The following is a 72,089-nucleotide window of genomic DNA, read 5'->3' on the forward strand; positions in this document are numbered from 1 at the left end:
GTCAAGGTGTTTGTTGACAAGTCTTACACACCCTTTATAAAAGGGGGGGGGGGGGGGTGTCATACCTCCAAAATGGGGGACTGTGAGGTCGATCTTTTTAAATTTTGTTAGTCGTGTCCCTAAATAGTATGCGCCAAATTTATTTCCTGCTGTTTCTTGTAATATTTTGTCAATGTATCTGATCTTAGATGTATCTAAAGTTCTTTTAATACAATTTAGTCCTGTGCCGTCCGATTTTGTGGGGAGTGTCAGCATTTCGTGTGGAATGGGTTTTGCGTCTTTCTTATGTCTTTTTTGTGGTTTACAGAGGTTTGAAGATTTTGATGTAATATAAGATTGTTGGAATGATGTAAGTGTTCACTATCCTGATTCTATCGAATATATTGGTCTTAATGTATGTGTATGAATGTAGTTCCCCGTCTGTGTTGTGTATAATTCCATTCCAGATGTGTTTCGGTGCATTGGTTCTTTGGCAGTACGTTATTCCGAGGATTTTAATTTGGTTAACCCATTGAATGTCGGGTACCAGGGCTCTTTCAGTTTCCAAGGGTTCAGTTCCGAGAGTCATGATTTTGGTCTTTTTAATATTTACTTTGGCACCACTTGCGAGGCCGAAATTGTTGAAAGTGTCTATCTTATGTGTAAATTATAACACGTCTGTACAAAAAATTTCCTTTTTGGGATGCAATAAAGTATTATTATTATTATTATTATTATTATTATTATTATTATTATTATTATTATTATTATTATTATTATTATTATTATTATTATTATATTATTATTATTATTATTATTTATTATTATTATTAAATTTTATGCATGCTAGACATATCTCTCGGAAACACGTTTGCATCATCTGCATACGAGATGAATTAAAAAAAAAAAAATTTGGCTTTTCCGGGGTTTCTGGTGCCTTTAATTTTCGGGTTTCTCCTATTTTTTTCTAAAACAGTTTCAAGACCTAAAATGTATGGAAAGAGGGTAACCCTGTCGTACTGACCGACCGATTTGGAAGGGGTCAGATATTGCTTGATTAACGATCACACAGCTGAAAGGATTGTTGTACAGTATTTTTATCCATCTTCTGAAATAAGGACCTATGTTGTTGTATTCTAGTGCTTTGTGTAAGAAGCTATGTTCTAACCTATCGAAAGCTTTTTCTTGATCGATGGACAAAATGTATGCATGTGTGTGTGTCTGTTTTACATATTCTATGTCTCTGATGTGTTGCTCTATTGTTCTGGTTTTGATGCTACCTGTTTGTTCTTGGTCTATCAGTTGGGGTAGGTAAGTTTTGATTTTGTTGCTTAATGTTTTGGTTATAATTTTGTAGTCTGTGTTTAGAGGGGATATGGGTCTATATTGTTTGTTGTGTTGCTTTCTTTGGATATAAGGGTTATGTATTATGTGTTCGTTTATTGTCCTTCTTTAGATATTTCTTTGGTTAGTTCTAGGAGGGGGAAGAAACTTTTATAAAACTCCACCGTTAAGCCATCGGGGCCTGGGGACTTGTTTGTGTTCATGTTGTCTCAACTGTGCTGTAGGTCTTCTTGGGTGATCTCTGTATCTATTTGTTCTTTCTGTTCGTTTGTAGTGTAGTGGTCTTGTATGTCTGTTTATATTTTGCCACTTGTGTACAGTTGTTTGTAAAGTTCGTAAAAGGCCTTACTTATGTCTGTCTCGTTTTTTGTTATTGACCCGCCTGTGGTTCTGATTTTGTCTCTTTTGTCTGTTGTGTAATTCGTTTTCTATCCTTGCTACGCTCAGTTCTGTGTAGCCATTGCGTGTTTGTATGTGCTTCTTACTTTGTGGCCTCTGTCTTTTTTTTTTTTTGTTCTATTGCTTTGAGTTTTTTATAGCTTTGGTAACACGTGTTTGTGCTTTTGTTTTGTTGTCGCACGCCCTGTCAATGTTGATGATTGTTTTATACTTTGTTTCCTTTCTGTTGGTTGTATCTTGGATTTTTTCTTCCCATTACTTATAATAACAATAAAAATATTAATAATAATAATAATAAATAATGATAATAATAATAATAATAATAATAATAATAATAATAATAATAATAATAATAATAATAATAATAATAATAATAATAATAATAATAATAATTATATAATAATAATAATAATAATAATAATAATAATAATAATAATAATAATAATAATAATAATAATAATAATAATAATAATAATAATAATAATAATAATAATAATTTTATGGTGTTTTATTATAAATGAGTTATTGCCCTTTGCAATTGTATTACCAATATAGGAGGGGGAATTTGACTAAAACCGTGCAAATTCGGGTTGAAAGCATGACCATTTGAATATAGGTTACCAAGACCCATTAAAACCCATCTGCTATAGAACCACTCTGGCCATCAATCATAACCTGGCTATAACATGGTTTAAGGCCATAAATTTTCCTTATTAAAGCTATATTAAACAAGGTAAATAACTGCGTAAATACATATATTTTCTTCATATTCATTGTATTAGGGGGAAATTGGGCTAAAACCATGAACATTGGGATTGAAAGCATGGAAATTTGCATACAAGTAGCTAAGACCCATATAGATAGCCCCTGCTATAGAACCACTCTCGCAATTTATTATATGTGCGTTTTTGGCACTTTTATTTTTCCCCATATATCATTACTTATACAAGGAAAATATCATCGAGAATACAATGTGCGTTCAATAATGTAAATATATTGTTGACAATGCACAGCTGCTAACAATTGGCTTCGGATGGGAACGGTACAGACAATGGACGTTTCGGTGTAAAAGGAACGTTGACAACATAAAACAAAATGTAGTAGGAATTGTAGCATGTTTATTCCTGGATGATTGAAGCATGAGACGTTACGTGGTGTTATCTAGTGGACATACTAAAAACTTGTCCCAGCAGTCCTTGCGTGAAGTTCTTTTTTGTCATATGTCATATTCTTCCATATATATATATATATATATATATATATATATATATATATATATATATATATCCCTCTCCCCCCCCCCTCTCTCTCTCTCTCTCTCTCTCTCTCTCTGTCTCTCTCTATCTATCTATCTATCTCTCTCCCTCTCTCTCTCTCTCTCGACTTTCTTTCTTTCTTTTAAAGACCCATCAACATTAAATTATGAATGATGAGAATTTCATATGGAATACACAAGTAATGCTACAGTTTAAAAAAAACGCTACATTAACTGCACCATTGGTCACGAAGCACGACGCGTAAGACCTATTTCATACAAAACAAGCCATCAATCAGTACACAAGAGTAATTTTTGGATAATAACAGATAGAGCAGTCGGGATGCTTTTAGCCCAGCACTTAATTATTCCTTAATGAGCAGGCCATTTGTATGCCGTGCCTTACACAAGGACACAAGATTACAAATATAACCATGGGGTTAATAACGCCTAGTTGGACACAATACTGCATCGTAATGATTGATAATTACCATGATAATGATGATGATAATGATGATGAGGATGATGATGATGATGATGATGATGATGATGATGATGATGATCGATGAAGATGATGATGATGATGATGATGATGATGATGATGATGATGATGACAATGGTCATAGCGTTCTAATACAATTTTATAGGTATGCCGACTCCATATTGTTATCAAAATGTAGTAGTCCTTCAGAGCCATTCGGTCCATGGAGTCGGAGTTTATCCCTGTTTCTATAGCGTGAAGCGGACAATTGCTTGGTACCCTTTACATAGGACGCTAGTCTATCGCAAAGTACTTTTCGCGAGATATAACAGACTCATCTACCCAATTACTGCTGGGTGGACTGGGAGGTGAGGAAAAAATCCGACTGTACCCGGGATCGATCTCGGTCCCTTTGCGTGTGAAGCGAGTGCTATACCAATTGAGCTATCTTGATCCCCAAATATCATCAAGACTGACCAAAATAGTCCATAAAACACGTATAATGATTATTGCAGTATTTTTGAAAAGAAAACATAATTAGGGGGAGGGAGAAAGGAGCGCTGTCTGTATCAACACCTGTTGCCGACATTAATTAATCGAGCTGTGTTCTGTGAATCTGTTTGTCGGCCCGCCTTTATTAGTGTAGTTGATTATACTTGCTAGATCAGATAAACAAAAATCTATTATTATAGAATTGTGCATGATAGAAATACCTCAAAAACTAACAAAATTGAAGAAGATTAACAATTAAACAATTTGGATAGTTCGTGAATCGAAAGTTTAGTGAAAGGAAAACATCCGGCTTAACGCTAAAAATAGTCACCAATGGGAATCCAAGAATGACGTAAATAAACCTTGGGTCGCCTTGTTTTGAATGTTAACACATAGGGATGAACGAATTTTTTTGTCGTCCATTTCAAAATTTTCCAATCTTAAAAAGCTTGTATCTCAAGTAATACTGATCTCTCAGATTGGCTTTTTCATATTCTACAACATATGTAATTTTCATGCTTTCAACCCGAATTTGCACAATTCAAGATTTTTAAAACCTAATTCCCCTACTAATATTGCATTTCCACGAATAATACACTGAATTACATTTAAATACTTCTAAATAATGTTACACTTGAATATATTTTAAGAACACATTATATTCGTATAATTAAACTACACTTTTGCATTGACGTCATATTATAAAACGTATATTTTGTATATGTATATTTCTATACTGTCATGATAAATATTACTATGTCTATGATATATTATGATTTATAGAGCCATAGAGTTTGCAATAAACTATCTTATTGACTGGCCACCAATAAGTGGTACATTACAATAATAATATGATAATAATAATATTTATTGACCTAATAATGGCAATTTGACATTTGGTTTACAATGTTTGAAATTAACAGAACAAAACATACTTAGACATGTACATTAATAAATTAACATCAAAATGAATATGACATTCCATGACAGTTTCGACAACCCATACATACTCTCTCATCCTCAAACGCACCCCCTCCCCCACCACCACGCACACACACACGCGCACACACACACACACACACACACACAGAGAGAGAGAGAGAGAGAGATACACGAGCATAAAAGCATCGCATGTTGTAGAAGTATATCATTGACAGTAATGCTCTTCTATTTATGAGGATTATGTGATAGTAGAAACTTACATCGGCCGTTTAAAAAAAACCCGCCAAATTCCAGTCTTCAAATTTTTAAAAAGTCAAGTATTTCCAACATACTCATTATTTTGTGTATGCTTTCTGTGATATGTATGCGACATAAAAGTGTAATATCAGGGCTTAATGAGTTTCTAGTGGTCACTTATTCAAGTATTTGTGAATCACGATCCACATGTGACTCATTCCTGTTACGCTTATAAAATTATGTCACATTACATAAGTTAACACATTTTTGGACAATTATTGAAATAAAACATTGAAAAACAATAAACACAGAGCATTGATACTAATTCTGACAACAAAATGACATTTATTGTTTTACAAAAGGCATTCAGAAATCAGTTTTTTAAAACAAAGGAGATTATTTGAGCAATCATCATCTCCAAAAAATTATAGGAAAATGACAAAAATAAAAATTGTTTACCATAGTCTAGGTATATAAGTGTTAAACCACCACAAATAATATTTCCTTTCAAGTATTCATATTTATCATGAAAAAAAATGAAAAAGTCATTCTTAACAGGAATGAGTTTGTGTAACAGGAATGAGTTTTCTGTTACAGGAATGAGTAATTCCAACATATTTATTCGAAAGGATTATAAATCCAATACACTTATTGATTGAAACTCAGAAGGGGACCAAATGGTTATGGCGCCAATACATTGGTTTGGGGCTTATGTTAGTAGAGACCCACAAAAGAGCACCAACATTGTTTGTTAACTTAACTCTTGGTTGAATTAATTGACTCAAGATAACTCTTTTGTGGCAGTTCGGAATGTTTGGATAAACAGACAAAAGAGGCATTTTTAAAGCACTAGGAAGAGCAAGAAGCTGCCACATACCCATGTATGATTTTGGTTTACTTAATGACATAACGTCCAGTTTGAACATCTCTTCCAGGGTATCTTTATCACTTATGTGAACATCGGGAATATAATAGTCCAAGTTTGTGACAAAAAATCAACAACTGTCTGGATGTTGTCATTGAGTGAAGTAAGGTTTGAATCTGACAAATTAAATAATGGTCCTTGCGTAAAGCCAGCTCTTGTATCAATCTTATTCGTATTTCGTCTGTTTGTGTGTCTTTGCCAAATGCATACACTGCACCACAGGCAGGCAGGCAATCCCCATCGGCCCTCATCTTGACTGAAAATAACCGTTTCCCATCACACAGAAATCTAGGTATATCATTTGGAATGAAATGTGTAAACCTTTTGTCAATACCAATGCGAGTTTTGATTACACTTCTGCTGGCCCCAACTATTCCACAAAAACGTAATGCTTGATTTTTACATTCATCAACCACTTCATCAAATGATTTGTATTCATTCAATCTTTTGATAAAACCATTGTAATCGATTTCAGTCGGCATCACCTTAATGTCTATGTCATCTTGGTCATGTTCATCACTTGAGTCACTATTTTAGTCAACCGGTGCAACTTCAGGCATGACTCCATCGTTACCTTTGAAAACCTGTTGCTTCAAATCACTTTGTAGAAATGAATGCAATTTAATTGATGTGACGAACAACATTTTTGAACATTCTTGACTCCTTTTCTCCAAAGCGCTGAAGCAACCATGTTAATGTTTTTACATTATTTACATGCACATGTTTCTCTGTCCCTTTAATTGATGTGACGAACAACATTTTTGAACATTCTTGACTCCTTTTCTCCAAAGCGCTGAAACAACCATGTTAATGTTTTTACATTATTTACATGCACATGTTTCTCTGTCCCTTTTTTTTTTTTGGAGTAACAACCGAAAATAGCTTAAGTCGGTAGAATGAAGAAAATGACACAAATGGGTTTCAAGAGATGTATCACTTGTACAAATGTGACATTGTATCACATAAGTATTCTTTATTTTTTGACTTTATTTCTTGTTATTGTGTTTCTCTTTCTTGGAGCTAATTTAGAAGTGGCACCTTTCAGGAAAAAATCTCGTACTATTTGTTTGACAAGATCTGGAAATTTTGGAGGCATTTGACGTCGTTTCCTAAATTTTCCAAGAGTTTATATTTTTGAGAGTCATACCAGCTGCCAAATGTTTCACGGATTTGTACATGTGCCTTCTGTTCCTCAAATGTTTGATGTCTTATAGGAGTGCAAAATGATATTGTAATGTTCTTTTCACTGAATTTTTGCCACTTTTCTTGTTTTTGTTTTTTTTCTGCTATCTTTCAAAAGTTTTCTAGTTTTTGATCGGGGTGTCAACGGAAGTTTTTTTAATGACCTGTCCAAGCGCTTTTTGTACTTTTTGGATTTCTTTTTCGAATGAGAAAGAGAAGAGAACAGCCTGTTTTAGTAGCTTGATATCTTTGACAAGAGACATACTGGAGTGGAGATTTTGAGTGTGAGGATGGAATGTAACTCAGACCAAGATTTTGCTGTTTCCGGTTTGTAGTGTGTGTGTGATAATTTTTTATCCAATTCTTTCTCTGTTTGCCTTGTTCTCTTGGTGTCTTATCTTTTATGGACTTTTTGTTTCCACTCGATTTGTCGCTCTGGTATTTGTCTTGTTCTTTTTTAAGACAAACAGCACGTCGAATAGGAACTCCATCTCGTCTTTGACGGTAAATTCGTTGCTCTCGGCTGACGTCATGGCTTTTTTTGGCCTTTATGAAGAAAACAAATAAAACAATCGTTACAACAAAGCTATGACCCTTGAAAATGAACAATAATATCAAGTTCCATTTCGCCACCCTCATTCCTGTTACAAAACAAGGTGTAACAAGAATTAAAGTCAAGAAACAAAGAAGACTATTATGTGATACAATGTCACATTTGTACAAGCGATACCGGGACGTTAAAATCATAGTAATCATCTAAAATGTATCTGAGCCTAACAGGCAACAAACTATGTTTGGACATTAGGCATTTGGTATTGGCAAGGTAACTTTGCACTAAAAATAGTCTTTCAGCAATGGAAGAAATAAATATGTATACAATAAAAATTGTTTTTAATGGTAACCTTGTAACCATGAATGTTACTTCTTTAATGGACATAGCCTGTAACACTTCAGTGGTTTACAAAACACATTACCAAACACATCCTTATGAAACAAAAGAATATGCTATGAATCAATAAACCATGTGGAGGCGCCGTGGCCGAGTGGTTACCGAAAGGGACTCCCGACTTGGAGGTACCAGGTTCGAAAATCTCCACAACAGTGGAGTGGTTTCCTTAATCAAGGAAATTAATTCTGGTTGCTTCACTTTGCTTCACCCAGGTGTATATTATGGTACCAGTACTGCTGGGGAAAGTAATTTGCTATAGACCAACGTCGTATTCATAAGTTAAATGTCTGTTTCATGCTACAGAAACAGGGATAAGCTCCGATTCTATGGGCCATTATGCTCCAAAGGACTTAGTTACAATAAAACATGTGTTTCATTTTATGAAAGTTCACATTCCTCATTCCTGTTACTCATTCCTGTTATGTTTTCCTCATTCCTGTTACATCCCTCATTCCTGTTACAATACAAGGTGTAACAGGAATGAGTGTAACAGGGATGAGTTTATCTCGCTTCGATTCATACTATCCTTCAATATGCTTTACTCCAACATTAAAGTATGACTATTATTTAGAGCCTTAAAAAAGCTATATACTGATACTTTTTATTTTTGATTCAATTTCTAATTTAAATAACAAGCCCTGGTAACATGAATGAGGGTCATGGTCTAGTGTTGAACATTACTCACCATTCTTGAAGCGGTTTTGATCTGGAAATCACACTGGATGAAAAAACCATGTGTTTGAAGTTTCGGCCATGATGGAAAAGAGTATCTACGGCGATAAAACATTGTTAGTTGCACTTCTATTGTTTAGAGGATTTTAATTGGTTAATTTTCACTGCCGTTACAGGAATGAGTAACCCCCTTGGGGACAAACTTTAGTAATATATAATAAAAATTTTAAAAGTCTGATTGTTACAAACTTTTATGAGGATGTTAGAAGATGGCAATTTGCATCAGCTGAATTCATATGTGTATACAATAAGACACTCCACTTTGTTAAGAATTCGACTTCTAGCCATCACGCAAAAAAAAAGGACAGGGTATTTTCCTCTACCCCCGTCAATACAATACGTCATATCTATCCTGATTCTGTCTCGATTTTTGTTTTTTATGTTTCATACAAGTTAGTAATGTGTAGTGAGAATGTGTAAGCAAGTATTTGCTACCAATATATGCATCAAATATGTCAAAGAGCCAATTATCGTCACAGGACAGGAATTTGGCAGATTTTTTAAAAAGGCCGACATAGCTTTATGTATTGCTTTAATTGCAGAAAGTAAATTAACATCTATAAGTTCTACATTTTGACTCTAAATATCGGATGGTGGAAGAGTGAATCTTATTTTAAAAGATTTGTCTTATTATTGAGAATATAATTGGGGGGGGGGGGGGCACAAGTGATGCATTTTTTAATTTAAAAAATTTTAACCAACGTAATTGAGCATTATATAATTTTGAAAATGTGATGTACAAATGCCATCTATTATTATTATTATTATCATCATCATCATCATCATCATCATCATCATCATCATCATCATCATCATTATTATTATTATTATTATTATTATTATTATTATTATCAATATTATCAATTCCAAATGCGTTCCTATCAACAGCTCTATTGTAGTTGTTGTTCAATGCTTTTCTATTTGCAATCCATTATTTTACTCGATTCCTTAAATAATCTATATATTTAATTTTGCTTTCTCTTTCACTCCACATCTTCCCCACCAGATTGTTAACCTAAAGTTATTATACTAATTAGAAGAGAATTAAAGATTTGAAACATTTTCATTTTGCTAACATCAGAATTTCTACATTTTCGAGGAATATATATTCTTTGACAAAGTTTCCTATATATTCTTTCTACACAAGGTTTCAAATTAATTCGTCAATTATCATTCCTAAATATTTGAATTGTTTGACTAATTCAACTTTTTGATTCTTTACTTCAATGGCATGTTGAGGAACCCGACGTTATCTAAAATCAAAAATTTGTTCTTTTGTGTGTGTGTTTTTTTGTTTGTTTTTTGTTTTTGTTTTTTTTTTGTTTGTTTTTCTTTTGTTTGTTTGTTTTACTTTTATACATAAAGTTCAAGGCAATTTTTCTAACACAAATTCACAAAATGTTCAGTCTGATTTATAGATTGATATTCTGATTCTAGGCTATTCAAAAGTCTTAAAATGCCTGCATCGTATGCATACTTAACAATAAAACATTCGTCATAGTTATACCATTACACGTTTGCGTACAAAATATACACAATTGGAGCGCAAACAGATCTTTGTGGGTCACCAATTGAGATGGACTTGATGCGGAGAAATGTATTCCAATTTTATCGTACTGTGGTCTTTCCAAAAGAAAGTCGTGGAACCAAATTTTATTAAAATATCGTGGTAGGTTCATGGATGACAACTTGATAATGAGGATGGTTTTGATCATTGAATTGAAAGCTGGTGAAAAGTCAATAATAATAATAATAATAATAATAATAATAATAATAATAATAATAATAATAATAATAATAATAATAATAATAATAATAATGACAATAATAATAATAATAATAATAATAATAATAATAATAATATAATAATAATAATAATAATAATAATAATAATAATAATAATAATAATAATAATAATGACAATAATAATAATAATAATAATAATAATAATAATAATAATAATAATAATAATAATAATAATAATAATAATAATAATATTCATAAAGATAATAATAATAATAATATTCATAAAGATAATGATGATGATGATGATGATGATGATGATGATGATGATGATGATGATGATGATGATGATGGTGATATTAACAATAATAATAAATCATTTATAAAGAGCTCATGCACCGTGAACAAACAGCTCTAGACGCACATATTAACAATTCTGTTCATTTCCTCTCTCTCTCTCTCTCTCTCTCTCTCTCTCTCTCTCTCTCTCTCTCTCTCTCTCTCTCTCTCTCTCTCTCTCTCACACACACACACACACACACACATACACACACACACACACAATACACATGCTTAGTTTATATTTCGCCAAATTATCTCAAGCTTCAAAAAACACTAACTTGCTTTTTCTTGTAAATTGCCATTGTAACGGAGACATACATTGCCCGGGGAAGTGGGTGGAGGAGGGGGGGGGGGGGGGGGGGGGGGGGGCATGTATCTGAATGCGTCTGTTTCACCCGCATTGCTGTGCTGGAATGTGATTTAGATTTAAAAAGAGAACGGAAACAATTCATTACTTAATACGATTTATCTGTATTGTGTCAAAAGCTAACGACTTGTACAATAAATTTGAATTCTAACTAGTTAGGGATGTTTTTTGTTTGTTTTTTGCTTTGTTTTTTTGTTGTTTTTTTTGTGTTTATTTATTCATTTATTTATTTTGCGAGACTTTTGACACGATGATTGCATAGCACTGGTTCATTGCTTTATTTGATTAATGCCAAATAACAAAAACTTGGAAGTTTCATCGTTGTTGTGCATAATTATTTGTAACTATATATGATACCATTACGCAATTTTATTTTGTATTCTTAAATTCTGAACCGCCTTGGGGGGCCCTGAAAGCTCAGTGGTAGGGGTAATGAAAATTTTGCTGCCTGAATCTCAAAACAATACGAAATGAACTAAAGCTTTTATTCATTAAACGAAGACAGATAATGTGGATGTTTCGGGTTTCCCCTTTATCAACAAAACATAATGAATGAAAGGACGGATGGGAGATGTGAGAATTCGTAGTTAAAAATTTAAGGTGAAAAAACAAAATAATGATGGGACAGGAAGTAGAATGATCCTTAATTTTCGCATGGAAAAAGAACAAAATACCAAACACGGAATGTCTCGGACCCAAAACCCTGAAGAAGGGTTATGGGCCCGAAACTTGCCCTGTTTGTTTTTTTTTTTCTTTTTCGAAGCAGTCAAATCATTTTTGTTCATTACTTTTTACGGTCCCCATATTCTAACAGGTTAGTATCACTTAATTTCGTTTATTTTGATGGATTTGAGGTATTGGGGTTAAGCAGTGAGTTGCGAGTTAGAAGAGCTATTTAAAAAGGTATGGTTTCGCTCACTGGGGTTCTCGCCGAAAACGGAACAGTTTGCCTGAATAACACACAGAATTGACATCGCTGATCGTTTTGTTATTGTATTTGGCCAGCCATATTTATGAGTTTTCACTAAATTGTATATCGAGATAGGAGGAAATTTACGTCACTCAGTTTTTTGTTATTGTTTTAGCATGAATGACCGTAGCAATCATTAACTTATAGCCTGACACTGACCAAAAAGTGACTCCAAAATGCCAGTCTTTGGCCACAAAAGAAAACAAATCATCATCATCATCATTGCCTTTTTCACCCTGGGTCAGGGTATAGGCCACAGACAAACAGTTTCCATCCTTCTCTATCCTGAGCTAACTTTTTAATCTCATTCCAGGTCTTACCACTTCTCTGTTTATCAGCTTCTTTAATTCTTCTCCATGTTCCTCGTGGCCTTCCCCTTGATCTTCTGCCCTGGAGGACCAGGTGACTCAAAGATGGAGGAATCACACATCATTAGTCGCCTTTTACGACACGCTGGCTTGGCGTTGGGCTATTCTTGACCCTCTCAGTCGAGGGACCCCGGACACCACACGGGGGAAGAAATCAAATAGTGAATTGTATTCAATAGCTTAACCAATGGGACCATTTGTTTCCATGAGCACTACTAACGACAACTCACTAGGCGGTGCAAAAACCAAATATTGACGTCAAAATGCCAGTCTTTTTGGGTATCAGTGTCAAGCTTTAACTTAACGATGGCTACGGAATGACACACATTGGGTAATTAACCTCGTTCTTACCTTTGTTATTAATTTTAGCCAGCCATACTTATGAGTTTTCACTAAATTGTATAGATAGAACGAAATTTACGTCACTCATCTTTTTGTTATAGTTTTAGCCAGTCATTTTTATTAGCATTTCTCCAAACATTGTATTAATCAGACATTGAACGTTTACGGTTACACAGTTTTATGTGTTGGTAGGGAATATCTGACTGGCATTGTTATGGTTTTTTTAGAGTAAACGCATAGCATAAATTAATCAGACCATAAATGTTTCAGGTTTTACATAGTTTTCTGTGTTGGTTGGTACGTTATATTATATCCGGATGGCGGATGTTATGAGTGTTTTAACAAAGCGCAATGCATCAATAGATATGCATAATTTGTTCCTGGGCAATGAATGCACGGGTAAAGTTTGTATGCCAATTATTGCATCGTGTGGAGTATTAATTATCACTCTGTTAACTAGTTTTTTATGATATGGATACTCTGGCGTAACTTGAGACTTGAGTGCGGGTTTATTTGTTTTGTTTTCGTTTGTTTTGTTTTAGTTTCGTTTGGGTTTGTTTTGTTTTTTTGTGTGTTTTTTTTTGGGGGGGGCGGTTGTTTTGTTTGTTTGTTTGGCTTTTGTTTGTTTTGTTTTATTTTGTTTTTTTTTTTGTTTGTTTTTTTTAAAATTTTGTTTTATCTAGTTCTGTTTTATTTTATTTTTGTTTTATTTTATTTTTTTTTTTTGTTTTTTTTTTTTTTTGTGAGACGGAAAGGGGAGGGTGGATCAAAACTTTGTATGAATTTGTTTGGATTAAAGGTTTCATAACTGTAATAAGCTTCTACAATTGATACTGTGTGCCTGGTCTCTGACTAAATATGGCCCTGAACTCGCTGACTTTCATTGTCGACCATATCTGTTTCCTTTCTTATCGTAAGTTTAATGGAAATAAACTTCAATATTAGGCTTTTTAAAAATCAATAGTTACAGTGAAAGGATAACAGCTTTCATTCCCCACTGATGAAGCGATTTTACCGTTAGGCAGGTTCTCGACAGAAGCCGATTCGCTGCCACCCAGTGTCTCCTTTTGCTGGTGGAGAAACCTGGCAACTTCTCCCCCAGTTTCGAGGAGTCAATGTCCCCGACCCCTCGAGAGATTGAATTCGTCCAAACCGACTTCCATCCCGTATGGGCATCTCTGTCCAAAGTCAGGGAATCTACGTACATGGGTTGCCGGGACTTCTTTCGGCTCAAACGGGGGCATCGTCCTTATGCGCATGAGAGGGGTATCCCCATTCCCTCTCTCTTTGATCTTATTAAGCTAGTTCTTTGTAATAGTCTCCCGCCAGACATCGGGGTGCTGTATTGATGCAATTATCGGGCCCCATGCTCTAGGCATTGTTGCCAGCGTTCCTGACACTATCTATGTGCATCGACTCGCGAAGTTTAACATCTACCTTCTCAACGTTCCTGCTTCTACCTCACACTGCAGCGCAATATTCCGCGGCGGATTAACATAGTGCCACGGTGGATGTCCTCAGGAGCGCTTGATTAGCACCCTACGTTGATCCCGCCACTTTCCTCAGAAGACTGTTGCGTTTCTCTATCTTCCAGGCAACTCCTTCGAGCTGCACCCGACGGGTAATGCTGCCGTCCAGCGTCACCCACATGTATTTTGGATGCGGTTCATACGGGAGAAGCTGGTCCCCGACGAGGACGTTCAGTTTACGGGTGTGCCAGCCAATGAATAGGTGAAATGCAGCGGCCACGGATTTCGAAGTGTTCATCTTCAGGTATCACTTGTCGAAGTAGGCTTTGAGTCTAGTGACATCCTCGCTGAGTACGCTCTAGAGACGGGTCCAAACTTTACTTTGAGTAACGAGTGCCCAGTGGTCCGAGTATCCCTGCCTCAGGGAGGAATTGTTCGACATGTCGGTAATGTAGACATTAAACAACATTGGCGCCAGAACAGATCCCTGAGGGACCCCATTTTTCGATAGGTCTATAAATACAGTTTGCTGATTCCTCTCGAACACTGCCTCAATATGCTCTGTAAGGGCAATGACCTGTTCCGTGATGCACCTCCCTTTCCTGAAGACCACCTGCTCGGGTGACAGGGCAGCGTCTAGGACGGCCCCCATCTGTTTCATTGAACTAGCTCCAACAGTCTTCCTTCGCCGGTTTCCCCGGCTTCAGGATGGCAACTATCTTAGCGTGCTTCCACACTTGTGGGAGATTTCTATTTGGAAGGATGTCAGACATTGCCTCTGCCAGCCAGACCCCTGCCCTGGGAACCAGATGCGTCACCATATCGGGATATATGCCGTCTATCCCTAATGCCTTGCCGTTTTTGACATTGCTAATGGCCCTACCCACTTTTAGGGGAATGAACGGGAATGTCCAGTACGACTCCTCCGCAGGTAGCGAGTCAAAATCGTACGGTACGCCTTGCGGACAACGCATTCAAAAGCCTGATTAGGGACCCGTTTGCTACAAGTTCGTTATATTCCTGGCAATTGTGTCTGCCTCACATTCTGGTGCAGCCGTCGCGAAATTCCTGTCCGGATCCAATTTCTTTATCAGTCGCCAAGCGTGGCGGATAGCGTGTGTAAAGTCGAGACTTTCCACGGTTTCCTGCCACCGTTGCTTCCTTCCTTCTGCCACAGTCTGACGTAGTCTATCGGCTACATCCTCGGACTGGGTCTGTTGGTACTCCTTGTACAGATTTTCCGACTGTTCCGTCCAGCAGGGGGTGAAGAATTTACGTTTGCCCCGTGGAATGGAGCGATAAGAGCTCTTAACCAGTAGCCTGTTAAGTCTGGTTATGTTCTTGGACTTGAAAGGGATAGCAGGGCAAACCTGCTCGATATAGGAACTGAATTCCTCCCAGTTAGCCTTCCTGAAGTTCCATCTGCAAAGTTTTAGAGACTGCATCCTCGGAATTATCACACCCCCCCCCCCCGCCCCCTGTGATAAGAACCGGCCTGTGCTGGCTATACGGGAAGTCGCTGCGGACTGTCCGCTTCAACTGCAGCGGTTTACCGTTCGCTCCCTTCGTGACGAGGGTGCGGTCAGGAGTATAATCCTTCATATGGTGAGTGCCCCTAAAGGTACCCTTCGCTGTAGGATCGTACACTAGGTGTACATAGTTACTGTCCATCCATGAGTGGAATTGCCTACCTGCCTCATTGCAACATTGCGGTAGCTCCATTCGTGGTGGTGGCTATTAAAGTCCCCCAGACATAAGGAAGGATGGCTAACCACCGGTACCGGTGGTGTAGTCCAAGTCGATGTTGTTTAAAAACAAGCCACCTACCTCTACAGAAAATCTATTTAAACTGTTGCTGTCCGTCGCGCTCTCGGTGACTCTTACATTCGAAGGCTCTTAAGCGTAAACGCTAACCCCTCCTGTAAGTCTCGAAGTGTCCTCTCGCTGGACCACCTGGGAACTGGTATCGAAAAGATTGCGCGCCTGAATAAAGATGGGTCTCCTGCAATAGGAGGATATATACGCTATGGATGGCCAGTAGCTTTGACAGGAGCTCATTTTTTGTCACACTCTGGCATACCCTGACATCCGGATGGTCACGTGACAGTCAACCGGAAATGCTACTTTGCCCCCGATTTGCCTCAAGCTCCCCCACCAACGACAAGGAGATCCACGAGGGAGACTAAACTTGGCAGCAGCTTCTTATGGCTCACACTATTATGTTATGACGATCGACCCAATCAGCAAAGTCCGGTCCGCATTCGTGCACCGTCGCGAACCCACCTGGTAGCATCGTCACAACACACCTTTCGACTAGATGCTCTGCCGTTTCGGGTTCTTGCCCACAGCGTGGACATATTGGACAGGAAGTTAGACCCCACTGATGTAACGCACCGGCCGTTAGGCAGCTCCTCGACCGAAGCCGATTCGCAGCTACCCAGTGTCTCCTCTTACTGGTATCAAAGCCTGGCAACTTCTCACCAAGCTTAGAGGAGTGTAGGTCCCCGCCCCCACGAGGGATTGAATTCGTCCAAACCGACTTCCATCTCGTATGTGCAGCTCTGTCCGTAGTCTAAACTTGGCGAAAAGTACTTTGCGATAAAATTGTGTCATCCTATCAAAAGGGTAGCAAACAAATGCAAATTTCATTTTTATGCTACAGAAACCAAGGTAAACTCCGGTTCCATGGTCCTTACTGCACTGGAGGGAACAATTTAAAAAATTGTATTATATTCTTGTCTTGACAGCTGGATTGACTCCTTCAGTATGATGTTGTTGAATTGGATTCTATTTTTCCCCTTACGATTCTCTTGGCTGCATTATTTCAAACTGTTTTGAAAATTTGAAGTTTTTCCATTTAACACAATATTATACCAATGTAGGCTACTTCAAGTTTTGAAAATAATATAAAATTAAGGAGGACGGAAGTTGTGATAAGTAACAACAACTGCTTATGTTTTTTATTTCTAAAGACAAATTATGTAATAAGATGGTAGACTTAATGTGCGAACACTGTGAGGTTTCAATCTAGAAGAACGCTAACATTTTAAACATAATTTGAAAACGTGTTATATGTCTGGTTTATTTTCATGCCCTTATATAGATATTCGTTTATTGCTCACATTACTAGTTTTATAATGGTTGCTAGTTTATGCTTTTTAAAAACCATATAGCTAGATAGGCGTATTGTTTCTTTACTTTTAAGCCACATCATTGAAGTTATCACCGCGTACCAAAATGAGAAGTGACCCTTACAGGCGGGGTGTTAGGGAAGTATAAAGTAATATTGTCTTTATCGCGAATGTTATCCTAAACAGTAAGTACTACTATACTTGTCTTTATCGTGAATATCATCGTCTTATTTGCTGATAATATAGTGACATTATTTTAATGTATCAAGTAACATACATGATCTTTTTTTTATTATTCATAACTTCTTCCACCATGGGCTGTTGAAAAAGAAAATCAGAATAAACAAAACGAGTAAAACAAAATAAAATATAGAAATTCCTCGTGCGTATTTCCGGCATTGCTTCCCAACTAAGTACTTCGTTGACTTGTAAATGAATGAAACAGGATACAAAGTAATAGCGCCTTAGAGGTGACAGTTCCAACTCCCAGTGACATTAGATTCTATTTTCAGCATCAGTGCACTTCAACAAAATACCATTTTGAGACAGCGTCAGTAAAAAAAATCAATCTAAAGATAAATACGAATATTTACACAATTCTAGCACTGAAAGATAAAGATCTGAAAAGTGTGTATGAAATTTACAAACAAAGCAAGAAAGAAAAATACAAGAAAAAGCATCACTCGAAACTTATAATATAAGATTATAATATAATGTTTCTTGCTTTGTCAGGCACTATTTCATACACACTTTTTCAGATCTTTATTTTACACCCATGCCTGCTCCCTAATTTCTCATTATATAGCTGTGAAAGCATGAAATGTTTTGGGCTTTTGAACAGCAGAGACGAATTGTGTTCGATAAAGTTAAACGGAAACCAGAGCAGATCTATTGAATCAATTCTTCTAATGAGTGCAAAAGAGAAAAAAACATAATTTAGTCAGTTATCCATTTTTAGGCAATAAATCTACATTTAGAGTAATACAACTGAAAGGGGAAAAATGACAATGGCGTTGTATTGCATTCTACTTTGTCAGTTGACACCAAATTTTGTTCAGCATTACTGACATATTACTCTTTATCGTTTCTGTTCACTCTATGCACAACTTGGATACTTGTCGGATACCTGTAGCTATGGTGGTAATTTAGAAGTACCAAAGAACAATTTTAAATATTTAATACAGTAATCATTTTGAGTATAGTAATTATCATTTATGCTTTGAATTGGAAAAAAAAGATTTGGGCGACACAAGGTGAACGCCTGTATGAATTGTGAAAATTATACAGGCTTTCTGTGTTAATTATTCTAGGTTTGAATCGTCCTGTTGCCAGTTCAAAAAGTGAGCTTTGTTAGAGTCCCACTGGACTAAAAACAAAAACAAAACAAAAAAAAAACGATATTGAAAATGAACATTTCAAGAGCACGCTGAATAAGGACTTATAGTTGTGTTACTTTAAAAATAGTCAGTGTTCTTTTATCAAACTGATTCAATATGGAAGAAAATGATGATTTTATAACCAAGGACTGTGGCCACAATGGAGATATCCTTCAAACAGCGGTCATTTCAAGGCTTGATGTAAATGAAGTGGTTACCAGGAAACGAGAAACAAGGTGGAATATCATCCAACTAGTCTTTTGTGGCTTCGTTATATTGTTCGTGGTAAGTACAATCATGATTGATAATAGAAATCACTCATAGGGCGCCTTTCTATATAAGCTAATTACATATAACTCTTTCATATTGCATAATATTCCAAAAACTGTAGTCAAATTTATGATACGCCCGTTACTAAGCATCAATCAATCAGGATATTTCCTTCCACTTACCTCGTTTCCTCATCTTGACTATTTATTCCCTGTATGAAAAGGCTTGAGATACTCTTAGTACATTGCAAACACACAAATAGGTCAAGATTTTGACACACTGATAAGGAACTGCATCGCAAAACCTGACGACAATATGCATTTTTTTCCAATCACCTGGGTGTCTCGTCTATGTTGGAGAAGTGACAAGTAGGAATAGACAAATAGAAGTTAGATAGTTTTCCACAAAGACAGAAGTCATCTCGTGCCTCTTTTACATTGTTATAGTTATAGTTGGGTTAAAGTTCCTGATAACTCGACAGATAGTAACAAAATTTTAAGTTCAAAGAAATGGGTAGTGGAAGTTTTGGTAGATTGTGAATTGTGGTACGTTATGTATAGGGATAAATTAGGTTCTGAAGATAAGTATCAATCCCCGTTAAAGCAAAAATACTTTAATATAAATCAACAGAAGAGCCTCACACAATAACACGTTAACACATAATTAAACAAAAGAACAATAGTACATTTTAAATTGAATAAAGTTACGCTATGTGTGAGTTAATTTTTAAGCCGTTCACTGCTTGGTTCTCAAGTTATTATTATTTGTTCCTTATCCGTTGTGTAGAGTAGTGTCGAGCGGAAGTCTCGATGATACCTCAAGTCATTGGCTACCAACACTCAAAACTTCCCGATATCGATGACCAAGGAAAAGTCGGGAATTCCCGACAAGTAGCACTTCAACTGAGCTTTGGATGGCTTTTTTTGTATTAAAACTTAAAATACATTAAATAAATTCACTTTGTATAATAATAAAACATTGATACCTATAACCATTTTGATCTATTTACGACGTTTGTGTTTTGTTAGCTGTTTAAAATATGATATAACTTCAATACCCAATACCAATGACTAGGTATTGAATGAAAGCACCGATGACTAGAGCGATGCTCGAGACTTTTTTGAGTCTCGAGACTCAAAAAAGCATCGAGACGCAAAAAAGTCTCGAGCTTCGCTGAAATCATCGCCGACGAGAGAGGGGTGAACAATGCAGATAGTACACATTGTTAGTAACGCGTGCGTCGCTCGCGCAGTATAGTCTCGAGACTCGGGACTCGGGACTCAATACGAGAAGCATCGATGACCGAGATTCTCGAGACGAGAAAAGCATTTATCCTTCCCAAACATATACATTATGACTGTGCATAGAAGTCTAGGATATTTCATCAAATAAAAAAAAGACCCTTTAGTGTCGCTCTAGCGATAGCACATTTGTAAATGTGATTCATGCAACTAATTAGTTCATTTGGAAGACATAAATAAATAAACAATAATATATACTTAAATAGATATAGAGAGTGAATGAAATATTTTTGTTTATATATAACACGAGTTATGAATTTCTGTTATTTGATAGGTTGCGTCTACTTACGGACCATGTAAAAACACCATATTAATTATTACTCACTAGACATGACGTGAATTAATCATAACACAATTTAAGTCAACAGCTATAAGATTGATATACCCATATATATCCATACCCTTGACGACATATTTTTCGCTAATTAGGATTTCAAGATGATCACTATAGCATGCCGATGGTAGAGTGATGCAAAATGAGAGAGAGAGAGAGAGAGAGAGAGAGAGAGAGAGAGAGAGAGATTGAGAGAGAGAGAGAGAATTACGCTGATTACTTGATTATATAGAAATATGACCGGAGTTGAGACATCCCAGAAACCAATGATGTTCCTGGATTCGTTAGTGCCAGAATTTTACAGGTCATTTAGTCGGATCCAATCACATTTCGCGTATGCGATTCCTGGCTGGTCCGTCAAGTAAGATATTCACTCGTCATTGCGTTATCATAGGATACGTTTACTGCCATCATTAACGCGATGCTTAGCGGCGTGGTTTGATCCATAAGATAATAATTATGCCGGCATATGCCATATCTCGTCTCTCAGCTGGTCGTTAATTTATTCCGTGTCATACATAAATCAGGGTCCTCATAATTGTAAAATTATGTAGGTGATGATATTGTTATAAAATTATGTAGACGCGCTGTGAGAGAATAGGTATAAGTTATTTAAAATCTTGAGAAAGTTAGGAGCGATTTCAAATGAATCACTTTACTGGGTTAAAATTGTGAATGATGCTACAGGATCTGTGGGCTGATTACTCCGGGTGATAGGCAAGCACTTAAGGTGGCTATGGGTCTTCGGTTCACGGTCAGCGGTTGATTTCAGGGCCAAAATATACTTTATTTTAAATTTTCGAGTAAAATATAAAACAGCTCGACTAGTTTTAATGAAATATACGATGACTGAATTTTCAAAAGTGTATGCACTGTTTATTAATTGCAGAACTGAAGGCTTTATCGATATCCTGTTGTATTTGCTGCTGCTGCTTCTGCTGATTATGTTTATTATAGGACACTAGCCTTTAGACCGTTAAGTCCCTGGTTCGAGTCCCTTTATGTGAGGGAGGAGGCGCAAAATTACTTCCCTGTAAAAGGCTCTTAATTCACATTCTCCCAAAGTTCTTAGTTGTAAAATTAGTTTCTGGCCGGAACAGCGTTGTTCTGTCGAAAAAAGTGTAACATCGCCTCACAGATGTCATGATTCTCCCACATGTTAAATGTTGCTTTTGGCTTGAAACCCCATGTAAAGCGCTTTGAGCTCTTTTATTGGATATGCGGTATATACAACCTTAAGTTTATTATTTATGATGAGAGAACTTCATGGTAGCTACCGCAGAAAACCTCCATACCAACGTCAACGAGACAATAAAAGGTTCGAGCTATATCTAAATCAAAAACAGATGACATAGACCATTCGCGAAAGTTAGTTATGGAAAACAATAATGTAGAGGATGACAACTAGCCGGCAGTCGACCAAGACAACCATTTTGATTGCACCCGTGGGTGTGTCCGAAGAAAATGGTGTGACAGACCTAACTCTTAACAACACAAACTCGCCCAAAAATTAATACGACCAACCAATGGCCAGCGACAGTGGCTTCTGTGTGTCTGCATATATAACATCCGAGAGGGCCAGTAACACTAATCACAAAAGTGTCAAGGTTCACAATAGAGCGAACTAAACATCCAGTCAGCACAACTCATTGGAGTCGGTTCTCATTCAATGCAGGCAAATCATAAATAAATGACGGTGTTTGTGTGTGTGTGTGTGTGTGTGTGTGTGTTTGTAAGTGTGTGTATGTTTGCTTGTTTGTGTATGAATGTGTTAGTGTCTATGTATGTACTGATGAGTAGTGTAATAATTAACTTTGTAGTGAAAACTTGTCACCGTAGATGAAGTCGTCAAGAATTGTTGGAAGCAGTAAATGGACGTATTCTGAGATATCTTCTTCTTCTTCTTCTTTTTCTTCTTATTGCCTACTATTCTATTTATCAATTTGTGCACGTTAAGTGGATATTGTTCTTTATAAATGCTCTTTTTTTCTGTTTTTCGATAGAGAAGTAGTTAAATAAGCGATCGTCTTACAAACAAATGGTGCAGTTGCGATTTTTTTCTGACCCTACTGTACACCCTGCAGCCATTTGGTTTCTGTCTGTTAGATCTAGAGAAACGTACTTTGCGACAGACTAGCACCCAGTCTAAATGTTAGCAAGCAATCGTCACTGCCCATTTAACCCTAAAGAAACCAGGATAAATTGTGACGACATCGGCCGTATCGTTCTTATGACTACTTTTTGTTGTGTCTGTCGTAGATATTGTAATATTACCATTTTTTTTTATATTTGTCATTATTATTACATTTTCCTCAAATGTCTTTCCACTATTCTTTAGGGTATGCAAGCTTCCCAGAGGGGCCCAGCTTTCCTTGACCTCCAGCTTATTTCAGGAACCAGCGTATCGCAAACGTCATCGTACTTTACTGCCTTCAGCTTTGGTTTTATGGTCGGAGCACTTGTTGCAGGCTTTCTATATGACAGGTGAACTTTGATAGCATGTTTTATAAAGTGTATGAAAAGTTTATGTATGTTTTTTTTTAAAAGTTGTCATAATTCGTATGATATGATTTATATCGGGAAACCTCGGTAGTGTAATGATAGCACGTCTGACTGGTAATCAGGAGGTCTGAGGTTCGATCCCCAGTGTGATTTTTTTTGGGGTGTTTTTTTTCTTCTTGTTTGCTTGGTCTGGCACTGTTTTATACATACTTTTTCAAATCTTTATAATTAATCCCACCATCAGAAAAGTGTGATTTATAATAAGGGATACACTTACAAGCTGTCTTTAAGAGGACGTCCCTAGATGCGTTTAGTGAGCGTCGACCATTCACACTGCGTCCCTCTTTTGTGCCGCTTTGTGGCCAACTTGTTTGACACTCGGCTCTTGGTTTCGAGTCCCGCAGTCGACTGCCAAAGTTTAAGTCTGGGAAAGGCCCTCTACTCATATTTTCTTATCATACTTAGATGTTAAAGGATTGCGGCCAGTGAGACCATTGTCTCTGTCGAAAAAAAAATGTCATATCTTGTCCTACGATTTATTCTGTGTAGCTGTTACAAATAAATAATAAAAAAGACACTTGTCGAGCGCTTTCCATGAAACCAAACATCTCAAAGCGCTTTACAGGTAATGAATTACATTACGAATATATGTATAGTCAAAATGAAATATTTAAACAAAATACAAATTGCTATAGTAATAGTATACAATCGGCATGGTGTAAAATAAATTTTGAAAAAGTGTGATTTTAAAGCAGATTGTATTGTGTTGTATTGGAACCGGCATGTGAAGCTCTTTGGGTATATTTATCAGATATTATCTTACCTTATCTTATCCTCTTGATTCCTTGGTGGAACATAAGTCGCCAACAAAGTTCCTCCAGGGATTTCTGTCCTGGGCTAGCCAGCTCAGCTCATTCCATGTCTTTCCAGCTTCTTTCATCTCCACTTCGACTGTCCTCCTCCAGGCGCCCAGTGGTCTTCCTCTCTTTCTTGTTCACGGTGAGGACCATCTTAGTGCTGTATAAGGCAGTCTAGATTTTTCATTCGGAGAATGTGACCCACCCATTTCCATCGTCGGTGCTTGACTTCATCTACAATGGTTTCCACTTGTGTGCCTGCAGATTTCTTCATTGAGGATATGCTGTTGCCAACCAAGTTTCAGGATTTCACAAAGGTATCTTCGTTCAAACCCTCTGAGGCGACTCTATCATCTTGTTCACTCTTCAAGTTTCTGCTGTATATAGGAGAACAAAGCGGACGTAGGATTGATAGATCCTTATTTCGGTATTGGTATGAAAGGATGTTGATTTCAAAATATTCCTGAGCCCATTAAAAGTGCAAACTGCAAGTCCGATTATAGCTACCTATTCTATTTAGCGCCAATTAAAATCAAATGGCGTTTTTTTCTGTTTGTTTGTTTTGTTTTACTTGACCAATCAATATGACTAATTCTGAAAGTTATAAAATTTGTGACATTTAACTGGATGGTAAAAACAAAAGTAAGGAGACGGCCTGAACGTGTGCGCGCCCGTATGACACGTTTCAAAATTCATCATTTTAAAAAGGACGTCTCTGCCATTCGTCTCATTTGGGTTGACTTATCTGGACTGAGCCTTGTATGTAGGACAGGTGAGTTAACACTGGTGACGACAACGGTGTTTAACAGTTGGATGTTTATTAGATTTCTCAGATTTGAGTTCAGCCTAATCGCTTTCATCGCTTTTCCTCTATCAAAAAATATTTACCCCACTTCATTCTGTCTTAACAGTTCCACAGTTTCACCCATAAACTCATCTTTACTCTTTCTACTTTTCAACAACCAAACCATAGAACAGTCCTCTACAACCACTGAAAATCAGTCCAATTATACACCACTTTCCTGAATAACATCTCAAATGCAAAATTTATTATTTAAGATCTGAGAATCTCTGACTGCACTGAAAGTAAAAGAGGGAGAAGACGAAGAAGAAGAAGAAGAACCCATTAAAAAACAGTTTTGTGCATCGACAGTGATGCGCGGTGTGACTGAGCCTGTCAATTCATCTAATGCCTAAGAAGAAGAAGAAGAAGAAGAAGAAGAAGAAGAAGAAGAAGAAGAAGAAGAAGAAGAAGAAGAAGACGTCGACGAATTTAATTGACATAAATCGTGCAGGAATTTGTGTGTTAGCTACACATCGTGATAAAGCACAGTACTAGTAGCGGCACCAAGAAATCTAAATATGAATGCAATCGCGTCTCTCTAATCCTAAACTCCACAATCCAGATGTCTCCATTATCCGGACAGTTTGCCTGGGAACGGATTTTTTCTTCTTTATTTGTACTCCATAATCCGGAAATTCTTGTTTCCGGATCCGAACATTTACTTTGCAGTGTAGAGGATTTATGACTATAATTCGAACATCACACTGGCCGACTCTTGTTGAATTCATTCGACGAATGATTACAGTATAATCTGAAATCGATAAGAGACTGAAATTAGTTTGAGGTCAAAACCAAATACGACAGTGTATGTCACTTCAGGAACTGATTTGTGCGGCTATCTGGTCTTGTGGTATGACACTCACTTTCGGACCGGAATTCGAGCCTCGCTCGGCGCATAGTTGAGTCCTTGGAAAAGGCTCTTTACTCACATTATCTTACCTTTAACAGCGCTGTCTCTGTCGAGAAAAAAATGTAAAATCGCCTAACAGGCGTCATGTTCCGTTCTACATGTTGCATGTTGCTGTTGGTCAGGGACACCTTCTAAAGCACTTTGAGCACATTAAGTGGATATTGCGCTATACAAAAGCTCAAGATTTGATTTAACTTTCCGGACAAAATGCCGGAAACGGAGTTTTTAGTTAAACGAAAAGTAGTGATGATGTTATCTTATTGTTATTTTATTTACAGATTTGTCATTAAGACGCCTTTGATATGCATCCCCTTGACATTGTCATGTTTCTTTGTCGGCCTAACTCCCTGGTGTACTTCGTACATCCCCATGTTGTTGGCACACATGATATCAGCATCACAGCACTCCATAGCTGAAACTGGTGAGACTGGTTGGTGGTCACGATTTGATGGTGATGATGATGTTGATGATGGTGGTGATGATGATGATGATGATGATGATGGTTGTGGTGGTGGTGGTGGTTGTCGTTGTGGTGATTTTATTGGTTGTAATGATGGTGTATGTATGTATGTATGTATGTATGTATGTATGTATGTATGTATGTATGTATGTATGTATGTATGTATGTATGTATGTATGTATGTATGTATGTATGTATGTATTTATGTATGTATATATGTATGTATGTATGTATATATGTATTATGTATGTATTATCTATGTATGTATGTCTGTCTATTGGTCTGTATATATGTATGTATGTATGTATGTATGTATGTATGTATGTATGTATGTATGTATGTATGTATGTATGTATATATGTATGTATATGTTATGTATGTATTTATGTATGTATGTATGTATGCATATATGTATGAATGTATGTATGGATGGATGGATGGTTGGAAGGATATTTATATGTATGTAATGTATGTATATGTGTATGTCCGAACACTTTCAGAACCTAGATTCAGAACTTTATTTATCTAGTATCAATTAAGTAATGATTTGTTAATTCTTTAAAATGTCTAAACTGGACATGTCAAAATTTTGTATAGCTTTTTAAGATAGTATTTAAACTATCACTATGTTTAATTTCCCACCAGACCTAAAACATTACTTAGATTCCCTCCTTGGCTCGTCAATGAGATTTTAATAGTTTTAATTATAATGTTCTTTATTAAAAAAAACAAAAACTATGAATTACATAACATTGAGAATCACAAATGTCGAATTCAGAAGTTTCATTTAATAATGATAAATAATACATTTATATAGCGCCTGAACATCTACATTAATCGGGCTATGCGGCGCTTTGCATAATAAAAAGAAATAACGACACGACATAATAAGCATGAATACAGAAATAAAATCTAAGCAACATCTATTTCATAAAAAATAAGCCCTACGGAACAACTCAGTCTTCAGATATTTCCTGAAATTTCTTCCAGAAAAACACTACAAAACAATGAAAAAAATAAGTTATGATGAGCTTTCAAAATTTGGATAACTATTAATTATCTTTTTCCTTTAATTTCGAATTTCAGCGATCTTAGCGGACCAGTTCTACTTATGGCGAGGCGAGAGTGAATCAGCATGCCAGTTTATAAGTTTAACCTATTCTCTGGGGGGAGTACTTGGACCTTTATACACTGAACCATTCTTAGTCTCCAAGTGGAATGACACAGATAACACACCTCCAGATCAAGACCACGAAAGAAAGTCGAAAACAGATAATGCCTCTCAGTTTATGTTTAATCTGTTAAATTATTCTTCATCATCCATACCCACTACGCAGACTGTTCACAACATAGGGCTTGAAAATAATCGAACATTTTCTACTTATCCACCAGAATCCAAACTTTATTACGCTTATATGATTACCGGGTTGTTTGGGCTTTTGACGTCAATACCATTTTATATTTTGTGGTGTAAAAAATTGACTAAACCTGCACACGAAGTGAAGCAAAGAAAGAAAGCCGTAGAAGCCGAACATAACAGACTCTCATTGAAGGCATACGTAATTCTGACGGCGATAGTATGTTACTTTCTTTTTGCGTATTCGATGATCGAGGATTCATTTGTTGTTTTTTTGTCCATGTTTGTAGTATCTCATCTGTCATGGACAAAATCAAACGGTGCCATGATAAGTTCGTTGTATTGGGGCCTGGGAACTCTCTCTAAACTAATAGCCATACCCTTAGTTAGGCGAGTCGATGTTGGTATCATAGTATTCACCTGCTGTGTTGGGATGGTCATTTCCATGACAGGTTTTGCCCTTGCAAGTCACTACCAATTGGATGTATTGATGTGGTTATCTTGCTCTGCTGTCGCTATTTTTCAGTCTCCTATGTTCGGAGGTTGTATGTCTTGGGCTGATACGAATATTTTAAAGATTGACGGTAAAGCTACGAGCGCCTCTATGGTCTCTTCAGCGATTGGTGCAATGTCTGGACCTTTGATTCTCGGAGCAACAATGGATAACATTTCTTTCATGATGTTCCCATACATAGAATTGGGACACTGCGTTATATTGATGCTGCATTTTATCTTCATGTATTGCATTTTGAAGCCTTATGTTACTCTAAAATATGGCCCAGTCAGGCAAAACGACAATTTTTCCCATGAAAATGAAGTAGGGGTTGTAAAGGAGAAAAGTGAAGAGACGAACGGTGTTTGAAGTGGCCAAGGTAGTGATTATTGATATTAAATCTAACTGAGAGTCTGAGAACGTATTCACTAGATCCTCTGCCTTTAACAGAAGCGGTTTGATTTTACTGTTGCTTGAGATGATATTATTTTATATTTTTACCAAAGAACGCATTCGCCATTATGCACCCAGCCGATATTTAAGATTTGCTAATTTAAACCTGCTAATGGAACCTCCAAAATCTCTATTTTCTCATGAAAAACATTTCTTCACCATGACTCTCCCCTCCCCCCCCCCCCGATTGCGGAACCCCATTAGCATTGAAATTTGATGCTAAGCTGCTAGGAGCTGTGGACTGTAAAAAGTATTGAACAAAAAAAAAAATTACCAGCTTACAACAAGAACAAAATACCCTACATAGAACGTTTCGGGATCAAAACCTTTCTTCAGTCAGCAACAAATAACAATTAAAATATAAATACATTACTATAACACCAAATGGACGACTAAATATTTCGTATCATTTCTCTGTTGAAGTCAAACCTTGAGCAGAATATTCTTTTAAAAACGCATTAACATTTGGTACGTACAAAAAGGGAGGAACACGGGTAGAACAGAAATATGTGTGATATGTATCCATTGAATAAATCCATTAAAGCGGTTTATAATAATAATCCAGAAGTATGACGAATGGATAGTTATCCTTTAGAAACATAGTGATCGTGAATGTGAGCTTATCTTAACAATATTATCTACTCGAGCGAGGAATGAAATAACACAAACCTTAGAAACTAAAGATGCAAGAAATACTACGGAGGCAATAGTCTAGTTATACTCCAGTCTGGTGTTTAGTCCTCGTAGGTTTAAACATCCAAGGGGTTTTAATCAGATGTGTTACCTGTTTGCAACGAGATATAGTGTCTGTGTAGCAGAATTTCAATACACAAACTTGAGCGGCCCTGGTGGCCAGGTAGGTTAAAATGTCGGCCACAGATGTACCGATTTTTGGCACTGTCCCGTAGATGCTGTGATATCTAAGCGATATCCTAATGTTTTCACCGTCCGCCAATTCAACATATGTTACAAAGTGCGAATCCATGGCATACACAAGTTTGCGGTCTATACAAGTAAAAGGCCTTGTGGTGGTCAGGACGGCTGCGTACAAGCAAATCCTTTAAGTTCCGGTCACTTCTAAATTCTACCAAAGGCAGTCGAGAGAAAGCCACCCGAGTATCTTCATCAGCTCGAAGAAGTCCATAATTGTTCAACAAAATCTTTTCGACTTGGTTAGCATGAGGTTGCGTTTAAGGACCAAGATGCGGCTCTTGATTTGTTGGGGATATTAATCCTTGAATTGAAATTTAAATAGCGAAAACTTTAAGGAAGCGGTTAATAACTGAACTTTTTTGTGCATATTATGTTTAAATCCCTATTATATTATATCGATGTGGTTTTTAACTTGCCATTTTTATATGTGATATTATGACGTGTTGATGAAAAGTGCAAGTCAGTAACTTGATTGGAACTATGCATTTTATAAATTTTTAATTCTCTATTGTCTTCTGGTACTTTTCTAGTCACTTCGTATCTTGTTATTATCAACAAATGTGCCTGCTCCACTCACTTTTCTGAATTAATATTCACCCCAATATCGGAGCTTACTCAACGTCTCAATCGTCTCTATGTTATAATAATATTAATATTTGTGTTGAGAATATTATGGCTGTTAAGCTTAAATGCTGGCCAACAAACTTCGCGGCGTTTGTGTGCTGAACCCATGACCTCAAGAAGTCGCGAGAGCGGTTCAAGATAGATACGATGCTTGATACCACTTTTTTGGCTTCGATTGTAGAGCTAATCTCTGATGGCCAGGCGGAGTAGTCGTACCAGTAAAGTCGTGGATTCGAGCCCACATCGCCTCGGCATTTGTATTCTCTATTGTTTTCTGGCACTTTTCTACTCACTTCGTTTCTTGGTATATTATTATATAATTATAAGTATTAAAATGTAAGCTTCAATGTATTAAATGAAGATAGATACTGTGGACGTTTCGGGTTTCCCCTTTATCAACAAAACACGATGAATGAAACACTAAGGACGAATGAGAGATGTGTGAATGGCATAGTTAAAGGTGAATAACGTCTCGTTCTACATGTTACGTATTGCTGTTGGTAAGGGATCCTTTGTAAAGCGCTTTGAACACATTTAGTGGATATTGCGCTATATAAAAGCTCAATTCATATTTAATTTTTAATTTTGTAGTCAGATATACACCGATACAGACTAAAATACGTCTTTTAGAGTTCTGGTCCTTGAATGCCGGCCACTCTAATGTAAATACGTTCTCTCGTCAATACTCGTTCAATTATTAAAGTTTCTCAGTTTCCTGTTCACTTGGATTTATTACATTTTTCAAATCAATATATTAACAAAATTTTGTTATTAGTATTAACATCCAAAACCACACTCACTCAGAAATTTACTAATAATGTCCATGATGTCTTGAAGTGTGTCCAGCCATTTTTCCATTACACAGTAACTTCGAGTTGATGCATTTGATACGTTTTGGGCATTATTCTATGAAGTTCCTATCTAATGTTGTTGATTTTGTCTTTGATATTTTGATGATCGGGATTGATATACAGTAATTAGAACTCACAAATATTTTGGTAACTTTTAACACGTGATGTGGATTGTAGTGTAACTTTTAACACGTTAATGTGAATTGTAGTTCTTCGGAGCTCTTTAGAAGGTTGGATTGTATAATACCACATTGATAGTGATATAAATTCCGAATTGAATCTCTTTAAGTGAAAATATAGTACAGGCAAGGTAGCCTAGGTCAGATTTTTGGGTAAATTTTTCTTTTATTCGTGCTTAAATTTTTGAAGTCGTTTTTTCTAACTCCATTTTACATCTAATGATTAACTTTCCTTTTACATTTAGATACGTTTTTATCAAAATAAGATGAATATAACGTCGTATTTGATTAATTTTTTACATAAAAATACGAAATTGAATGGGCGCTTCAATCTAATAAACGATAAATCAAAGATGTTGTTGATCAGGGGGAAACCCGAGACGTCCACATAATCTGTCTTCGTTTACTGAATTGAAGCTTCAATTTCCTATTGTGATTAATTCCTTGGAGCTTCAAGCGACAACATTTTAATTTTCGTGAATTTTTTTACACGAATGAATAGACAATGCTATCTGTATGTCACAATAGTTGGGTTTGTATGTTTTTTCCCCTCCCATTTTTGTTTTCAATTTGGGAAGTCGTTTTTAATTCACTCCATTTCAAAGCCATTGAACAACTTTATTTTTACCATTACTTTTTTACATTAAAAAAAAATATATATTTTAAAAAATCCCTTTTAAATCCCATAGGGGAAATTTGTCTCTAGGGTCTATTCCAAGGGAAGACTGGAAAAACCCAGGCGTCAGCCGCAGTGCAGCGCCGCAAACTGAGTTAGGGCGTTGTGGCTTGTTTAAGGCAACACAACGTAGCGGGTATTCGAACTCGGTACTTTTCGGGTACGAAGCAAAGACCGTACCGCTGAGCCACGTTGTCCCATAAGGTTTATATTCAGATGAAGACGTTGTTTTATCAATTTAAAAATAAAAAATGATATAAAATTCCCTTTATTCATCCCATAGGGGAATGTATTTCTCTAGGGTCTATTCCAAGTGAAGACTGGAATAACCCAGGCGTCAGCCGCAGTGCAGCGCCGCAAAATGAGCTAGGACGAGTTGAGTGCTCAAGGCCACACAGCCAGCGTCGGGTGATCGAACTCGGTACCTTTCGGGTACGAAGCAAAGACTGTACTGCTGAGCCACGCCGCCCCTTTAAAAAAATAAATAAAAATAAAATTTTATACTCAGATGAATATACGTTGCTATTTTTATGTCGCAAAACTTATTTGTTACATTTCTTATAATATTATATTGGCAGCAAGCTAATCAGACTCCATGTTTCAGAAAGATATTTTACACATTGTAAGGTGTGCAGTATAAGTATGATTTGATGTAATTTCTTTATTGCTTTGAGTAGGGAACAATAATGTGACGTCATAAGATTGATTCCATTCTCGTTGGAATTGTGAAACCAATCCCCCGGAGGACTGGATACATAACGTATGCAACTGACCTTCAGTTTCAAAGTGATGGTATATATTTCCTAGCCTAAATAAACGCTACTCGTCAATAAAAATCGACCCGTATTTATAAGAATCTGCCTATACACTCTGGTATCTACTAAATAGTTATACCATCTTATGATACAATAAGGAACCTATTCATTGCCAAACCTTCGAAAGACCGGTTGGTTAAACACTTCCAATGAGTTTTGAGTCGGAAGAGAGTAAGTTGTGACATCACGACTTCTTTGCCCTGTTAAATGTTTAAATAAACAGATTTTGTAACTTTATTGGTTGTTATTGGAGTTTTGATGTTTTTTTTATGACAACAAACTAGTATGATTTTTATGTAGGCGACAAAACACGCCAGCCGATAGAGCAGCAGCTTCTAATGGTGCTCATCTATTATGTATGACGATTGACCCATACTGCAAATTCTTTACCGCACTCGTGCATCGTTGCAAACCCGCCCGGAAGCTTTGTTACAACACACCATTCAATTAGATGCCCTGCGGTTTCGTTCCCACATCGGGTACATGTTGGACAGGTGGAAAGTCCCCCACTGACGAAGCAATTTTGCCGTTAGGCAGGTTCTCGACCGAAGCCGATTCGCTACCACTCATTGTCTCCTCTGAATGGTGGAGAAGCCTGACAACTTCTTACCTAGTTTCGAGGAGTGTATGTCTCCGCCCCCTCGAGGGATTGAATTCGTCCAAATCTACTTCCATCTCGTATATGCACATCTGTCCTTAGTCAGGGAATCTGCATACAAGGGTTGACGGGACATAGTTCGACTCGAAACAAGGGCACCGTCCATAATGCGCTTTTGAGGGGTATCCCCATTCCCTCTCTCTTTGGTCTTATTAAGCCAGCTCTTTGTAATCGTCTCCCCCCGGACATCGGGGGCCTGGATTGCTGCCATTATCGGGCTCCATTATCTAGGCGTTGTTACCAGCCTTCCTGACACTATGTGCATCGACTTGCAAAGTTTAACATCTACCTTATCAACGTTCCTGCTTCTACTCCACACCGGCGGAATAGCTTAGTGCCAAGGCGGACGTACTCAGGAGCGCATGGTTAGCACCCCAAGTTGATCCCGCCCGCTTCCTCGTTTATCTATCTTCCGGGCAACTCCTTCCAGATGGGTAAGGCTGCGTCCAGCGTCACCCATAGATATTTTGGATGCGGCTCATATGGGAGTAGCTAGTGTCCGACGAGGACGTTCAGTTTCAGGGTGTGCCAACCACTGCATATGTGGAATGCAGTGACCACGGTTTTCGAAGTGTTTATCTTCAGGTACCACTTGTCGAAGTAGGATTTGAGTCTGGTGACGTCCTCGCTGAGTACGATCCCGAGACAGTTCACACTTTACCTTGAGTAATGAGTGCCCAATCGTCCGCGTACCCCAGCTACAGGGAGGAAGTGTTCGGCATGTCGCTAATGGTAGACATTAAACATGGCGCTAGAACCTAACCCTGAGGTACCCCATTATTCAATTTCCTAACTTTACTCCTAGCGTCTCCCAGCGCGACGTTTAAGTATCTTTCTCCTAAAATTGAAGAGAACAACGTCAAGATCTTTTTGCACATTATGATCTTTGCAAGTTTGAGCATTAATCCTTCTCACCAGATCGTATCGTACGCCGTCGATAGGTCTATAAATACAGCACCAGTTTGCTGTTTTCTCTCGAACCCTGACTCAATATGCTCTGTAGTAGAGGCAATGAACTGTTCAGTGGTGCACCTCCCTTCCCTGAAGCCCCCTGTTCTTGTGACAGTCTAGGACCGGCCCCTATCGGTTTAACAAAACTCCTACAATTTGTACATGCAGCTCAGTCGTGATATGGGTCTGTACCTGCCGGCCTCCTTCGCCGGTTTCTCTGGCTTCATGATGACAAATATCTTTGTGTACTTCAACACTTGTGGGAGCTTTCCGTTTGCAAGGACATCAGACATTGCCTCTGCCAGCCAGGCCCGTGACCCGGGACCCAGATGCGTCACCATATCGGGATACACGCCGTCTATCCCTGCTGCCTTGCCGTTCTTTATAACGCTAATGTCTGCACCCACTTCTCGGGGAGTGAACGGGAACGGGGATATCCAGTCCGACTCCTCTGCAGGTAGCGAGTCCAAAATCGCACGGTACGCCTTGCGGACACTGCGCTCAAAAACCTGATGAGGGACCCGTTTGCTACGGTTCTTTATTTTCCTGGCAATTGTATTTGCTTCACACTCTGGTGCAGCCTTCGTGTAATTCCAGTCCGGAATCCAATTTCTTTATCAGTCGCCAAGAGTGGCGGCTAGAGTGTGTAAAATCGAGACTTTCCACGGTCTCCTGCCACCGTTACTTCCTTCCTTCTGCCAGAGACTATAGTAGTTTATCGAAGTAGTCTATCGGCTACGTCCTGGGACTGGGTCTGCCGGTACTCTTTGTACAACTATTCCGACTCTTCCGTCCAACATGGGGTGTAAAATTTCTGTTTGCCACGTGGAATGGAGCGGTGGGCGCTCTTAACCAGCAGGGTGTTAAATCTGATTATATTCTCGGACTTGGAAGGTATGGCAGGGCAAACCCGCTCGATATAGAAACTGAATTCCTCCCAGTTAGCTTTTCAGAAGTTCCATTTGCAGAGTGTTAGAGACTGCACCCTCGGTATTGTCACCCCCGCTGTGACAAGAAACGGCCAGTGCTGGTTATGCGGTAAGTCGCTGAGGACTTTCCGTTTCACCTGCAGCGGTTCACCGTTCGTTCCCTTCGCGACGAGTGCCCCTAAAGGTACCATTGGCTGTAGGATCTTACACTAGGTGTAGATCGTTACAGTCCATCCATGAGTGGAGTTGTCTACCCGCGTCGCTGCGGTCTCGGTAGCCCCATTCGTACCGGTCCATGTCGCTCTAGGTGGTTTGTGGTTGATATAAAAACCTACCTCTACGGAATTTCTATTCACCCCGTTGCGCTCTCAATGACCCTTACCTTCGATGGCTCTTTAGCGTAACCCCTCCTCTTGCTGAACTACAGTGTAGCCTAGGATCTGGAATCGAGAAGATTGCGCGCCTGGATAAAGATGGGTCTCTTGTAATAGGAAGATATCAACGCTATGGGCGGGCAGTAGCTTTGACGAAAGCTCATTTTTTTGCCATACTCTGGCTCTCGATATTGAGGGATAATATATGCCAATAGAGCGAAATTCATTTCGTGAAATGAATATTGATGCGATGCGTTTAACAAAAAAAAACCTCATAACATCCACTGGCCGGAATAAGGTACCAACACACAAAACTATGTGTAACCTTGAACGTTTATAAAAGGAACGAAGTTAACGTCACTCGCCTCTTTGTTATTGTTTTTAGCCAGTCATTGTTTATAAGGAGTTCTCACTAAATTGTATCAATCGGACAATAAAAAGTCATGTTACACACAGTTTTGTGTTTCGGCATGTTATATCCGGATGGCGAAATGTTGTGAGTAAATTACTTAACCTGTTGTCTATGTGTTTTGTTTTTAAACGTTTTACGGCAATTGCAACACATTTAGGTCATATCAGCGCCAGCAAAATGAAGAAAATTTGATAGTAAAAACATTCCAGATGTACAATTAAAAGGACTTGAAGAAAAAATAAGACAAAGGTGAATTGTTCATGTTTGTTTTTAAGGGTTTTACGGCGCTTGCAACATTTAAGTCATATCAGCGGCAGTATAAAGGAAGAAAATTGGATAGTGTAGACATCCTAGTGGTACAATTAGACTAGAGGAAAAAGTAGACAAAGGGGAATGGTTCAAATAGGGAACAATAAATGTAGATTCTGTGACGAACAATTTTCTTTCACTGCATGATTTCTTTATCATTCGTCAGCGTCTCATTCAAAACCACTTCAAACCTAGTGGACGATATATATTTGCCAAGGCAGATTAACACCTCTAGTTAAAATACTCAAAACATGGACAGTCTTTCCCCCAATAAAGCTCTAAACCTTGCTAACGGAAAAATTGGTCGTTAGGTGGGAAACCTTCCCATTGTATAACGGAACACTCGCTTTCAGCTTAAGGCTTATTTACCTGTTCAAATTGTCTGCCCATTGCATCCATACCTCCTGCTGATTACCTTTTCCAAACAAGACTCCAACGTGCATATGCCCTGAGGTTCTTGTCTCGTTCAAGAGTAGCTAAAATTGCAATTAAGGTCTAGCTCTCCGTTAATTCGTCGTTACTCCGTATTAATCAAAGCATCTGAATATCATTGGCTATCTTAGTCAGGAACATTCTTCTGATTGGCTATTCCCATAATTCAGACGCGCTCCTTTAATTCACAAAATCAAATTCATCTATGAATCGAATCACACACACGCTAAGAAGCCCAAGAAAGAAGAGCTATCCCTCCAATTTCAAACTTGTAAAAGTTTTTCTTCCCTCGGCTGAAGGTCCTTGTCCTTGAAGCACCCAGCCCGTGCCGAATCCCTGCCTCCCAGTCCTTGCATAGTGGTAAACCCCTGATGTCAGTCCATAACTACAACACACTGTTGTGAAGTCCAGAAAACCCTGCAAGCAGGAGCCAACCCTGGAACTAGCTGATACATTTGCCTCAATCAAGCAAGCCGGCAGGATAAAGATAAGTCAAACGGGCTTATACCATTTTCAATTGAATCACATACCGACACATATGATTATATCCAAGTAAATAGATAAATAGATAATAGATTAGATCCACTCAATTAGAGCTATTCTTCCTGATATTAAATAAATACTTATTCTTTCTATCTTTTCCTGTAACAATCTAATTAAACTTTATGTATAGAATTGTTATTATTGTATTGGGAGTTACTATTGTCTTAACTCACTTGTTATTAATACAATTAAGTTATAAGGGACCCTAAGGCAATTCTTAATCACCCCTAGATTAAACCTGAGCCGTTTGTGGTATAGGTTGAGTGGCGCAGCTGGTAACGAGAGCCATAGCGCGCATACTAGTTCGAATCCAGACCATTGAGCTATCGGTTGGACTCGATCCCACAAAAATAACACACAACCCGCCACAGATTCCAAGAACACACTATCAGTGTACTTAGTTTGAGATCACCTAGACCCTAGCACAAGATTCCACTACGAGGAATACACTTAAATGTTTACAAATCAAATATTAAATATACAAAATAGCACTACATAACAGAGATAGATGATTTACAATGAAAAAAATATCATCTCCCAAAACTATAACTATACATTCGACTGTTTTCCTCCCAGCCAATGACATCGGCCAGGGTTAGGACAAAACTAAGTAATCCCATTCCAAGACAATGACAGAAAGCAATAGACAGGTAGATAACTACGCCTCTCGGACAATCGTCATAATGTAAACAATGGCAGTGATTGGTAGACACAGCAAACTACACAGGTTTACTATCGATGGTATTGTCTAAGTAAAATACCCACTGTTCTACCTTTTGATCAACTGAACCAACACAGAAAACTATCATGTGTAAATTGAAGCGTTCATAATATGATCGAGAAAATCGTGTGATAATTAGTCACCCAGTTGGCGGTATAAAAACAATAACAATGGTTGGATAGAGGTTGATTTCATTCACGTTACTGTTTATAAACAACAAACTATGTTTGTCCGAGCACGTGTGAGGGTGTGTCACAAATTCCATGTATTTGATTGGTCAAAACTCTACTGGTTAATTGGAAAACAGGTATAGGGGATAGAAGCCACAGCAAGTACCTCCCTGCCCACTATGGGAGGTCGGGAACCCCACCCAGGGGAATTGTTCAAATAGGCAATCAGATGTAGAATCCATGAGCACACGATCAGTGTACTTAGTTTGAGATTACCTACATGTCTCACCCAGACACCAGCACAAGATCCCATTAAGAGGAATACACTCAGATTTTTACAAATCATATGTTAAAATAAGAAAAATAACAGTAAATAATAGAGAGATGATTTACAATGAAAAAAATATCATTTCCAAAGACCATAACTATACATACGACTGTTTCCCTCCCAACCAAGAAATCTGGCCAGGGTCCGGACAAAACTAAGTAATATCAGATACAGGAGGACAGAAGATAGAACAAGTACCTCCTTGCCCACTACAGGAGGTCGGGAACCCCACCCAGCTGTTTTCTATTGATGCTATGCGTTTAGCCAAAAATACTCATAACAGCCACCAGCAGAAATACCGTAACTACACACAAACCTATAAGTAATCTTGAACGTTTATAATCTGATTGACAGAATTTAATGAGAACTACTCATAACAATGGCTGGCTTGTATATGTTAGTAATGACTAAAGAGTTCATGAGGCAGGGAGGATAATTTAATGTACCTACTACATCAAGACATCAAATAAAAGACCAAATTCCAGGTTTCATGTCTTACTGCTTTATTTTTGTGACACATTCGAAATCCAAATCAATTAGCATGGCCATAATTCAATCAATTTCATAAATTTCAAATCCGTAAAATCAATCCAAATGTTAAGTCAATTTGTCTATGTGACCATTTTCAATAAACGGGGAATATTTCTAAGTTCGTAAAATAAAGATTCTTAGAAAGAAGTTATAACTTGCAGCACAAAAAAAGTTTAAAGACTTAGGGAAGTGCAGCCTAAAGAGTAAAAAGCAGAATGTAGAAACCCGGTTTGATCAGAGACAGTCTATTTTATACCTTTTTGTAAAATGTTCCCACAATTCCTTCAAACCACTCCTTCTACTGATTTTGACAGTCCCATGTCAGTCTTAAACCGGCCCCCTAAAAGTAAAAACGAACCATACTCAACTCGAAACGTTAAATCCCTAAATATTAATGCTATACTCCGCATTTAATGATATAATATCATTTTGATAAATGTCAATTTCCCATGCACAAACAAATCCAAAACCAATTTTAAAAAGATTGATTCAATTAAGAAAAGATTGATTGACTAGTACTCAACACGATAACCAGATCACTAACTTGGACGTAAAATTGTACCAAACGTATCATTCACTGACCAAGTTTTACTGTGATACCTGCATCGTGAACTTACTAACCCATTTGCTGGAATAATTGATCATTTTCCACCAGAATTCTTGTGTAACATTTTTGCATAAGCTTACTCTCTTACATACGCCCCTTTCTTAGAATTTGATTTGACTTTAAAACAATTTCAATTTAAAAAAAAATCAGTAAGAGATTAACTGTATAAGAAACGTCCAACTTAAATTGAATAATAACATGTAAGAAATAGTTTATCAAAATAACAACACTTATACCAAATAAATATTTTAAAGGATTAAACTTGAAATTCACAAGCACCAAAGATCAGAAATCAGTTATATATATATATATATATATATATATATATATATATATATATATATATATCGATTGTACTTTTAAAAAATAAATTTACAACATCGACAGTAAGATATCAATTAATTTACAAGTGATTAAACTTTAAATTTACCAACACCAAAAGTGATAAAAAAATCTATATATATCGATAATACTTTTTAAATTATTACACCGACAGTAAGATATCAGTCTTTTGTATTGGGACGAAAAAGACTCTACATGTTGCAAAAGTATACTTGACCGGTTGGATGGTGGTTATAAGAGTCCAGCCAATGTAACCGACGAAAAAATGTTACATTTAAACGCTGGTTTCTTGGTCTTGTGACGTCACTGTAATCCAAGCATCTCCGGCATCTGGGTCGATTCTCCTCGTTGATTTTAATTGAAGTGTCCAAGTAAATTGGATAGATAATTGTGGGTGTCTATGACATACGTTGAATCTATTTGTATATGAAATTGTACAAATTCAAGAATTAGCAGTGTGCGATATTTGGAATTAAATGAAGTTTGACTTATTCAGCAAGTCAAAAGAAATTTGTGAACTCAGTTATGCGATGACAAAGAGTTCGTATTGGCTAGCGCCGTATAGTTGTCTTTGTGTTAGTGTATGTCCGACAGAGACTGTTTCAAGAGAAAATCTGTTCCATGTTGATCGATAATGCTATTAATCAAGTTTTGATGTGGTGGCATGTGAGTACACACCATATAAATGATGCAATCATTCATTGTGATGATAGGCGATGTGAGTCTATGACCGATAAATGACGTAATCTCGTAGGTGTCTGTAGTAATATATGGCCTTATCTCTACAGTGATACTATGACAGGCTTTACGAGGTTGCTGTAAGTTGTAGATCGTCAATTGTAGATTGTAGATTGTAGATTATAAATTGTAAATTGTGTTGATTCTGGACGTATTCCTGGCGTTGCGTTTGTTGAGATTATAACTTCATTTCAAGATATTTGTAGATAGACCAAAGGGATTAGGACATTTCCCGACTTCTGTCGTGGTTGAGTTTGAGTTGTATCTGTCATTGTAGCTGTTATAATCGTTTCATTCACTTCCGATTCATCATTTGTGTCTTGTTTTGGCGTTTTCATCAGCGTTTCCGTTATGACCAATATTTGCAAGTGTCTTCTTTCGTGATGTGCGTATCATGTTTTTGTGCAACCACTAATTCTACCTCTGATTAACTCGAATTAATCCCGTTAGATAATTCCCTAATTTAATAAAGTATGACTTTGTTATCATTATTATTTGTGTTATCGTAACACTTCCTACCATTTCTACTAATTGCTGACTAATTACACACAGAAGATTTCATTCTAATCAATAACTTCTTCTTCGACTTAGTTACACATTTTATGATATAAATGTTAAATTCAACAAGAAGACACAGCATGTACCTCCCTGCCTACTATGGGAGGTCAGGATCCACACCCAGGGGCTTATAATAATACCCATATAAATTATTAGGGTTAATTAGGCTATAACCGTGCAATTTCGGGTTGAAAGCATGAAAATTTGCATACAGGTTACCAATACCTTTTAAAAACCAATCTGCTATAGAACCACTTTGGCAATTAATCATAACGTTTCGGTATAAGTAAGGCCTTAAATTTTCCCTATTACAGCTATATTAAACAAGGGAAATAACTGCGTAAATACATATATTTAATTCATATTCATTGTAGTTGGGGAAATTGGGCTAAAACCGTGCTAATTTAGATTGAAAATTGACATACAGGTAGCTTAGACCCATATAAATGACACCTGCTATAGAACCAATGCGTTTTTACCACTTTTATTTTTCCCTATATAGCATTACTTATCCAAGGAAAATAACATCGAGAATACAATGTGCGTTCAATAATTTAAATATATTGTTATGTTGACCATTTACAGTAGCTAACAAATGGCTTCGGGTGTGAATAGTACAGACACTGGACGTTTCGGAGGAAAACCCTTCAGCAAAAGGAACGTTGAAAACCCAAAGCAAAATGTAATAAGAAATGGTAGCGTATGTATTCCTGGATGGTTGAAGCATGAGACGTTTGCATGGTGTTATCTAGTTGATATATTAAAAACTTGTCCCATCAGCCCCTGCGAGAAGTTCTTTTTGTCATTGTTTTGTATCTGAAAACATGCAAACGCATTGCTCGTTTAGTCATATTTAATATTCTTCCACCTCTCTCTCTCTCTCTCTCTCTCTCTCTCTCTCTCTCTCTCTCTCTCTCTCTCTCTCTACTTTCTTTCTTTCTTTTAACAATCCAACTACATTCAATTATGAATTGTGAAAATTTCATATGGAATACACAACTAATGCAACCGTTTTTAAACGCTACATTCAATGCACAATGGTTCACCAGCAAGACATGTAAGACTTATTTCGTACAAAACAAGCCATCAGTACAGAGCAATTTTTGGACAACAACAGATAGAACAGTCGCGGGTGCTTTTAGCTGAGCATTCAATTATACCTGAACGAGCAGGTAATATATGTGCAGTGCCTTACACAAGGACACAACAGGACAGATAGAACATGTTCCCATTGTCACCAATAATTAGGGGGGGGGGGGGGAAAGGAGCACTTCTGTGCCAACACCGGTTGCCGACATGTAATCGAGCTGTATTCTGAGAGTCTGTTTGTCTGTTCGTCTTTATTAGTGTAGTTGATTATACTTCCTACATCAGATAAACAAAAATCTATTATTATAGATTCTGCACGATAGAAATCCCCAAAACTAACAAAATTGAATAAAATTTATGATTAAACAATTTGGATAGTTCGTAAATCGAAAGTTTAGTGAAAGGAAAACATCCGGTTTGACTCTAAAAATAGTCACCAATGGGAATCCAAGGATGACGTAAATCAACCTTGGGTCGCCTTGTTTTGAATGTGTGCACCATAGGAATGAACGATTTTTTTTGGTCGTCCATTTCAAAATTTCCCAATCTTAAAAAGCTTGTATCTCAACTAATATTAATCTCTCAGAGTGGTTCTATAGCATAAATTGCAGGATTTTTCGTATTCTACAACATATGCAATGTTCATGGTTTCAACCCTAATTGGCACAATTCAATGAGTTTTTGGACCTAATTCCGCCTAATAAATCAAAGCGACGTAATCTCGCGCCTCATAATATAGTATCGAAAAAATTTTGCGCTTTAACCACGCGCCATGTATTTATAAAAATCCACCGCCTTCTGCGTCATTTCGTAAAATCAAACCATGATATGACTCATTCTTGCGTCTCTTACTCTTACACCATTGCGCTTTTTACCCAAAATGCATTTACTGCATTTTACAACTTGGGTTACTTATAATTCGCTTATTCATAACAAGTTAACCGCATCTGAAGACATCTGTCTTCCATTATAATTAAGCCTCCGTCATTGCATTTATATATTATCTCCTTTTCATTCTCCGACTTTAAATCAAAAGTCTGTTATTCAATAATAATAATATTGCTCCTTAAAAACGCGTTTCAAAACAAAAGCAAATATTACAATGATTGACTTGTCATATTCCGCATAAATCAATTCAACTTAATTTCCGGTGATAAAATCCAAATGTCTTATGTAATCTAGGTATTATAACGCCATATCTCATTACACAAATATAATTAGCTTAATTGTCGATTACTTGGCTACGTTAACCACACATTTATTACCAAGAACACAAGCGGATATAAATCTTTGCTCTTTGTCATGCCTAAACCCGCACGAATCCCAAAGAGTCAATATCAACCTACCAATTCATCCCTGTCGACGGGAGGAAACTTAATCAATAATGATTTAATACAAAAATAAATACCATAAGACATTCTTCAATTATCAATATTTCTATTTTACGCGTTGTTATTACCATCATCTTCTTGAGTCAATTTGACAGAAAATAAAACGCAACAACACTAAATAATGGACCAACTGTCTAAGTAATTCCAACATTAACAGACAAAAATTGAAATTTGTTTCTGACCTCAACAAAACATGGCCATTAATGGTACAAATTAATATTTGATGATTTGTTCCTAAACGCTTAATTGTAAGTATCTAAACGCATTTTCATTTATTTTGAAAAACAAAACGCACTAAAATCTTCACTTAAATTATATTCTTTTTTCAACCCTCCATCTTTTCTTTTTTTAAAACATACGTATAGCATCAATGGGATATTATTATTATTATTATTATTATTATTATTATTATTATTATTATTATTATTATTATTATTATTATTATTATTATTATTATCATTATTATTATTATTATCATTAATAATAATAATAATAATAATAATAATAATAATAATAATAATAAAATAATAATAATAATAATAATAATAATAATAATAGTAATAATAATAATAACATAATTTTTAATAGCTTTTGCCGTTCAATGATATGTTGGTTTTTAGTTTTTAAATATAATATATTGCCCTATATATATATATTTTTTTTTTATTTTAAGAAACTCATAACATTGTCATCTGGATATATAACGGACCAACACACAAAACTATGTCCTGTAGGTTTTATAATCTGCCTATACATGCTGCTACTAAAATAGGTATGCCACCTTATGATTCAATGTGTAACCAATTCATTATTTGTCATCCGAAGGACTGGTTACATAAACAGTTCCAAGAATTTAGGAAACTAAAGAGTATAAGGTGTGACGCCACAAGTTTTCTTCTCCATTACCAAACTTGAACCCAGTGGTTTATCGTATTTGGAAGTCATTGACAGAAAAAAAAAATATACAGACAACATCCTTAACTGAGTAGATCCTTAAGGAAAGAATTCAAGACTTTTGGGAGCAGATCACTGATAATATTTAGAAAATTGTTGCAGTTTGGAAAAAAAAACATTGAGAAACTTCATCCAACAAAACGGTGTATCGACTGATCATTTAGAACATTACGTTATGTGAGGGAATTTACTCAAATTATATTTTTCTTTAATGTTTGAAATGTTCGTATGTTTTACTAAGATCAAGAAAACTTCGCTCAAACTCTTTGTTTTTAAATGAAATGTAATGATTTGTTATACACTTCTCGAAAATAAATGTGTGTGCACCATATTGTGAATATTGGTTGAATGATTTAGGATACAACCTTGCTTTGAGTATGTGTAATCGTATTATTGCTTGGATTCTTGAAGTTTATGACTGGCAACTGTCCAGTTGGTGACAACAGGTCCACAAAAAAGACCTCTAACACAGGAGACCCTCTCATCTCATGTAGTTCCATATCTGAAGCAGACGTCGGAGGTCATCTTCCGCCAAGCTGATCTATCTCTTGCCAATTCTATTAAAGCAGCGCCACCTTTCTCAGCTTCATCTGTCCAAGTTCTTATCCCTTTCAAATACGTTATTCTTTGTCTTCCTCTTATTCTTTTTCCATTCATCTTTCCAGTCAAGGCGAGTATTTCCAAACCAGGGTGGCGGATAATGTGTCCTAAAAATTCCATTTGGCGTTTGATGATTTTTGTTATCAGTGATCTTTTTCTGTTTGCCATTTCTAAAATTTCTTCATTTCTTTTCCTTTCCATCCATGACACCCTCATCATTCTTCTGTAAAACCACATTGAGGAGACCCTCAGGGCTGCCTATTGTACATGCTACTTTTCACATTATACACAAACGACTGTCGAAGTCAAGATCCAAGCGTGCCTCTCATAAAATTTACTGATGACATCGTACTTCAAAGTCCTATCGTTAATGGCAACGAGGGGGCATATAAAAATGAAATAGATAGGTTTGTGTCTTGGTGTGATGATTAATACCTCATGTAAGACAAAGGAGCTAGTTATTGACTTAAGAAAAGGATATGAACCGATTGAACTACTCAGGTTAAAGGACCAGTCGGTAGATCAGGTCCATTCCTATAAATACCTCGGCGTGACAATTGATGTCAAGTTGCTGTGGACTGAACATTTCAAATACGTAAAAACAAAAGTCAACAACCGTATGCATTTTCTTTTCAAATTGAGGCAATTCAAAATAGATAAAACTCTCTGTACTTTATTCTACAGGCCAATAATAGAAAGTGTTATCACATTTTACATTGCGGCTTGGGGTAGCAACAGTGGCGGTTCTAGCCTATTTACAGTGGTTGGGCAAAGAGGATTCGGTCATATATATATAATATATATATATATATATATATATATATATATATATATATATATATATATATATATATATATATATATGATATATATTTTTATTTTTTTTTTTATTTTTTTTTTTTATAAAATTTTTTTTTGATTTTTTTTTTTCGCCTTTAAACAAAAAATATTTCAACCACCAATAATCACATTCACAATGAAATGACAATACCAGTAGATTTTAATTCTTCCAAACGTAATCAAAAATGAATCACGAAAGAGAATACAACTAAAAAATAAAGCGACGAGACATAATGCGACAACACCTTGACAATACAAGTCCATTTCCTTCACTCGAAAAATTAAAGAGATGCTTTAATCCCTCAACGGCGATATTAATATTGCTTTTACATATTTCTGGTTTTCAGTAGTACGTAGTAACCTTAAAGTTTTCATGGAGAAGCAACAACAGCGATATGACTCGAGTTTCATTCAGAGCTCAAATTGCATAATTTTTACTGCTGTCTTGGTGGTCAGAATGATTGTGCCGGTGGTGGTAGTGGTTGGAATAGTGGTAGCGGTGGTGGTGGTGGTGGAGGAGGAGGAGGAAGACGAGGCGGTGAGGGGTAATTATGGTAGTGGTTTTGGTGGTGCTGTTGGTTAGAATGATAGTTGTGGAGACGATGACGGAAATTGTATGGTGATGTTGATATTGTTTTTATTTCTATTGTTGTACTTGTTGTTAATATTGTTGTTGTTGTTGTTAATGATGATGATGATGATGATGATGATGATGATGATGATGATGATGATGATGATGAGATGATGATGATTATGATGACAACGACGATGTCGTCGACAATGATGGTTACCATACGATATTACAAAATTTATTCAATCTTAGGCTTTCGCCAATTAATCATACAATTTGATGACCACATACATGAAAGTGGAAAATAATGGCAAATGGGACCAAACAATAAACTGATACCATTAATAACCACCAAAAAAAAATACAACAATAGTAATACCACCAATACGTACAATAATAATAACAATGATAATAATAATAATAATAATAATAATAATAATAATAATAATAATAATAATAATAATAATAATAATAATAACAATAATAATAATAATAATAATAATAATAATAATAATAATAATAATAATAATAATAATAATAATAATAATAATATTAATAATAATAATAATAATAATAATAATAATAATAATAATAATAATAATAATAATAATAATAATAATAATATTACCATCATCATTACTACTACCACCACCGCTACCACTATACCACCATCACCATCATTATTACGTTTCCAATTATTTTTTCTCGTTTTTTAAAATTTGATATCTATCAAAACAGACGAAAATTCCGGTGATTTTTTTAAAGGGTAGTTAAAATATCTACGATTTTATTAGCCCTGAAAACTACGATTTTTATTTTCCTATCTAAAGTAGGCAGGTCTGCTATGACAAGTATCAGTATCAGTTCCATAGTCAAAATAAGACAAACAAAAACAACGTTTATTTAATATTAGGCTTTCGCCAATACTTCATACAATATAATTAAGACAAAATAATGTTACCAATCTCTCCTCATGTATTCGTTTGACTATCGTCACAATAATTACCGTGTTATCTTTGCTCCTTACCCAACCAATCCCTTGCTTCCCGCCTCTTCATCGGGAACCATCTTATGTATGTATTAGCTTCAGGACGGGCAAGTACGGAATCTGCCCACCCTTCCTTTAAAGGTATTTATTTCCTCTATAACTTAGAATTCAACTATCTCCTTACTCAGAAGAGTATTTCTTGTATACTAATTCAATTGTTGAGAAAACCAAAATGGTGGTTGTATTTTATTTATTTATTTAGTCGTGACTTTTGAATAGAAGTGTTTTGTTTTATTAGAGGGAATACAATAGAAAATTACATTGTTTTGCAAAAATATTTAGTCTGGCAATAAAAATACAGCGGTAATTACTTTAAGAATAATAAAAAAAAAAAGAATTAACAAATTAATTTGTTAAAAAACAAAACAAAAAACAACAACAAAAAACAACAACTACAACAACAAACAAATAAGAAAACAATTTAAATAAATGAGTTTTGAGAAACACTAAAGAAAACGAGGGGAAAAAAAAGAAATAATTTAAATGGATAAACAAATATATTAAAACAACACAAACTAATACTAAATTGATATAATATTAGTAAATTAATAAATTTAATTCAATACTGGAACCTTCCCAGCACAAGTAAGGCAATAAATAAGAAAAAGTTCGTTTGCCAAAATCTCTATTTAGTGTACACTGGTTAATAAGGTGGGCTCATTTGAATTAGCCCGACCTAGTACTAGAGAGGCCAGACAGCAAAATCACCGTCAGGCGACGTGACGATGAGATGACGATGTGGGCGGAGTGGAGTGGAGTGGTTGGGGGGGGGGGTGATAAAAAGAACAGGAGCGTATCCTGGTTTATGTATTACGGGATGCATGGTGATTCGCAATCTATCAAAAATACACACAAATTGATTTCAGTACAAAGTATCAATTTTAAGTAGTAACTTTTGAAATTATCTAATTTAGATTTGATTATTTCGGACCTGGTAATACAGCATATAATTTGAAAAAACAGGCTGGTATTTGCCCACCCTGCCCATTATTACCTGCCGTCCCTGGGTAGCAATTGCTTAAAGTGAATATGAAAGAGCTAAACAAACAGATTATGAAGTCCCAGAAATCAAGGAATGAAATTGGAGATTTCGATGAACCAGTCGAAAAATATATCTTTAGGAGATTCTGCACAATTCATGAAGATGGCGACCATCCCTTAAACACCTCAATCTTGAGATCTGATAGGAGTGGTCGCCTGATCTCCGCACGAACTAAAAGTGAAAGGCATCAGAAATTCTGGAATTCGAATTTATAACAATTCATAATTAGAATTCTAAATTGTTGGTTAGAAACTCACTGGATTCGCCAATGTCATTGGATGATGCCGAATTAGTGAATTGGATAACAACAGTATCCATCTTTATTTATCAGTGTTGTGCAATATTGACACTTTAGTTTTGAAATAAAGTAATAGTTTTTAAATGAAATAGGAACCTTATTGATCTTTTCATTTAAACACATTGAAACATACGCAATCGCCATATTTACATTCCATAATTTATAGATTTTTATCACAGGACTGGATTTATTTACACTAAATTATAAAATTAATAATATTCAATTTATAAGATAATTGAACATAAAACAGAGTTTTTAAAAAATAAAATAAAAATTCGTTTTAAGGAATAGACCTTTAGTTAATCTTATGTAATCTTAATCTTATACAAAAACCATATCATATCATCGCAATTGATTCAATTTTAAAAACTGATATTAAGTTATCTACACTAACCAATAATGTTCAATATACAAATCAATTTAGACATTTTACAACTTTCACATTATACACACTTTAAATAGAGCTTTTACATAGTGCAATATCCACTAAACGTGCTCAAACCGCTTTACAATGGGTCCCTGACCAACAGCAACATGTAACCTGTAGAACGGGACATTACGCCTGTTAGGCGATACTAAAGATTTTTTTCGGACAACGGTGTTAACTACCAGGTACTCATTTTACACCTGAGTAATGCGCCAAACGAACCTCGAACCCAGGACCTTCCGATCCGAAAGCGAGTGTCATACCGCAAGACCACATAGCCGCACACTTGTACCACCTAATTATCTCCTCACTTATTGTTGTACCTGTTCAACTAGTCTGTACAAAATTTTCCTTTGGATGAATAAAGTATTATTATTATCAATATCATCATCATTATTATTATTATTATTATTATTATTTATTATTATTATTATTATTTATTATTATTATTATTATTATTATTATTATTATTATTATTATTATTATTATTATTATTATCATTATTAATATCATCATGAGTATATATATATATATATATATATATATATATATATATATATATATATATATATATATATATACATATATATATATATATATATATATATATATATATATATATATATATATATATATATATATATATATATATATACATCAAAACTCGTGGAATTTTTATACTTCAACATTGTTATAGATCTTTGTTATGCCAGAATTAACCAAAATGAAGCACGCTCATATTTTCCAGTGAACACATATATATTCATTATATACAGGACATTATATTTAAAGCCAAGTATACAAACATTTGAAGGGTAATGTCATTTCCAAACTGCCATAGTTAATCTGAATCGGATATATTGTTTATTTGCTATAATATCATCAGCAAGAATATATAAAATTATCTCATAATTCAGTAGAGAAGGGTATATAACGCTTGAAAAGGAAATGAAACATTCAAAAATATTAAAATCACAGGTATTCATTCCATCGGGAGACTCTAATTACTACTCGATATAGTGTTAATATTTCTCTGTACAAAGATCTCACTTACTCAAGGCTTTAGTAGTTTTTTCTTCAATTATCTCAGCGCAAGAACAGTAAAGGAAATACTCACAGAAAATACGGTCAGATTCAAATGTCTTCAAATGATCCTGTCATTCTAATGTAATTTTATATCAATTTTTGTGATGATATAAAATCATGTTACGAGGATATAATAATTCCAGATATTAAACTTTTCATCCCAATTCGTCCTTTCAAACCATTAAGTATTGAAGATGGCACACAGAATTACCATAGCATTAATTTTAATGTGATCTACAATAACTACAAGTTATAGGAGAGCTTGGAATGAGTCAAATCTAACAACAATTAGTTTAGAAAGCAAAGAAAAGACATTAAAATGAATTCACGTAAAATGCTCAAATTTGGTTTGATCGGCGACTTCTTTAATGCTTTCCTCTCCCACTTCTTCATTGTGTTCATCCACAGCGTGACTATAGTCCTCTGTTCTGACGGGACCATATTTTTGAGTCACATAGCGCTTGAGAAAAAAGAACACCAACGCAAATAAGAACAATAAAATAGCAGAATGAGCCAACTCAATGTATGGAAAAGTCATCAAAGAAATTTTGTCCATAGTTATTCCAAGAACCAAAGGACCGGACATTGCACCGATTGATGCAAAAACCATACTGGCACTCGTGGCCTTGCCATCAATCTTGAAAATATTTGTGTCAACCCAAGAAAACAATCCTCCAAAGAGTGGCGATTGGCTCAAAGCAAATGCTGAGCTAGAGATCCAAATCAAAACATGTATGTGATACATACTAGCAAAGAGAAAAGCTGCCAAGGAAATAAACATCCCAACACAACTGATTAAAAGTAAAATACCCATATCGATTCGTCTCACCAACAATATGATTAACAGTTTTGATATTGTTCCAAGTCCCCAATACAATGAACTTATCAATGCCCCGTTTTCTTTAGTCCATGACAACTTATAAATTACAAACATGGGCAAAAACACAGCGAAAGAATCTTCGATCATTGCATATGAAAATTGAAAAAAGCAAGAAATCGCCGTCAGGACTACATATGCTTTAAAGGTGAGCCTTTTGTTTTTGACTTCTACCGAGGTATTAAGTTGTTTCTCAGATTTTTCAGATTTGGAACATTTTTTACAGCACAATACATAAAATGGTATTGATAATATAAGCCCAAACAAACCAGTGATTAGATAAGCGTAAAAAAGATCTGATCCTGGTGGTTTGTCTGAATTTGATATTGACACATTAGTAGGTATAATCGGAGTAGACAAATTAATCGAACTGTAGGAAAACACTTTCGTATCTGTTTGGTGATTTCTTTCTAGGTCATGACGTGGAGCTGTATTGTTCGTTTCATTCCATTTTGGGGCCAAGAATGGTTCTGTGTACAAGGGCCCAAGCATTCCTCCCATAGAAAAGGTGAAACCAAAGAATTGAAGCGCTGAATCACTTTTGCCTTGCCATATACGGAATTGGTCAGCGGTGATAACTGAAAAAAATGAAAATAAATATTCATGCAAGATTAATAATACAGGGTTATTCTAAAAGAATACGCCAAAATCATTACGCACTTGTTTAAAGTTTAAAGCATTGTAGTGGACTGAATTAGTGGATAGAGTACTGTGAATGGGGATTAATTTCACCTCTGTTTTTCTTTTGTTTTTAAGGGTTTTACGGCGCTTGCAAAACCTTTAGGTCATTTCAGCACCAGTAAAAAGGAAGAAAATGGGACAGTAAAAATTCTAGATCACAATTAAAAGCACACAACAAAGTAAGACAAAGGGGAATGGTTCAACTAAAATAGGAAACAGGTGTAGATTCCAAGAGCATACCATTAATGTACTTTGAGATCGCCTATGTCTCATCCAGACGGAAGCACATGGTCCCACTAAGAGGAACACACTCAAATGCTGACATTATGCATTCAAAACAACACGTATAATATTAAATAACAGAGATGATACACAGCGACAAAAATATCATCTCCAATTTCACCTCTGTCGTTAGCATAACATTCGGTGAAGATGAATTGTGGCATTTTGGCGTCAGAGCATATTTAAATTAAAACGTGTCTCGCGTTGGATTGGGAGGAGAGGTGTTAAAGACATTGCTTTCTGTACTTGGCCTGCCAGATCCCCGGACCTTACTGCGTGTGACTTTTCTTGAGGGCTTATGTCAAAGAGCAAGTTTACATTCTACCACTCCCAGCAAGTATCGATGAATTGAAAGATCGAATAACAGTTACAATCAACGCGGTGGACCGTGGGACCGTGACATGCTGCGGTGCGTTTGGGATGAATTGTGATATCGGCTTGGTGGTGTCCCGCTGCGGTGATGGCTACATTGAGTGTTCATAAAACATGAAACAAAAACTTGAAAGTATGTACCACCCATGTGTCCAAGCTAGTCTTTTCTATTGTTTTTCTTTCTAAAATAATATATCGCGTGGTGCCATAGTCTATGAATCACCCTGTATGTTACAACTTTTACTGGAAGGTATGCATGTGCGAATATTCTATACTGAAGCTTCAACATGATCGCTAGATTCAATTAGCCTGGTAGTCAAGTCAGTGAAACACAAGGCCATGCTAAAAGCATAGTTGTCCAAACCGTGAGCATTAGTTGAAAATCTGGCTGTTCCTATGTCAGTGTTATGGGAAGAAAACTTGTCGAAAGCGTAACACTTCTGTGCTAAAGTTTATATTTGAGCTCCCCCCCCCCCAAAAAAAAAAAAAACATTTTAGTGTAAATGCTTGGATTTATGTTCTTTTAAAATGTGTATCTTTATTAACATTGCGATTTTACCCTCTGTTTATAACAAGACATCTTCTCTCTCCATATCCCAATAACATTCTACAAAACAACGATAAAGACCGACTGGAAAAGACATCCGCTACTTCATAGATATGAATTGATGAGCAGACACGGAAAGGCCTCTAGATTAGACAACAGAAATATGATATGTTCTTTATAGGACTCAATCGAGGTACTAATATTTGCAGGTCCAATAACCGAACGCAATTAAGGGCTTGATTTAACATTGTACTTATGGAAATATTCTGCGTTAGCTTGAGTGTTTTCATGACAACAATGAGCCTATTACAATTTGGGTTATCAGACCTCACATGTAAGAACATGTCTATTGCAATGAATAATCCATTCTCCAGTGAAGTGTCAGTTCATCTGTCATTTTCCTTAGATTATATCTCGGGTTTAAGATTTATATTACAGGTAAGGGGGGGGGGGGGGCATTTTAATTGATCGGTGATGAAGTATAATACAGCCACTATCAAATTATCATTTTCAAATCCACCTGTACTTGAACTTACCAGTTTCAGAAACTGAACACATCACTGCCATCGCAATATGGGCCAGCAACATGGTAATATATGAGGTACACAAGGGAGTGATGGCAATAAAGAAGGATGCTAAAGTCATGGAGACGCTTATCATCATGAGTTTGTTGTCTAGTCTGAGAAAATAAGAATATAATATAGATATTTAAAAAATTAATAATCCTTCATCTTCACCTTTTTCTTGGTACAAATTCTTAAACCTGGGAGCTCGTGAAGATGAGGGTCAGTCAAATCGATCGATATTTAAAAGACGAGTTTTCTGGTCAAATCTTTAAAAACGTGTCTTTCCAGAGTTTGACATAATACATACTTTTTCAAACTTAATGTCGCTCACCATATTTTCTATAACTTTATTATTTATGAACCAATTTGCACTAAATTTGAGAAGAGGTAAATATGAACATTTGGAAGCCTTACTTCGTCACAATGTGTTTGTTTTTGTCAAAGCTACTGACACTATAGCCATGTCTTGGACACCAACAGAAAAAATCATCTTGTGTTGAAAGATTCCTGTATCCAAAGTCACCGGGTAAAGTTCAATTTGAATTTTGCAAGGAGTACCGTATTTATCCCATGTTGAAACCGCTGTACCGTCTATCAAGACAATCAGAAGGTTGTGAATGTTTTAGGCAAAGAGGTTGACTCTCGGAAAGGCATTCAAAGAAGGGGTAACGGTTTAACATCTTAAAAAGAGCACGCACTGACGAAAATGTTGCAACATTTCGAAATTATGTCGAGGAGACACCGCACAGGTGTATACGTAGACGGTCTCCTGTACTGGCTTGTCAAACAGCTCAACAAATCGTATATTAAAAAGCGATGAAGCTTTATGGTGTTTTGATTCATCAAGGAATCACACCAAACATTGTCAAACAAAGATTGAGCCTGTGTCAATGGTTTCTAACAAACATGGGGAAGAACGAATTTTTAAGGACCATTTGGTTCAGAGATGAAGCACAATTTTTTCCAGCTGGAATCATCCATTCTCATTACATTACCCATTGGTCAATAGAGCGACCAGACGAAATCATCGAACGAGATCGACATGTACGAAAAGTAACAACGTGGGTGGCTTTAAGCACCCAAGGCATCATCGGGCCAATTTTTGGATTTGTGATGAAAATGGAGATCCACAAACTGTTGCTGTAGATCGTTATGTCAAAGTATCGGGGCATTTTTGCGGTTTTAGGTCGATTGTGTGGCAAAGAAGAATGGCAACAGCAATGGTTTTTTAGGATGGTGCAGATCCCCACACAGTAAAAAATTCCTTTACCTGGATCCGAGCTCATTTTGGTGATAGCATCATTAGCTGTTGTACTGAGCATCCTTGGGCTTCTCACAGCCCCGACTTGAACTCTCCGAAATTTTTCTTTGGGGTTATTTAAAAGTGCAAATGTTAGGTGCAAGAATCATGAATTTCATGAACTGAGGCATTGAGTGGAGCAACTAGTAAAGGTTATTGACTCGCGGATTTCTGAGAGAGTCATAAATCATTTCATCACGAGAGTACGCAAATGTGTGTGACGGACGCAAAAGAGGTAATTTCGAGTATCTCCTTTAATAAATTCACCACAGACTAGTAGATGTACTTTTTCCCGGAAAATGATTCAAAAATGTTATTTGTTAAATAAAATGTTCAACAAATGTTGTGATATTTGATATCTCTATAAGGACATTAAGTTTGAAACACCCGATAGTTTGTAAGCTTAAAGAAAACAAGAAAAGAATTTCAAATTATAGAAATGTATGAAACCGCCGGGCATGAAAAGAAAACTGCATTTATAATTCGAAATATAGCATGAATCAATATGCTTTTATTTAAAGGTATAAATATAGTTTTGTTTCTTTTCTTCTGAATTGGTCAAAGTTCTTAATTCTTGACTCTGAATCTGCATCTGTTTTATAATGTAGACCCTTAATGTGAAGATTTCGATATATTACAACCCGATTAAGATTATTTTTGGACATAGAAACAAAAATGAATAAGTATCTGAAATAATACCGTGTGATTTTTAAAATTATTGACACATTTCAGGTTTGAATAACTCGAGAACTATCTAAAATGTCATCAAACGGTTTTTGGCATAGGTGAATAATTTATTCAAGTTTTGATTCAAATAATTTTTAAAAATGTGTGCCCTTTGGTAGCTAAGGTATGACGTCATAAGTAAAAAAAGGGTAATTTTGACATTATTCTAGAAAGTTTATTTCCTTTAACATGTCAATCTTAGGATATGAACTTGGAGCATTGCCTTCTCAGATGAAGCAATCTTTTACGTGTCCGGCATATATGAGCACAAACATAATGTTCGATATTGGAGCAAACAAAAACCAGATGAAGTGTCATTACAACTCACCAAAAGTCAATGCCTGGTTTGCACTGACCAAAGAAAGAATGGTCCGTCCTTTCCTTTTTGACGACGAAACAATGACAGCAACATACTATTTGGCCATGCTTGAATCATACGGAGTTCCTGAATTTGATGATCTTCAACGTAACATCTTTTCCCAACAGGATGTAGCTCCTACTGACTGGATTTGAAATGTGAGGGATTTTTTAAATGAACAGTTCCGAAACCTATGGATCGGCCAAGATGGTCACATTTCCTGGCCTTTAAGGTCACCTAATTTAACCCGACTTGACCATGTTGTCTACACTCGAGGAAATACTGTAGTTTCCTGTTGTATATCTAACAGCTTGTCTTTTGGTCATTTCTAACTGTTGAATTTGGGATATATAGGGGTCCCAAACAGTGCTGGCATATTCAACCATGGGTCTCACTAATGCTTTGTATGCTCTCTCTCTCTATCAATCCAATGGGTTTTTCTTTTAAGTTTCTTTGAAGGAAAGCTAGCGTCTTGTTTACTTTTGTGACGATATTTGCTCTTCCCAATTCAGATTTGATTTAAAAGTAACCTCTATTTGTCAGAAATTACCTGGTCTTACAGGTCTAAAACTTCTATTCTCACACCTTGTTACTCCTGGCAAATATCAGATTGAGGCAATGGGACATTATTTTAGAATTCATTTTTGATAAAATGTTTTCAAAATATAGGTGACGTATGTTGTCATGTACCGAAGTAATCCCTTTTATATAGCTTGTTTTGACAAGCAAACTTTTATTTCTTACCTCGATTGATTTAAATAACTTGTCAAAAACTTAAGAATTGTCACAAGTCAGAGTGATTTATATTGATTGACATTTCTGCCGAAAATACTCTCGAAGTCACAGGTTTTGAAAGTATTTGCCAAGATGAGGGTCATTTTAATCCATCGATTTCTGAAGGACGAGTTTCTGACCAAAATTTTAAATAAGTGCTTTTTCAGAGCACATCAGTTTTGAAGTATACATTGCCTGACGATAATATAAAAAGATATTTTTTCCAATATGTAGTGTTGATAATTGAAACAGCTATTCTATTAATGGGTTTTTCTCAAACATGCAACAGACAACGATGGCATCAGTATATGTAGGCAAAACGGTGTAGTCTGACCTGACATGGACGAGATAAATAAATAGACATCTCCTGCTTGTAACAAATGGTTGATAATGTTGATAATTGAAACAGCTATTCTATTAATGGGTTTTTCTCCTACATGCAACAGACAACGATGGCATCAGTATATGTAGGCAAAACGGTGTAGTCTGACCTGACATGGACGAGATAAATAAATAGACATCTCCTGCTTGTAACAAATGTCATGATAGAATCAGTATAATACGGAGGCAACACGATGCTATCTGACCTAACACGGACAAGATAAATAAATAATGTATCTAATTACAACCATAGGCATCATTAACACCGTGAATGTCTCTCTCCGTTCGACTTGGTTATTTTATTTAAACTTCGACAGGCGGGTTTTAAATTTGTGACCCATCGCCTCAAAAAGGGTATTGTGTCCGACTGGTTATACTATATTATATAATAAATAGGGTTGGGGATCAACATTGTTCCGAACAGCCAATGTAAAATTAATATCATTGAGCACATAAGTACTGGCAAATATAAAAAATATAAAACACTTTTTGACACATTCTTTTATTTCAGTCTAATTCTATTATCCGTTGACCCAAATTAATAGGAAGAAATTCAGCTAGGTCGTAATACTCAGTCCTTTTTGACGTTTGGTTTTCATTGCGAGTATAATTTATTCTACGCAGTTCTAGCATATCCACAACAAAATTATTGACGTAATTTTAAAACCTCTCTTGATACTATCAAGTATTGATAATATTTCTAATCTATTCTTTTACAAAAGGGTTGGGGATCTACATTGTTCGCTAAGCCAATGTTAAATTTTTATCATCGAGCACAGAATTACCGGTAAATCTAAAAATACGACACAATAGTATTAGAAGCATAACAGGTGGCCATCTGTTTCTAATAGCCTTTGTTTCTCTGCAAATATTGCGGGTTCTGCACAGTGATTAAAATTGAATTAGTAGCCAGACTATGAGACCTGTAGCCAAGGACGGATGAAACGGAAGGAAATTGGTCAGACATTATGCGCCTCCTGGCGCTGAGAGATTGAAGGCAGTGTAGGGATATTTCTTAAATTTGGGACCCACAGTCTCAAAACGGTATATTGTCGGTGTAAAGTGGTGATGAAAATTGAATTCCAAGCTAAACATATAACGTTTCAAAATTGTTTCGTGCATTCGCTCTCATCTCTTCCTGATGAGAGCGAATGCTCGAAACAATATTGTAGAAGTTGATCATAATTACACTTGAAATATTTTATAAATAGTTCCTTTTATCAAAAAGTTGAGCACGATTATTTCATGGTTTTTGTTTTTATAATTTATATATATATATATATATATATATATATATATATATATATATATATATATATATATATATTAGAATAGTATATTTCTTTTATTTGTGGCCCATCGTCTCAAAACAGTATTATGTCGAGATGAGTCAGGTACTGGAAATTGATTTTAGAAACTCAAACATAAAACTCGAAGTTAATGTCTAAACGTTGTGGTGGAGTATACATATAATCTCGTACCTTGCAAAACTCAAAACATTGTTTGTCTGTCCGGTGTCCGATTCATCCCGGTGTAATACCATTTTCAGACGGTGGATCACATTTGATCATTTTAATTATAACTCAACTTCTTCATTAAGTTTATTCTCATTTATTACGATACTAACGCGATGGGTAGCATTTATTACATTCCATGTTGCCATTAGCTTCCTCTTACCGTTTATTTTGTCTTATACCCACCTATCGAAGAGAAATCCGGCCACCAAAGCACCGATCATGTAGCCAAAACTATGAAAGGTGAAGTAGGAGGACGTTTCTTCAACGTTGGCGCCTGAAATTAGCTGGAGGTCAAGAAAGGCTGGTCCCCTCTGCGATAGAGACATCCCCTACAGCGTTTGGGATTGGGGATAGGTACAAAAATGTACACAAAGCAAGATAGCCTGATTTTAAAAAGCATGGAACTAAACTAAGAAGTGTAAATATTAGGTATTTTACATTATATAACATGACATAATAATATCATGAAGGGGGTTCCTTAGGCCAAGAGACCCATGAATACACTGTGATGTAAAGTAAACAACAACAAAAACAGTCTGTATTCTAATTCATTTGAGAAGAATTTTGAGAGTGGAAGAATGATTGGTCGACTTGTGAACATGTACTAGGGTGATTCAAAAAGTAATGGGACAAATCCCCTACTGAGTTCATTTTTTTTCTCCATATGACGTCATATCCAGATCAATTAGACTTATGCATGTACTCTTGAAGCCAAACGTTGAAATTTTTATCCCATCAAATTTTGACAAATTTATGGCACATAAAAATGGCTGCCCTTATGGATGCCCGTTAGCGACAGGGAGCTGTCATTGAAGGAGATTGTTTTCGAAGGAGAAACCTCCAGTAATATTTTCAAACGCCTTGAGAAAATTTATAAAACTCAGGCATAAGGTAGAAGCAGTGTTTTCAGGTATATTGAACGTGTAAATAATCAATTAGAAGAAACTGAAAAGCAATCCAACACACCGACACCCCCTCGACATCGTCTTTATATGACAATCTTCTTGATAGCCGACCTCCAGGCATACTCAGTAAATCAAATAAAGACAGAAGAGATCAAATCTGATAGAAAAATATCTCTTGGTGAGACAGGAGACCTTGAAATCAGTCATGGAAGTGTCCATCAACTCGTTAAAATCCTTGGGATTCTCAAAGGTCCGTGCTCGTTGGGTACCTAGGCAGTTGAATCCGGATCACATGCGTGAAAGACTCAATTGCTGTACCGAGCTTCTCCGGCTAAGTGGGAGATATGGCAGCTTTCTTAGTAGAATAACCACTGGAGATGAAACCTGGGTTCATCATTATGAACCTGAGTTGAAGAGACAATCAATAGAATGGCTACATCCCTCTTCCCCAAAGGACCAAAAAAAAATTTACTGAGAAATCAGTTGGGAAACTTATGGCAACAGTGTTTTGGGACAATAAAGGTGTGATCCTCGTTAATTTTCTACCACAGGGTACCACTGTCAACTCTGAGCGGTAAATACAGACTCTGAAGCAGCTGAAAGTAAGAACTCGCGGAATCAGACCGGATTTGGAGATGGAGAGAGAACTGATTCTTCATGACAATGCCCGTCCACACACAAGGGCCAGGACAAGGGAGGTAAACGCATCATTTGGATGGACAACGCTGTCTCACCCTCCTTATTCACCATGCTTTCATGTTTTTGGTCAATTGAAGGGGGCGTTGAGGGACTTCGATTGAAGGTGACGAAGAAGCCAAGACAGTTGTGAAAAATTGGCTCAAAGCTCAGTCAACTCAGTTTTACGAGGACGGGATACATAACCTTACAAAAAGGTCGACTGTGACTATCGAGAGAGGGGAGACTATGTTACATAGCATTCTGCTCGGCTAATGCCAAGCTTTAATTTGAGGTATGATGCATGTTATTGATTCAATTTGTTTTAAGTAACAAGCAAGGTCTCATTACTTTTTGACTCACGCTCATAAAACTAATATTATCATTACACATATCACCATATTCGGCATCATATTCATCATCATCATCACCATCACAATCATCACAATTATTACTGTCATCACAAACGTCGTCGTCGTCATCATCATCACCACCATCATCATCATCATTATCATCATCATCATCATCATCATCATCATCATCATCATCATCGTCAACATCATCATCATCATTATCATCATCATCATCATCATCATCATCATCGTCAACATCATCATCGTCATTATCATCTTCGTCATCATAATCATCACCATCATCGTCGTCATCAACATCACTATAATCATCATCATCATCATCATCATCATCATCATCATCATCATCATCATCATCATCATCATCATCATCATTATTCTCATCATCATCATCATCATTACCATCACCATCATTTCTATTTTTCAAATAATAACATCTTTCAAAGAACTATTTTGAATTCAGAATTAATATAATCCACTTACTATGAATACAGGAACAAACCCATCAAATATCAGTCGAATGATTTTCCGTCTCATTCCTCTCTTCTTAGCATCCCCATCTTTCTTTGGAACAATTTCATAAGATGTCAAAGCCTCGCGGGCGCCGTAGTCCTTCTTTATGTGATCTTCTTTGGCTTCCATGATAAAAACTGTCATGCAATAACAAAAATAACAATAATTAAATGGAATGAAAGCTTTAAATTAATTAACGAAGACAGATCTTTCGCCGCACTTACTATGAAATGATTTTCTTCACTGACTTTTCCTTTGCGGTAAACATTGCATATTTTCAACACATCTGTAATGAAATCACATTTGTTTTCGTGATATTATGCGAGGCACAATGTAATGTGGGAGCTGAAATTGAGACGAAAATGATCTATAGAATGTTATAAATTGAATACTTGTTTAGTTTGTTGTCATTTTGCCAGATCGACAATGATTAATTATCACCGTGTCCCAAATAAATAACCCATGAGTTCGTGACCAAATAAGTAAGAATTTTTATCTTAGATTTAAATGCTTATTGGTTCTATGCGTTTAAGTAAAACACTCACAACATCAACCAGTCGAATATAACGTACCAACAAACAAAACTTTGTGTAATCTAGAACGTGTAGAAACCTGAGTGATATAATTTAGTGAAACTAATTAGGAAAATGGCTGTCTAAAAACAATAACAAAGGATCGAATGATGTCAATATAGTTCCATTTATAGTACATTGACCTTTTGACAGATTGCTAAACGGTTTGGCATAGTTATGAGGAAATAAAACAAGTTTGATAAACTTATCAAAGCGTGAATTTCCTTCCCCTATATAACTGAAAATAATGACGTTGATTGGTTTCACTATTAAGTAATATGAAAGATGAGATTGGTCCTTTAATATCTCTGCAACGTAGGAATATTAAATCCAATGCATTTTCTAAGTTGTCAAATACTCCCATTCAACTGTATATACGTAAGGTAATTAAGGTATAGTTGAGGGAGTCAGACCAAAGGGAAAGAGAGTTAGTGGAGTAATCCAGAATATTGACATGGACCGATTTGATGCGGACTTCTCTCGCCAGTCTAATATTTTGCAATAAAAACTAAAATGTTATGAATGCTATTTTAAAGAAGAGGAATTGAACTACGTGCGAGGGAAATATTATTTTCTGGGATGCGTTCGATATGAAAAGGAAAAGTGAACCGGAATCCCCAAATGTAAGCTATTATGGGGCAAAAACAGGCGCATTTAGTGGATTTAAGACCACCAAAACTCTGACTTGTTGATGTATTTTCTTCTTTCGAAACCCAGTGTAGCCCCATTCTCATATTGGACATTTTGTATAAATCACAACAATGCCCACTTTTGCGACCGATAATCCGAAGTCATATCTGTGAGATGGGTTTTTAAAAATTAGCCGCCTATCCATTGTGCAAAGTTTGTGACAACAAGCCAATATAACGGTGCTAACACATTATAGGGGGTTGGGGGGGGGGGAGGTTCTACCAATAATATATCAATGATTGGGAAACAATTGAATAATTTAAGTACATCAATGACATCAAACACTGCGCGCATGCAATTTTAAAGCAAATGTCATTTCTGTATTTTTAAAAATGCACTAAATACTGTAATAACAGTGCTTAAAATAACAGAAAACTTCAAGAACAACACTAAAGAAAATGTTAAAAGCATTTCATGAAACGAAGGTTTAACTACCATTCTCTAAGACACCAGAAGCAATGAATTATCCCCATTCCTATATATATATATATATATATATATATATATATATATATATATATATATATATATATATATATATATTATACGGATGACAAATTAACTTAATCTAAGGACGGTTTGCAAATTATTCGTATATCAATCTGTAAAAAATAGTTTTATATTTGAATTTGAAAGTAGTTCTGTGCTCCCTGGGCTGTACAGAACAATTTGAACCCCAACCATATTAATTTTAGGAATTGATATATATATATATATATATATATATATATATATATATATATATATATATATATATATATATTGTACAGCCTGTGTTAATTTTTGCCCAGGGAGCACAGAACTACTTTCAAATTCAAATATAAAACTATTTTTTTACAGATTGATATACGAATAATTTACAAACCGTCCTTAAATTAAGTTAATTTGTCATCCGTATAAAATATTTCCTAGGGCGTAATGATCGGTCCTTTGATGCTGGAAATAGCCATCAGGCCGCCCTATTGCCAGGTTCATTTGCGCATACCTACAGGCTTTATTACCAAATAGATTTTGATCTTTGAGCTTGAGCTTTTCTATAGCGCAATATCCACTAAACGTGATCAAAGCGCTTTATAATGCTTGCTTAAAGATTCGTCTCGATTTATTTTAATTTCTACAACACATCAGTATACTTATTACATGAGTGTACGTTCGTAAAATAGACGACGCCGTCAAAACATGACCTAGATTCTTTTCATAATTAGATGCAAATGAACCCGAACTATGCTGTAATTTGCCCTTACGCGTGTCATACGGACCCAATCAATCGTTTGCTTTACACAAAACATCGTATACTAAGCCTAGTTACACGCTCGGACACACAAAAACAAGAAACATACATCGGTATCACTGAATGCTCATTTAAAACCAGTATAATCTACACAAATCGTCATTCAAAAACATACATAAACGACACTCTAACACACTGAGTGAATATATCTGGGGAACCTAAAATAATGCAATATACAACATAGTATTTATTACATGTAAAAATATCTCAAGCTAACAGTCATATTCACCATCTGCCAAATTATGCAATCTGTGCTTAGACGAGAAATTTTACATTATTACATAACCAAACATGGCAAAACTGAACAAAAGAAAGAAAATCACGTCCGCATGCCGAACAGAAATAAACACCTTCTTCACAAACCAACATGATAATCTCAACACCAAAACATCACAGGAAGTACGAAACAACACACAATTATAAATAATAGTAATAACAATTACACTCCCTGAAGATTGCCCAAAAGCCGACGTCTACTTATATGCAGGTCTGAGAACTGAACCAACTTATGGGCCTAATTTAACATTGTTGTAATGGACAATATTTTGCGTCATGTTTTGAGACTTCCATTACAACAATGAGCCCATAAGGAATTGGGTTATCCGACCTGTAAATAATGCACGTCGCCAACAGTAAAAGGCATGAAATAATCTGTAGGGGGCAATAGTAATTAAAATATTTCATTTATGTAAATTTACCGCGCCTTTAATATTAAAATAGACCAATTTTATTTCGTGGATTTGATTATATATATATATATATATATATATATATATATATATATATAATATATATATATATATATATATATATATATATATTATATATATATATATGTGTGTGTGTGTGTGTGTTTTTGTGTGTGTGTGTGTGTGTATAATGGCCTCCGGCGACAACAGGCATGTTATGCTATTCTTGTGAAATTTTTGAATGTATTGATTGGGGTGTTTGTTGATACGTGCTGTGACGTGAATGGCTTAAATGACTGTGCATCAGATTATAATGAGTTTTGTGTGCAGAAGGTATGTGAAAAAGAAATGGTGGTGTATGCTAACTACAAACCCTGGGCCACAAAAAAAAGAATGAAATTATTATTGAATGAAAAGAAATATTATCCAAAGGGAGATAAGAAAGGCTTGAAACAAAACAACAGGAAATAAAGAAAGAAATAAAGACATGCTAGACTAGTTAGTTATAAGTCAAAATTAGAGGATGATTTAAGATCTGGGAATACAAGGATACACGGAGGGGAATGAAGACGACCGTCAACCATAACAACAATAAAAGTAAATCCAACTCCTTGACTGAAGTTGAGCTCAATGAATTAAATAATTTTTACGCACGTTTTGATGACAGATAATTTTAAAAAAGAAATTAATGGAATAATCTCGATCAACACTGTTAAACGACGTGACAGAAGAAGATGATACTGTGTGTTTTGTGAACAGCAAGTGAGGAGAGCGTTTAAGAGTGTGAATCTATGGAAACCGTGTGGGCCAGATGGCATTGGAGGCAAGTTATTGAAAGTGTGTGCCGTGCAATTGTGTTTTATTTTTATCATTATGTTAAATATGTCTATACAGCCATCTTGTATTCCGGCCATTTGGAAAACATCGAAAATTGTCCCTGTCCCCAAGAAAGTCAAGGTGTCTGGTATGAATGATCTCAGACCTGTAGCCCTGACATATATTGTTATGAAATGCTTCGGACGACTTGTTCTCCATAAGCTTAATCTCCAGTTCGGTCCCCCGATCTGACCCCTTACATTTTGCATATCAACCAAATAGAAGTGTTGCGATGCCATGAACCTTTTTTTGAATAAGATTTAAGGTCATTTAGATCAATCAAAGGCATATTGCATAATTCTTTTTCTTGATTTTTCTTCAGCATTCAACACGATTCGGCCTCACTTGTTGAAAAGCAAAAATGTTTGAATATAAATCCTCATTTGATTTCCTGAATTTTAGACTTCTATTATAGTGAGTACAATTTGTAGAAATTAATGAAAACAAATCTAATAAAATCATTACAAATACAGGAGCACTTAAAGGGTGTGTTCTCTCCCCTCGAATCTTTACGGTTTACACAAACGACTGTACCAGTGACTTGGTCCCAATTTTAAAATTTGCTGATGACACCGCCCTTAAAGGTTTACCATAACAGGTTTACATACAGGTCTGAGATTAGTTGGTTGGTGTGAAGATTACTCCCTGAAATTAAATGTAGGATTCAGATTTTAGAAAGAACACAAATTCCACCAGTCCACTCAAAATTAACAATCAAATTATTGAGAACAGTTTCGGTTTATAATTTTTTTTAAAATGAAGGCACTTTAATAATAATAATAATAATAATAATAATAATAATAATAATAATAATAATAGATCTTTATTGTCCACAAATATGGACAACATTTACAAAGCGATGCTGTTATCACTAAATTGAACAAAAGAATGTACATTATTCGGAAACTTTCAGAATTTGAAATAGACAAAACTTCATGCACCCTTTTTTACAGATCTATTTTGGGGACGGTTATTATTATTTGTATTTCATCATGGGGTGGAATACCAGTATTTGTGACATAAAGAAGCTTGACAGGATAATCAATAAGGCCAGGAGTTATACTCACCCATTTCAAATGTGGAAGAACGGTTCAAGAGATTTTGTCTTAGTAAACTGGAAAAATTATGAAGGATGACGATCACCCCTACATAAATGTATAAACTTCTGCACGTGAAGCCGTAATCTTTTAACAATCAAAACAATGATAAAACGTCATCTCAATTCATTTTACCAAATAATGTTCGAATTTTAAATGCGCAACTGAGATTTAATTACTATTTTTTTAAATACTAGTAAAAAGCCCGCAATTTCGCGGGGAAAGAACTATTTTCATTCGATACTGTACTCACCATCATTTAATGAGGGCAGATTGGTAAACAACGTTGTCTGTGTAATTTGGTATATCTTCGGTTGATTTTTCTGTGTGGCCCAACATGAAGTGTAAGCCACTATAGCCTCGGACCCGTGACACAGCAACATACAGTTGTCCGTGTGTGAATACCGGTTGTGGTAAGAAAATCCCCACCTTGCTTAATGTCTGCCCCTGAGACTTGTTAATTGTCATTGCATATGACAATTTTACCAGAAACTGTCTTCTATTTATAATAAATGGTAAGCCTGAATCAGTTGTTGTCGTCAGATTGATTCTAGGGATAAACACTATGTCGCCAGCTCTACTACCGGTAATTATCTTGGCTTCTAATACTTTTGAACCTAATTTAATTATTAACAAACGGGTGCCATTTAGGAGGCCTGATTTAGGATTTATATTTCTAAGCAGCATGACTGACGTGTTCGCTTTCAAATGTAATGCATGTGGAGGAAGTCCGGGAGGTGTAAGTTCGTTCAAGAATTCAATCGGGTATAAGTTGATGTCAGAGTCACTTTGAATGGAATCAGCACTGCGGTAAATTTGTTCAGTTGATGAGGTCAACCTGGACAGAACGGCTGCATTTATTTTGTCAACATTTTCATGGGTTGTAGTCAAAATTGCTCTCTCTGATAGATAACGTTCATCCGCAAAGTTCAGATTCAAATCATTGTATACAGCATTTATCAAGCATTCTGGGTCATTTTCAGGAAGGCATAGCGCTGTAGGTAATTTAACAGAATACTTTCCTATTTCGCTGAAAACCGGTTCTGTACCATTTCCGATGCGGAGAAGCCAATTTGCAAAACAGTTATTGTCATCAGTAACCCTCATGTTCTTGTTCATGTGAAAAATGGTGACAAAATTCCAAATAATTGACTTGTTAAGTGTGACACTTAATATATCGGCTTCACTTCCTTTGTTAACAACAGGTAGAATTTGCCGAAAATCTCATCCAAGTACAACCACTTTGCCCCCAAAAGGTTTTGAACTGCCTGTTATGTCACAAAATGTCCTGCTCACACATTCAAACACACGCATGTCCATCATAGGTGCTTCATCCCAAATTATGAGAGAACTACTCTTCAGTAACTTAGCTGTGTCTGATTGGCGACTGATGCTACAGGTGCTGTTATCCGTTATTGGAATTGGAATTTTGAACGTTGAATGTGCTGTTCTACCACCGTGCTGACAAAAGATCAAAGGTGAAAATACACATTTAAAGAATACTGGGGATGTAGGAGCTTTCGGAATGTCTCCCCTTTACTTAACTTATGGAAAAACAAACACCCTAGCACCTTTAATAACACTTATGACTAACCTCTCGAGCTAACCCTAATAGAAAAAAACAGCTCTCGGACTGCTTTGCACTATCTTTCAATACTTAACAAATCACAATGGCGGCCGAAAATCAAAACAATGGTCAAATTAGGACATTTTAAACTTTCACAAATCTATCAAGGTTTGTTCTAGAGTTTTTAAAATACTTCTATATGACAAACTGAATAAATAAATGCCTGACAAAATATCAACGGTGAAAATACAAATTTAAAGAATACTGGGGATGTAGGAGCTTTCGGAATGTCTCCCCTTTACTTAACTTATGGAAAAACAAACACCCTAGCACCTTTAATAACACTTATGACTAACCTCTCGAGCTAACCCTAATAGTAAAAAAAGAATCAAAATGGCGACTGAAATACCTTCATGTGATCAAGTGAATAATATCACTATGAATGCCACGATTTGCTGAAAAATGCCAACACACACACACACATGTATACACCACACACAACACACACACACAAACATACATACACACACATACACACACACACACACACACAAACATATCATAACAAAACTGATCACCGCTAAATCAACAACACAACGGAAGTAATAATAATACTTGATGTCATAAATAGATGACGCAAATTGACAACTTTTTACAGTGTCAAAATTAGTTGATTTTGGGAGCCAAGTGTCGTCGGTACATATTTTATGATATTATCTGTTTGACTCAACGAACTTTCAAACTGACTTTAAATTATAAAAGGAAATCAAGTTATCTGTTTATCTATCTGTAAAAAATACATCTCTAATTTTCAAATCTTTCAGTAGAGTTGTGCGCCGTATCAATTTTTTTATTGACTCAAATAAGCACAATGTTCTCCACAATGCTATATTTTTTAAAGAAAGGATACAATTTAAAATCAGAGGCCATAAAAATAATCATTATCTATTTCAATTTTTAAGATTAATATATATATATATATATATATATATATATATATATATATATATATATATATATATATATATATATATATATATAAGAGATGACCTAGTCAAAGCAAATTTCAGAAGCACACTCGCTTCGAATCTTTCGTCAAAGAATTTAAAGGATGCCTCTAGCCCAGCTGAAATTCATCAACATCTTGTCCAAAGCGTCCTGATGAGTAGGGAAACACCACTGTCTGAGAGAAGTAGTACACAAAAACAAGATTACTGTCCAATACTGCATACTTGGTCACATATTACGTCCAGAAGATAACATCCCAGCCCAAACTGCAATTACAGAATATTTCCTTCATGGCAACAAATATGTCGGGAGACCACCAACATTAATAGTAACTACCCTGAACCAGGATCTCTCTACATATCAGACATTTCTGGATTCAGATGAGGTCGAATTAATCCTTGAAGAACAATGAAATACTGCAGTGCCTTCCGTACTAAAGTCACATCAAGATCTTGACAGCCTCAAAACTCCCAGGACCGTGACCAATGGAAACAATTGACAACATGGATGGAGAGAGCAGCTATACTTATCGACCATGGCATATATATATATATATATATATATATATATATATATATATATATATATATATATAAAGTGCCGCCATTGATTTTAATTCTATATTTATACATTTTTATGTATATACATATGGGTCATAGGATTACATTCTACACTTATAAAATATATATATATATATATATATATATATATATATATATATATATATATATATATATACAAACACACATTGTCGCCATGGGTTTAACTTTATATTCATACATTTTTATGCATGTCACGTCTGTAAACGAATTTCCATTTTTGGATGAATAAAGTATATTATATAGAAGTAGTTAATTTCTGCTTGCACCTACATACTTTATTAAACTGGGCCGATTGTGATCGTTGATGGCTCATAAGATTAGTCTCGGTCTAACTCAATGGCCCGTATAGTATAATCATTAAAATAAATATGGGTTTGTGTATAAAAGCTTTTTAATTTGTCCTCGTAAAAATTCACTCCATGTATTTAAAGCTTTCAAATTGAATCTATACTGCAGAAGGGTTGCCAGATTCATTTACACAAATTCACACATATTTTATCAGTAGATCTATTTTGATTACTCAAAAGATTCGTCGCGATAGATGCAAATAATATTTGAAACGATTCAATTGAATTAGTGCAAGATTTGTAAGCCTGACATTAAGCAAATTCAATGTAACCAGTAAAAAATTATGCAAAGCGGGTAAAATTTGAAAGTGTGTGATGCAGACAATTGGCCAGATAATTGCCAACTCCGGAAACTCTTATTTAATAGTTTGGCCACAAACCTAGTCCTTCAAATATCAATCGATTTAAATGACGCTCGCTTTGGCAACACCTCTCAAAAACCTGGCCCTTTGCGGATTCCCAGGTTTGAGAGTTCTTGCCAAGATGAGGGTAATTTAAATCGATCGATATTTAAAGGACAAGTTATCTGGCTAAATCTTTTTCAATACGAATTTTTTTTCCAGAAATCGGCAGTTAACTGGTTAAATATTCACGGTTTCTGTAAAGTAAAACAATAATGATTTTATATTATATTATATAGCAAACAAACAAAAACAATAATGATTTTATATTATATTATATACCAAACAAACAAAAATCTATGCATTGCTGGTCGTATGACTTACTCATGAGTATTTCGCTTCGGGATCAACCGACTGCATGCCTCGGTTGCTTTCATTAATTCTGCCTAGAAGCCTTTCAAATTTTTAGGTAGTGCAGCAGAAAATTGGATATATTTCTCTTTAAAAATAAAACAATAAAACTTTGGATCCTATTTATGTAGTAAAACATTCTAATTTGGAATTTCATTTGAATCATATTAATTGATGCTAAGGGTTTAGGTAAAATGTTCACGGATATAATGTACAAACACACAAAACAATGTGTAACCTTGAACGTTTGTAGTCTGATAGATAGAATTTAATGAGACCTAATCACAAAAATGGCTGTCTAAAACAATAAGCTGAGTGAAGTCAATTTCGTTCCATCTGTTGATGCTATGTGTATATGTAAAATACTCACAACCTCCACCAGACAGATATAACACACAAAACTATGTGTATCTTTGAACGTTTACAGTCTGCTTGAGAACATAACACCAAAATAGCTGTCTAAAACAATAACAAAAGCTGAGTGACGTCAATTTCATTCTTTCATATCCATGGGAAGTCATTAAAATTAGAAGTCTACTCATGTATTTTTTTTACTGAATGTTTTTTCTCACGACAAAACTCATTCTTCCATCCTCACTTATTGGTCTGAGCCCCTAATCAAAAATATGCTCCATGTCATTTAACATTGAAATTTATACGTTTGAAAAACAATTTATGGGTCCTTCTCAAAGCTAATTTATTCACTATCTGGAATTCAGATCACAAGTGTCATCACCAAGACAAGATATAGACACTCACTCTGTGTGGTTATTGCTTTCTCTTGGTCACGTTATGAATCTTGTTCTTCAAAATCTATGGAGACCATCACGAGCTTACGGCATTCATTGCTGTCCTTGCATTTACAGAACATTTCGAATGTCAGAGAAAGCAGGTACGCTGGGCGGAGTTGCATCCTATTT

General features: G+C 35.8%; 2 protein-coding genes across 5 annotated transcripts in view; one reads left to right on the top strand and one right to left on the bottom strand.

The window, feature by feature from the left end:
* Nucleotides 1-5,096: 5,096 nt before the first annotated feature.
* On the top strand, nt 5,097-33,121 carry LOC144964856 (sodium-dependent glucose transporter 1A-like). Of its 2 annotated transcripts, XM_078899571.1 has the most exons (6): nt 5,100-5,156; nt 9,436-9,462; nt 18,960-19,310; nt 23,269-23,414; nt 26,322-26,464; nt 27,590-33,121. In XM_078899571.1, exons 3-6 carry the CDS (start codon nt 19,143-19,145, stop codon nt 28,720-28,722), a joined length of 1,590 nt encoding a protein of 529 aa, XP_078755697.1. In that variant the 5' UTR covers nt 5,100-5,156; nt 9,436-9,462; nt 18,960-19,142; the 3' UTR covers nt 28,723-33,121. The 2 variants fall into 2 exon arrangements, with proteins under 2 accessions (XP_078755696.1, XP_078755697.1); XM_078899570.1 differs by lacking the exon at nt 9,436-9,462 and having other exon boundaries at nt 5,097-5,204.
* Nucleotides 33,122-50,416: 17,295 nt separating this feature from the next.
* Nucleotides 50,417-72,089, bottom strand: part of LOC144964858 (sodium-dependent glucose transporter 1A-like) — a 66,526-nt gene continuing 44,853 nt past the window's right edge. For all 3 annotated transcript variants that reach the window (XM_078899572.1, XM_078899573.1, XM_078899574.1), the window contains 4 exons: nt 61,649-61,815; nt 59,398-59,543; nt 54,129-54,271; nt 50,417-52,288 (listed from right to left, as the gene is read on the bottom strand). In XM_078899572.1, coding sequence (XP_078755698.1) covers nt 51,159-52,288; nt 54,129-54,271; nt 59,398-59,543; nt 61,649-61,807 — 1,578 coding nt within the window. In that variant the 5' untranslated portion in view covers nt 61,808-61,815 and the 3' untranslated portion in view covers nt 50,417-51,158. The remainder of the gene's footprint in view (nt 52,289-54,128; nt 54,272-59,397; nt 59,544-61,648; nt 61,816-72,089) is intronic.

The sequence above is a fragment of the Berghia stephanieae genome, chromosome 2, assembly GCF_034508935.2.
Source record: "Berghia stephanieae isolate SIO BIC M18660-M18661 chromosome 2, UCSD_Bste_1.3, whole genome shotgun sequence".
NCBI classification, from domain to species: domain Eukaryota; kingdom Metazoa; phylum Mollusca; class Gastropoda; order Nudibranchia; family Aeolidiidae; genus Berghia; species Berghia stephanieae.

Coding starts and splice junctions, on each gene's coding strand:
- LOC144964856 (XM_078899570.1), top strand. CDS start 19,143: ATGGAAGAAAATGATGATTTTATAACCAAGGACTGTGGCCACAATGGA. Junction 23,415..26,321: donor GCAGGCTTTCTATATGACAG/GTGAACTTTGAT, acceptor TTTTATTTACAG/ATTTGTCATTAAGACGCCTT. Junction 26,465..27,589: donor GCACTCCATAGCTGAAACTG/GTGAGACTGGTT, acceptor TTCGAATTTCAG/CGATCTTAGCGGACCAGTTC.